Here is a 66,423-nt window from a genome sequence, read left to right as displayed (position 1 = left end):
AAACATACTTCTAACATGGTTAAAGTGGTTTGGCACTGTCAAGCTGGCTTTAGCTGGTTTTAGCTGGTTTTCTTTACTGAATCAACTGGTTTTTAGCTAGATTATCATAGAAACATGTTAACACATGTTAGTAACTTGATAATCAGACTAGAAACATATCTTCTAACATGGTTTATAAGTGGTTTGGCCACCTGTCAAGCTGGCTTAGCTGGTCTTAGCTGGTTTAGGTGGTTTTTTTTACTGAATCAACTGGTTTTAACTAGTATCATATAGAAACATGTTAATAACATGCAAGTAACTTGCTAATCAGACTAGAAACATACTTCTAACATGGTTTAAAGTGGTTTTTGGCCCACTGTCAAGCTGGTCTTAGCTGGGTTTCTAACTGAATCAACTGGTTTTACCTGGATTAGCATAGAAACATGTTAGTCACTTGCTAGCCATGCTAGCCACATTGCTAGTCACATGTTAATCATGCTAGCAACATGCTAGTGTGTATACTAATCATTCTAAAAACATGCTAGAGGACATACTAGCAACATGCTAATCATGCTACAAACATGCTAACGACATGCTAGTCACTTGCTAATCATGTTAATAAAATGCTAGCAACATGAAATCATGCTAGAGACGATGCTAGCCACATGCTAATCATGCTACTAAAATGTTAACAACATGCTAATCATGCTACCAAACATGCTAGCAACATGCTAATCATGCTAGCAAAATGTTAGCGACATGCTAGCAACATGCTAATCATGCTAGAAACATGCTAACAACAATGCTAGAGACATGCTAGCCACATGCTAATCATTGCTAGAAACATGTTAGCAGCATGCTTATCATGCTAAAACATGCTAGCAACATGCTAATCATGCTAGCAAAATGTTAGCGACATGCTAGCAACATGCTAATCATGCTAGAAACATGCTAACACATGCTAGAGAATGCTAGCCACATGCTAATCATGCTAAAAACATGCTAGCAACATTGCTTATCATGCTAGAAACCATGCTAGCAACATGCTAATCATGCTAGCAAATGTTAGTTACATGCTAACAACATGCTAATCATGCTACAAAAATGCTAGCAACATGCTAGCAACATGCTAATCATACTAGTAACATGTTAGAAAAAATGCTAATAATGCTACAAACATGCTAGCGACATGCTAGCAACATGGCTAATCATGCTACAAACATATTAGTAACATGCTAATCATGCTAACAAAATGCTAGCGAAATGTTAACAACATGCAATCATTCTACCAACATGCTAGTGGAATGCTAGCAACATGCTAATCATGCTAGCAAAATGCTAATCATGCTACAAACATTGCTAACGAAATGCTAAGTCGCTTGCTAATCATGTTAATAAAATGCTAACAACATGAAAATCATGCTAGAGACATGCTAGCCACATGCTAATCATGCTACTAAAATGTTAACAACATGCTAATCATGCTACAAACATGCTAGCAACATGCTAATCATGCTAGCAAAATGTTAGCGACATGCTAGCAACATGCTAATCTGCTACAAAACATATTAGTAACATGCTAATCATGCTAACAAAATGCTAGCGAAATGTTAAACAACATGCTAATCATTCTACAAACATGCTAGTGGAATGATAGCAAATGCTAATCATGCTAGCAAAATGCTAATCATGGCTACAAACATGCTAACGACATGCTAGTCGCTTGCTAATCATGTTAATAAAATGCTAGCAACATGAAAATCATGCTAGAGACATGCTAGCCACATGCTAATCATGCTACTAAAATGTTAACAACATGCTAATCATGCTACAAACATGCTAGCAACATTGCTAATCATGCTTAGAAAAATGTTAGCGACAAACTAGCAACATGCTAATCATGCTCGAAACATGCCTAACACATGCTAGCCACATGCTAACATGCTAGAAACATGTTAGCAACATGCTAATCATGCTACAAACATGCTAGCAACATGCTAATCATGCTAGCAAAATGTTAGCGACATGCTAGCAACATGCTAATCATGCTAGAAACATGCTAGTCACATGCTAGAAACATGCTAGCCAAAATGCTAATCATGCCTAAAATCATGCTCTCACATGCTAGAAACATGTTAACAACTTGCTAATCATGCTAACGACATGGTAGTCACTTGCTTATAATGCTAGTAATATGTTAATCAACTTTCTTTTTTAAACTTCTTAACTTTTCAAACTTTTACATTTTAAAACTTTTTAAGCTTTTCAAACTTTCTACATTTTTCTAACTTTCTGGCCAGGCTTTTTCAAGCCAACTTAAAGTTTGAAAACAAACTTTACTATCTAGTTAAGTTGGCTTGAGAGAGCCAACTTACTGATATTGTATTTAAACTTCTTATTATTAAGTTGGCTTGAGAAAGCCAACTTACTGATATTCTATTTAAACTTCTTATTATTAAGTTGGCTTGAGAAAGCCAACTTACTGAAATCCGTCTTAAACTTATTATTATTCTTCTTTTTCTGAGACTAAAAATTTCTGACTGCTACTCCTCCTAGAGCTTTAACTCTACAGACTCCAAACTCAGCCCAGCTCTTCGGACTGATCTCGCCGGGTGTGCTATATCTTTTTCTAACTGATCAGACTTACGGTTTTCATAAAAATTAAGATTAAAAATCATAAAAACTCCCATAGACTTGCATTGAAAAGCCTCTGCTCAACTGAACATTCCGTGAACTCCCAACTGTCAAAAATTGAAATCTAAACACACTGAAGCCCATTAGACTCAATCAGACTTCCTATGTACTACTACTAACCCATTTCAAACTCATTCAAACTCATCTATCTATCTATTTATCTATAATCTCACGATATCTATCTATCTATCTATCTATCTATCTATCTATCTATCTATCTATCTATCTATCTATCTATCTATCTATCTATCTATCATCAAACTCATCTATCTATCTATCTATCACCAAACTCATCTATCTATCTATAATCAAACTCATCTATCTATCTTTAAACTCATCTATCTATCTATCTATCTATCTATCTATCTATCTATCTATCTATCTATCTATCTATCTATCTATATTCAAACTATATCTATCTATCTATCTTCGAACTATATCTATCTATCTATCTATCTTCAAACTTTATCTATCTATCTATCTATCTATCTATCTATCTATCTTCAAACTTTATCTATCTATCTATCTATCTATCTATCTATCTATCTATCTATCTATCTATCTATCTATCTATCTATCTATCTATCTATCTATCTATCTATCATCTGACTTTTTTCTATCTATCTATCTTCATAGCAACACTCTAGCAACTATCCAAACCAACATAGAAACCACCCAGGGTATCCTAGCAACCTCATACCAAAAACTTAGCAACCACCCGGGGTACACTAGCAACCGCATAGCAACACCTTAGCAACCACTCAGGGTGCCCTAGCAACCACATAGCAACACCCTAGCAACCATCCCAGATACCCTAGCAACCACATAACAACACCTTAGCAACCACTCAGGGTACCCTAGCAACTGCATAGCAACACCCTAGCAACCACCCGGGGTACCCTAGCAACCACATAGCAACACCCTAGCAACCACCCCAGATACCCTAGCAACCGCATGGCAACACCCTAGCAACCACGCCGGGGTACCCTAGTAACCGCATAGCAACACCCTAGCAACCACCCCGGGTACCCTAGCAACCACATAGCAACACCTTAGCAACCCACTCTGTGTACCCTAGCAACCGCATAGCAACACCTTAGCAACCACTCTGTGTACCCTAGCAACCGCATAGCAACACCCTAGCAACCACTCCGGGGTACCCTAGCAACCGCATAGCAACACCCTAGCAACCACCCCAGATACCCTAGCAACCGCATGGCAACACCCTAGCAACCACTCCGTGGTACCCTAGCAACCGCATAGCAACACCCTAGCAACCACCCCGGGTACCCTAGCAACCACATAGCAACACCCTAGCAACCATCCCAGGTACCCTAGCAACCACATAGCAACACCTTAGCAACCACTCTGGGTACCCTAGCAACCGCATAGCAACACCTTAGCAACCACTCTGGGTACCCTAGCAACCACATAGCAACAACTTAGCAACCGTCCCAGAAACCCTAGCAACCGCATAGCAACACCTTAGCAACCACTACGGGTACCCTAGCAACTCCTTAGCAACACCCTAGCAACCGCATGGCAACACCCTAGCAACCACATTGCAACACCCTTTCAACCACTATGGGTTTCCTAGCAACCGCACGGCAACACCTTAACAACCACTACGGGTACCCTTGCGACTGCATAGCAATTAACAAACTTTTTAACTTAACTTCAAATGTAATTTTAAACTTTTTAAACTTTCTGGCCAGACTTTCTCAAGCCAACTTAAAGTTTGTCTTGACGAACTTTTTTATCTAGTTATTATTATTCTTCTGAGACTAAAATTTTCAACTGCTACTCCTCCTAGAGCTTTAACTCTACAGACTCCAAACTCAGCCCAGATCTTCAGACTGATCTGAAGTTAGTTGCTATATCTTTTTAGACTGATCGGACTTATACTTTTCATAAAACTGAAGATTAAAAATCATAAAAAACTCCCATAGACTTACATTGAAAAGCCTCTGCTCAACTGAACATTCCGTCAAACTCCAACTGTCAAAAATTCAAATCTAAACACACTGAAGCCCATTAGACTCATAGTCTATGTACTATGTACATATTCTATGTACTATTACTAACCCATTCAAACTCATTCAAACTCATCTATCTATCTATCTATCTATCTATCTATCTATCTATCTATCTATCTATCTATCTGTCTATCTATCTTCTGACTGTTTCTAAATATCTATCTATCTATAATCTCACTGTTTCTAATCTATCTATCTATCTATCTATCTATCTATCTATCTATCTATCTATCTATCTATCTATCTATCTATCTATCTATCTATCTATCTATCTATCTATAATCTGTCTGTTTCTTATCTATCTATCTATCTATCTATCTATCTATAATCTGTCTGTTTCTTATCTATCTATCTATCTATCTATCTATCTATCTATCTATCTATCTATCTATCTATCTATCTATCTATAATCTGTCTGTTTCTTATCTATCTATCTATCTATCTATCTATCTATCTATCTATCTATCTATCTATCTATCTATCTATCTATCTATCTATCTATCTGTTTCTAATCTATCTATCTATCTATCTATAATCTATCTATCTATCTATCTATCTATCTATCTATCTATCTATCTATCTATCTATCTATCTATCTATCTATCTATCTATCTATCTATCTATAATCTGACTGTTTCTAATCTATCTGTCTATCTATCTATCTATCTATCTATCTATCTATCTATCTATCTATCTATCTATCTATCTATCTATCTATCTATCTATAATCTGACTGTTATTAATCTATCTATCTATCTATCTATCTATCTATCTATCTATCTATCTATCTATCTATCTATCTATCTATCTATCTATCTATCTATAATCTGTCTGTTTCTAATCTATCTTTCTATCTATCTATCTATCTATCTATCTATCTATCTATCTATCTATCTATCTATCTATCTATCTATCTATCTATCTATCTATAATCTGACTGTTTCTAATCTATCTATCTATCTGTCTATCTGTCTATCTGTCTATCTATCTATAATCTGACTGTTATTAATCTATCTATCTATCTATCTATCTATCTATCTATCTATCTATCTATCTATCTATCTATCTATCTATCTGTTTCTAATCTATCTATCTATCTATCTATAATCTGTCTGTTTCTAATCTATCTATCTATCTATCTATCTATCTATCAATCTATCTATCTATCTATCTATCTATCTATAATCTGACTGTTTCTAATCTATCTATCTATCTATCTGTCTATCTGTCTATCTATCTATCTATCTATAATCTGACTGTTATTAATCTATCTATCTATCTATCTATCTATCTTCATAGCAACACCCTAGCAACCGCATAGCATCACCTTAGCAACCACTTGGGGTACCCTAGCAACCACATAGCAACACCCTAGCAACCATCCCAGATACCCTAGCAACGGCATGGCAACACCCTAGCAACCACTCCGGGGTACCCTAGCAACCGCATAGCAACACCCTAGCAACCACCCCGGGTACCCTAGCAACCACATAGCAACACCCTAGCAACCATCCCAGGTACCCTAGCAACCGCATGGCAACACCCTAGCAACCACTCTGGGTACCCTAGCAACCACATAGCAACACCTTAGCAACCACTCTGTGTACCCTAGCAACCACATAGCAACACCTTAGCAACCACTCTGGGTACCCTAGCAACTGCATAGCAACACCCTAGCAACCGTCCCAGAAACCCTAGCAACCGCATAGCAACACCTTAGCAACCACTACGGGTACCCTAGCAACTCATTAGCAACACCCTAGCAACCGCATGGCAACACCCTAGCAACCACTACGGGTACCCTTGCGACTGCATAGCAATTAACAAACTTTTTAACTTAACTTAAAATGTAATTTTAAACTTTTTAAACTTTCTGGCCAGACTTTCTCAAGCCAACTTAAAGTTTGTCTTGACAAACTTTTTTATCTAGTTATTATTATTCTTCTGAGACTAAAACTTTTGACTGCTACTCCTCCTAGAGCTTTAACTCTACAAACTCCAAACTCAGCCCAGCTCTTCAGACTGATCTGAAGTTAGTTGCTATATCTTTTTAGACTGATCGGACTTATACTTTTCATAAAACTGAAGATTAAAAATCATAAAAACTCCCATAGACTTGCATTGAAAAGCCTCTGCTCAACTGAACATTCCGTCAAACTCCAACTGTCAAAAATTCAAATCTAAACACACTGAAGCCCATTAGACTCATAGTCTATGTACTATGTACATATTGTATGTACTATTACTAACCCATTCAAACTCATCTATCATATCATATATATTCATCTATCTATCTATCTATCTATCTATCTATCTATCTATCTATCTATAATCAAACTCTATCTATCTATCTATCTATCTATCTATCTAACTGTTTCTATCTATCTATAATCAAACTCATCTATCTATCTATAATCAAACTCATCTATCTATCTATCTATCTATCTATCTATCTATCTATCTATCTATCTATCTATCTATCTATCTATCTATCTATCTATAATCAAACTCATCTATCTATCTATCTAACTGTTTCTATCTATCTATCTATCTATCTATCTTCAAACTATATCTATCTATCTATCTATCTATCTATCTATCTTCAAACTATATCTATCTATCTATCTATCTATCTATCTATCTATCTATCTATCTATCTATCTATCTATCTATCTATCTATTTATCTACCTATCTATCTATATATCTATCTATCTATCTATCTAACTGTTTCTATCTATCTATAATCAAACTCATCTATCTATCTATAATCAAACTCATCTATCTATCTATAATCAAACTCATCTATCTATCTATCTTCAAACTCATCTATCTATCTATCTATCTATCTATCTATCTATCTATCTATCTATCTATCTATCTATCTATCTATCTATCTATCTATCTATCTATCTATATATCTATCTATCATCATCTAACTCTATCTATCATCATCTAACTCTATCTTTCTTCTGGCTCTATCTATCTATCTATCTATCTATCTATCTATCTATCTATCTATCTATCTATCTATCTATCTATCTATCTATCTATCTATCTATCTATCTGTCTGTCTATCTATCTATCTATCTTCAAACTCATCTATATATCTATATTAAAACTCATCTATCTATCTATCTATTTTCAAACTCATCTATCAATCTATCTATCTATCTTCAAACTATATCTATCTATCTATCTATCTATCTATCTATCTATCTATCTATCTATCTATCTATCTATCTATCTATCTATCTATCTTCATAGCAACACTCTAGCAACTATCCAAACCAACCTAGAAACCGCCCAGGGTATCCTAGCAACCTCATACCAAAATCTTAGCAACCACCCCGGGTACCCTAGCAACCACATAGCAACACCTTAGCAACCATCCCAGATACCCTAGCAACCGCATAGCAACACCTTAGCAACCACTCAGGGTACCCTAGCAACTGCATAGCAACACCCTAACAACCATCCCAGATACCCTAGCAACCGCATAGCAACACCTTAGCAACCACTCAGGGTACCCTAGCAACCGCATAGCAACACCCTAGCAACCATCCCAGATACCATAGCAACCGCATAGCAACACCTTAGCAACCACTCAGGGTACCCTAGCAACCGCATAGCAACACCCTAGCAACCATCCCAGTAACACTAGCAACCGCATAGCAACACCTTAGCAACCACTCAGGGTACCCTAGCAACCGCATAGCAACACCCTAGCAACCATCCCAGATACCATAGCAACCGCATAGTAACACCTTAGCAACCACTCAGGGTACCCTAGCAACCGCATAGCAACACCTTAGCAACCACTCCTGGGGACCCTAGATCTATCTATCTATCTTCTGACTGTGTCTATCTATCTATCTATCTATCTATCTATCTATCTATCTATCTATCTATCTCAGACTGAAAACCATCAAACTTAAAACTTTTTAAACTTCTTAAACTTTTCAAACTTTTCTAACTTTTCTAACTTTTTCAGACTTTCTGGTCAGGCTTTCTCAAGCCAACTTAAAGTTTGTCTTGACGAACTTTTTTATCTAGTTATTATTATTATTCTTCTGAGCCAAATTTTAAACACTATCTCCTCCTAGAGCTTTCAAGCTAGAACCACCAAACTCGGGTCAGACCTTCAGACTGGTCTGACTCGGGTTGCTATATCTTTTCTAACTGATCCGGCTTATGGTTTTCGTAAACCAGACTACCAAAACCACCTTAAATCCCATAGACTTTCATTGCGGGGGTACAAACTTTTGAAAAATAAGGCTTATAATATATTTAAGCTGTCTACTACCAGGGCAAACCTTAAAAACTCTCTACTGAGAATACAGCTAAAACCAGCCTAAGCTGATCAGTTGTTTTGGCTAGTCTCCCAAACTGGTTTTTAAGTGGTTTTGACCACTCTCACGCTGGTCTTAGCTGGGTTTTAGCTGGTTTTTACTGAATCCACTGTTTTTAGCTGGTTTTTGCCAGATTCGCATAGAAACATGCTAACAACATGCTAGTTACTCACTAATCAGACTAGAAACATGCCTATAACATGGTTTTAAAGTGGTTTCGGCCACTGTCACGCTGGCCTTAGCTGGTCTTAGCTGGTTTTAGGTGGTTTAGTATAGAAAAATGAAAACAACATCCTAGTTACTTGCTAATCAGACTAGAAACATACTTCTAACAAGTTTTAAAGTGGTTTTGGCCACTGTCACGCTGGCCTTAGCTGGTCTTAGCTGGTTTTAGGTGGTTTTCTTTACTGAATCAACTGGTTTTAGCTAGATTATCATAGAAACATGTTAATACCATGTTAGTAACTTGCTAATCAGACTAGAAACATACTTCTAACATGGTTTAAAGTGGTTTTGGCCACTGTCAAGCTGGCTTTAGCTGGTCTTAGCTGGTTTTAGCTGGTTTTCTTTACTGAATCAACTGGTTTTAGCTAGATTATCATAGAAACATGTTAACAACATGTTAGTAACTTGATAATCAGACTAGAAACATACTTCTAACATGGTTTAAAGTGGTTTTGGCCACTGTCAAGCTGGCTTTAGCTGGTTTTAGCTGGTTTTCTTTACTGAATCAACTGGTTTTAGCTAGATTATCATAGAAACATGTTAACAACATGTTAGTAACTTGATAATCAGACTAGAAACATACTTCTAACATGGTTTAAAGTGGTTTTGGCCACTGTCAAGCTGGCTTTAGCTGGTCTTAGCTGGTTTTAGGTGGTTTTCTTTACTGAATCAACTGGTTTTAACTAGATTATCATAGAAACATGTTAATAACATGCAAGTAACTTGCTAATCAGACTAGAAACATACTTCTAACATGGTTTAAAGTGGTTTTGGCCACTGTCAAGCTGGTCTTAGCTGGTTTCTAACTGAATCAACTGGTTTTAGCTCGATTATCATAGAAACATGTTAACAACATGTTAGTAACTTGATAATCATGTCAAAAACATGCTTTTAACATGGTTTTAAAGTAGTTTTGGCCACTGTCACGCTGGTCTTAGCTGGTTTCTAACTGAATCAACTGGTTTTACCTGGATTAGCATAGAAACATGTTAGTCACTTGCTAGCCATGCTAGCCACATGCTAGTCACATGTTAATCATGCTAGCAACATGCTAGTTGTATACTAATCATTCTAAAAACATGCTAGAGACATACTAGCAACATGCTAATCATGCTACAAACATGCTAACGACATGCTAGTCACTTGCTAATCATGTTAATAAAATGCTAGCAACATGAAAATCATGCTAGAGACATGCTAGCCACATGCTAATCATGCTACTAAAATGTTAACAACATGCTAATCATGCTACAAACATGCTAGCAACATGCTAATCATGCTAGCAAAATGTTAGCGACATGCTAGCAACATGCTAATCATGCTAGAAACATGCTAACAACATGCTAGAGACATGCTAGCCAAATGCTAATCATGCTAGAAACATGTTAGCAGCATGCTTATCATGCTACAAACATGCTAGCAACATGCTAATCATGCTAGCAAAATGTTAGCGACATGCTAGCAACATGCTAATCATGCTAGAAACATGCTAACAACATGCTAGAGACATGCTAGCCACATGCTAATCATGCTAGAAACATGCTAGCAACATGCTTATCATGCTAGAAACATGCTAGCAACATGCTAATCATGCTAGCAAAATGTTAGTTACATGCTAACAACATGCTAATCATGCTACAAAAATGCTAGCAACATGCTAGCAACATGCTAATCATACTAGTAACATGTTAGCAAAATGCTAATAATGCTACAAACATGCTAGCGACATGCTAGCAACATGCTAATCATGCTACAAACATATTAGTAACATGCTAATCATGCTAACAAAATGCTAGCGAAATGTTAACAACATGCTAATCATTCTACAAACATGCTAGTGGAATGCTAGCAACATGCTAATCATGCTAGCAAAATGCTAATCATGCTACAAACATGCTAACGACATGCTAGTCGCTTGCTAATCATGTTAATAAAATGCTAGCAACATGAAAATCATGCTAGAGACATGCTAGCCACATGCTAATCATGCTACTAAAATGTTAACAACATGCTAATCATGCTACAAACATGCTAGCAACATGCTAATCATGCTAGCAAAATGTTAGCGACATGCTAGCAACATGCTAATCATGCTACAAACATATTAGTAACATGCTAATCATGCTAACAAAATGCTAGCGAAATGTTAACAACATGCTAATCATTCTACAAACATGCTAGTGGAATGATAGCAACATGCTAATCATGCTAGCAAAATGCTAATCATGCTACAAACATGCTAACGACATGCTAGTCGCTTGCTAATCATGTTAATAAAATGCTAGCAACATGAAAATCATGCTAGAGACATGCTAGCCACATGCTAATCATGCTACTAAAATGTTAACAACATGCTAATCATGCTACAAACATGCTAGCAACATGCTAATCATGCTAGCAAAATGTTAGCGACATACTAGCAACATGCTAATCATGCTCGAAACATGCTAACAACATGCTAGCCACATGCTAATCATGCTAGAAACATGTTAGCAACATGCTAATCATGCTACAAACATGCTAGCAACATGCTAATCATGTTAGCAAAATGTTAGCGACATGCTAGCAACATGCTAATCATGCTAGAAACATGCTAGTCACATGCTAGAAACATGCTAGCAAAATGCTAATCATGCTAAAATCATGCTCTCAACATGCTAGAAACATGTTAACAACTTTGCTAATCATGCTAACGACATGGTAGTCACTTGCTTATAATGCTAGTAATATGTTAATCACTTTCTTTTTTAAACTTCTTAACTTTTCAAACTTTTACATTTTTAAAACTTTTTAAGCTTTTCAAACTTTCTACATTTTTCTAACTTTCTGGCCAGGCTTTTTCAAGCCAACTTAAAGTTTGAAAACAAACTTTACTATCTAGTTACTTATATTAGCGCTTCCTCATTAACATATCATATATATATATATATATATATATAAATAAAATAGGCTATATTACATATTGTAGCCTCGCTGTAGTGAACTAACCCTGGAACATAACCTGCTCCGGAGCAGGTTAAGTTTAGAGAGTGAGTTGCTATGACTACTAACATACCCTGAAAGTTACCTCTGTTTTTGGAACCCAAAGTTGAGGTTATCCACTTACTTACTCTTAAACATACCCGGGTATGTCACATAACCTGCTTTCTGGAATACCCCCCAGGTGTGTTTGGTGAGTCAGTGTCAGTGACTGAAGGAGATTCTGTCACTTTAAACACTGATGTTACTGAAATACTTGAAGACGACGACATACTGTGGAAATTTGGAGCTGAAAAGTCTCTCATAGCTCAGATCAAGAGAGAGAACCATATCTTCCCTGATGAAAGATTCAGAGACAGACTGAAGCTGGACAATCAGACTGGATCTCTGACCATCACAAACATCACAACTCAACACACTGGACTCTATGAAGTAAAGATCAGTGGAGTGAAACGAATAACAAAATCATTTAATGTTTCTGTCTATGGTGAGTAAAAAGCTTATTTGTTCTTGTTTTATAAACGCAATATAACATGTTAAATAAGTTAAGCTCAATCAACAGAATAATATTGCTACAACATAAATAAATAATTTATTTCCATTGTACACAGCAAAATCCCCAGTGTTAATTTAACACTCTGAGTTAGGGCTGGGCGATATATCTAACGATATGATCATGCGCATCTAATCAGTAAAGCTGCTTCCGTGATCACCGCTAAAATCTCCATCACCTGCTTATAATTGGAGTGGCATTAAATAGACAGCAGAGGTGGGACTTTCAAGTCACAAGCAAGTCTTCAAGTCATATCCAAATCCTCAAAGGGTTAACGTTAATGAGATAATTAAGTGACTAATTAAATGATGATTGTGCATTAATGATGAACTTCTGCTGTTAACAATCAACATCACTGAAGTAAAGAGAAACACAAGAACTACAACTGCATTTAGCCACAGCCTTCAACTGAAAAAAAAAAAAACACTATGTCACCATAATTGTGGTCAGGGTTTGCTTTAGGTAGTCTCTTGACCCTTTTACTAATTCAAAGCAATTTGATTCAAAACAACTTCAACATTGTTTTTGCAACAAACATGTATGCATTGCTGAATCAAACCTTGTAGTGACAGATGATCTTATGCTTTTTCTGCTTTTATCTCATGTTGATTTGGACGAGATGGTCTTCTTTGGATTGTTGACTGACATTCAGCTTTTACCAGAGCTGGGACTTCAATTCACAAGCAAGTCTTCAAGTCATATCCCAAGTCCTCAAAGGGTTAAAGTTAATGACATAATTAAGTGACTAATTAAATGATGATTGTGCATTAATGATGAACACCTGCTGTTCTTGAGAATTACAGAGGATCAGATGTTGATGTTTTATTGGTTAAAGTGATGCAACCATAATGGAGATCAGCGTGTGCTTTAGTGGGGCTCTTGACCCTTGACTTTCATGTTAGATCTCTTTATGTAGCATTGCATGAGGTGCTGTAAAGCAGAGAGAAGAAATTAATCTGTATGTGATAGGTGGTCAGATTACAATCAAATTGACATTAGCTCTATTTAAGTTTAGCATAATCAACCCAGTAAAACTACACTATGGAAAAAAATTAAAGTAAGTGAATTTTAAATCTACTAAGTGCATACAAAATTTGAAAAACTATACTCTGTAGACACACACAGACATCAAGAACCAGCATATGACTCTCAACAGTGGTGACAATCAACAAAATGTTGCATGCTTGGTAAAACCTTAGTAAAAACTCCCGTCATGCACTGCAGTGTGAAAAATTGTCACCACTGTTGAGGATCGTGTGATAAGTGTGTTTGTCTAAAAACCTGAACTGATTGTCTCCTTTTGTGTTTTTCAACATTGAAGCATTGTGATTATTTTTACTTCAGTTCAGTAATAGCTGAGTGTCAATCTACTATCCAAAGATAAACAATTTCATTATGTTCAGTCATCATGAGTTATAAGCAGAAAAAGCATAAGATCATCTGTTACTGCAAGGTTCGACTCAGCAATGCATACATGTTTGTTGCGAAAACAATATTGCAATTGTTTTGAATCAAATTGGTTTGAATTAGTAAAATTTCAAGACACTACTTAAAGCAAACCTTGACCACAATTATGGTGGCATAGTGTTTTCTTTTCTTTTACTTTTTTTCAGTTGAAGGCTGTGGCTAAATTCAGTTGTAGTTCTTGTGCTTCTCTTTACTTCAGTGATGTTGATTGTTAACAGCAGATGTTCATCACTAATGCACAATCATCATTTAATGAGTCACTTAATTATCTCTTTAGCTTTAACCCTTTGAGGACTTGAATATTACTTGAAGATAGGGCTGCACGATTAATCGCATGCGATTGTCATGCGTGTCTTTGTCAGTAAAGCCGGTTCTGTGATTAGCAGTAAATGTCCACCACCTGGTTTCAAATGGAGCGGCACTTCCCAGCTAGAATTTTCTTTGTTCTAAAATGTTCTAAGAACATTTCCATGGATTGTTCTAACAATGTTTTTAGTGGGTAGTTTTATTTTTGTTCCCAGAACGTTCTCTCAAAAGATAGGATAACGTTCTCTAAAAACATTCTACAAATGTTTATCAATAACATTATTAGAACATTATTCCATAACATTCTAATTAAGATTTAAGTGGATGTTTAGATGTGGATGTTGATGTCTGTTTAAAAGTAATAGCTTGGTTTGATGTCACCATAATGCTGGTAAGTGTTGGCTTTAGTTGTGCAATTTGACACTTGGTGTTGTTTTTTAGCTACTGTCATCTTTATTGTGGCTAAAACAGCAAACAAATGTGTGGTTCAATGGTGCTGTTTGCTTGCTGATGATTGATATGTCTGATTACTTGTTTTCACCCAAGCTACTGTGTGGTGTTAGTTAAGTATTATTTATTAAAGTGACTCAATGGTCAACAACCTGACACCCAGTTGAATTTAAAGCAGATAATTTCAAAAATGTAAAAAAAAAATTGTCACACAAACATCAAGATTCAGTGTATGAATCTCAGCAATGGTGACATGCTTTATGCTGCAATGTATTCTGGGTACATCATGCAAAACTCATCCATAGCACCCAGAATGCATTGCGGCATGAAGCATGTCACCATTGTTGAGATTCTTACACTAATTCTTAAGGTCTCTGTATGTCTAAGCATCCTATGGTTTGAAGTGATTCTAAAACAATGTAGTTTAAAAAGATCAGATAAAAATAAAATAACATAAATTGTCAGGACCCTGTGTATTGCAACACATCTGCTATAGTCACTAATATTAAATTAATAGCGTAGAACAGACTCCTGGTAAAATCAGTTGATCAGATTGTTACATTAAGACATCTTTAATATCAGCCAGTAACCCACATTATCGAATGACATCTTTTTCTCAATGTTTTTGCTGTAACAGATATAATTACAGCAGTTAAATGAACTCTAACACTGAAAAGAGTCATACTTCCTAAGTACTGATCAGCATAATGGTGACATCAAACTAAACTATAATTTTCAATAAACCATCAACATCTCTGTTAATCTCAATAAGAACTTGTTTACATTTATGACAGAAATAAATCTTGTTTATAATAAGTGAAGATTGTCATGTTTTTGGAGTATTTACGCTAGAGTTTGACACCAAACAGAGGTTGGGTTTTCACTTTCAACCAACATCTGACTTCTGAGCAATGTCAGTCCACATCTAGTGTGATGGGAAGCCATAATTCACTGACAAGCTGTGCAATATCACGTTCATAATCGCAGATTAATCGCATGCGGTTATGAACGCGATATTGCGTAGCTTGTCAACGATCTGCGGCTCTGTATATTAGGTGCGGCTCCATTTGAAAGCAGCTGATGGACATTTACCGCTAATCACAGAACCATCTTTACTGATGAGACACGCATGACAATCGCATGCGATTAATCGTGCAGCCCTACTTGAAGACTTGCTTGTGACTTGAAAGTCCCACCTCTGATAGACAGAGCCGTAGATCGCTGACAAGCCACGCCATATCGCTCTCATTATCGAAGGCGATTCATCTGCGATAATGAACGCGATATGGCGTGGCTTATCAGCGATCTACGGCTCTGTCTATTTAATGCCACTCCAATTATAAGCAGGTGATGGAGATTTTAGCGGTGATCACGGAAGCAGCTTTACTGATTAGATGCGCATGATCATATCGTTAGATATATCGCCCAGCCCTACTTTTTATTCTAACTATATTTTATTTTGCTGTTTTTATGTGAATTTTTAGTATCTAGTTTTGTGATGTTCAGAGTAGATCTGTTTATCTGAATATGCTGTTTGTCACCGTTGTTGAGATTCATACGCTGATTCTTGTATCTGTGTGTGCCTAAAATAAAGACTCTTTAATTTAAAAAAAAAAACAAAAAAAAAAACAAAACACTTGCAAGAGATGGCTACAAAATGAATAGAAAACGCAGACGCTTTCATTGTGAAATCAAAGCTGTTACAATCAAGAATGAAAGTTTTATTTACAGAAAACACTATAAATTAGTTCAGGAACTCAGGTCAAACAACGATTACATTAAAACATAATCATCACCACCCGATGACTTTTGCTCTTGACTTGCAAAACACATTTTTAAAGTAAAAAGCCACAAGCCAAGATCCCAACTAAAGCAAACACTGACCACTACAATGGTGAGACACAAATTGTGATTTTCTAGTTTGGTGAGTCTGCTTGTTAACATCAGGTGTCTTCAATAATGCTCAATCATAACTCAATTAACTTCTTAATTATCTCATTAACTTCAACTCTGCTTCAGTGTTTTACTTTTAACACTGCTTCAGTGTTTATATGAGTCCACAGACTCTACACTCAGAGTGTTAAATTAACACTGGAGATTTTGCTGTGTAAGTGTCATATTTTTTCAAATAGATTTTTTTTCTTCTGGTAATCATTATGCAGTAAATTATGCTTAAATACTAAACTGAGCATAACTTGTACCGAACATCTAACATTTCTTTAACTACTTACATTTAAAAATGTTTAATCATTTTCTAGTTTGAGATGATAGAAACACTTACTGTCGTCATACTACACTGGAGTGTACTACACAGGATGACTTTGATCAACACCAGATCTGTGATTAACAAGATTTTCATTTTAAATGACTTGTTCTCTACCCAAAACTTGGATTTTTTCTTTCTTACTGAAACCTGGCTCTGTCCAGGTGATCTGAGTCCTTTTTCTGAACTCTTGCCATCTAAATGTTTGTTTTTTAATTCTCCGCGCACAACTGGTCGGGGTGGCGGACTTGTATCTATTTATAAAGATCATTTTACCTGTCGCTCAGTGGTGAGTAACGTTAACTGCAGCAGCTTTGAACTTCAACTGTTTGTTTTAGAACTTGGTAATCCGCTTTTCATAGCGGTCATCTATCGACCACCAAAATCTAATACGAACTTTCTAACGGAGTTTGCTGAGTTCCTGAGTGATGTGACTCCGAAATACGACAAGCTTCTTATACTCGGTGATTTTAACGTTCATATTTGCTGCATGAATGATCATTTAGCTAAGAGGTTTACCCATTTGCTGAACGCCTTTGACTTTTCTATTGGGGTTAATGGTCCCACTCATAAGGATGGCCATACACTTGACTTAGTGCTTTTGCATGGACTTAGTATTTCTGATTTAGAAGTCTGTGAAAATGGGTTTTCCGATCATAAGTCTGTTTTGTTTACTGTACCATGTTCTACTGCTGCACCTATAGTCCCATCTCGTGACCGCCTTTCTCGACGTATTACTCATACTGCCAAAGACTCTTTTTCATCAATTTTTCATGAAGTGATGCCTTCTATTGCTGACTTTTCCTGTGATGTTAGCATTGAGGAACTTCTCTCCAGATTTAACTCCACCTGTTCTAATGTTTTAAATGTTGTGGCTCCTTTAAGGACTTTTCAGTCTAAAGCCCGTTCTGAACCCTGGATTGATGATTCTATTCGTTCTCTCAGACGTTGTTGTAGAAGAGCAGAACGAAAGTGGAAAAAGGACAGGCTTCATGTTTCCTTTGAGATTTTAAAGGACTCTCTTTTTAAATATCAGAAAGCAGTGAAAAAAGCAAAAGCTTTCTAAAGCTAAGCCATTTCTTTCTTTTAAAGATTTTGAAAAAGTAATTCACGTTTTTATTTCATCAAGGCTGGACTACTGTAACTCACTTTACTTTGGGATTAGGCAGACAGCTTTATCCCGCTTGCAGCTTGTTCAGAATGCTGCGGCTAGACTCTTGTGTGGCGTCAAAAGGAGGGAGCATATCACTCCTATTTTATGCTCACTACATTGGCTGCCTGTTTGTTTTAGAATTTATTTTAAGATGTTGCTCCTCATCTTTAAATCCCTGAATGGTTTGGCTCCACTTTATCTCAGGGAGTTGCTGGCCGAGTATAAACCCACTAGATCCCTTCGGTCTTCCAACCAGGATCTATTGTTTACTCCAAAGTCGAGGCTTAAGTGCAGGGGAGACCGTGCTTTCTGTTTTGCTGCCCCCAGGCTTTGGAACGCCTTGCCACTTTCCATTAGACAAGCCTCTTCTCTTAATATTTTTAAGTCCAGGCTAAAGACATTTTTATTTTCAAAAGCGTTTGGCTGATGAGATATCTGTACAATTTTATATATATATATATATATTTTTTTTGCTGTTGTTGTTGTTTGTTTGTTTGTTCGTTGTGTGTTTTTCTCTGTTTTTAATGACCTAATGGAAAGCACATTGGTCGACGGAAGTTGTAGTTAATTGTGCTATATAAATAAATTGTCATTGTCATTGGAAAGAAGATTGTTGACCAGATTTACCCATATTTCTAGTTTATTCTCATGTTTTCCAGCTCGTCTGCCCACACCAAACATTACCAGAGACTCATCATCATCATCATATTGTTCATTGTTGTGTTCAGTGGTGAATGTGGGTCATGTGACTCTCTCCTGGTACAAAGGAAACAGTTTATTGTCCAGCATCAGTGTGTCTGATCTCAGCATCAGTCTCTCTCTACCTCTGGAGGTGGAATATCAGGAGAAAAACAGCTACAGCTGTGTGATCAACAATCCCATCACAAACCAGACCACACATCTGGACATCAGCAAAGTCTGTCATATTCACTCAGGTAAAATATTGGTGATAGTAATGATTATTTATTAAGCTGATCTCTGCTGTTAACATTAAAACATAAAAACAATCATTAAAGGGATAGTTCACCCAAAAATGAAAATTAGCCCATGATTTACTCTTCCTCAATCCATCGACCTTCTTCTTTCAGACAAAGTCCTTGCTCTTCCAAGCTTTATAATGAAAGTGAATGAATCTCAGTCTTGAGGTCAGATTAACAGACTCATTTTTTCCATTACAGATCAGATCCTACTCTTGTTTTGCATTTTCATGATTTGTGTTGCTGGATCTCTGTTGATTGTCGCTGCAGTTGTGATGCGCTGCAGGAAAAGTAGAAAAACAGGTCAGGGATTCAATTATTACAATTACTAAATGCAAACATTAATGCATTTGAAACATTAACATACGTGTGTGTGTGTGTGTGTGTGTGTGTGTATATATATATATATATATATATATATATATATATATATATATATATATATATATATATATATATATATATATATATATATATAGCTAAGTTGTTTTTACATATCTGTGTATTATTGTTAATGCAGTCTACATCCAAGAGGAAGACTGAATGAATGCAGCATTTCGTAAACCATCAAGAGAAAAGGTAAGATAATTATTAACCGAGATGCAGTTAGTGTGATTGAAGTTTGCAGCATCAGATGGTCAGTGAACTGATGTGGGTGACCTCTGAACCTAAACATCATCATTATGACCTTCAGTGGGGAGCAAGATCAAAAGATGCAGCAATCTGAAATCTGCCAGCTTCACAATTTATTGGCTAGTTAGAACTGTCAATCTAGAAATAGTGGCCTAATATAGACATGAAACCCCTAATTCAGTGTAACATTTAGATTTCGAAGCGAGCATTTGAAACAATAATTTGAGAGAGCAAAACAGGAAAAAATTTAAGTGCAGTCCAAAAGAAATTAAATAAAAGGGATAATTTCTGCCTTCATTCACATAAATCGTGTATTAGGTTTTATGACTTTTTAAAGTATTAAAGGGTTACTCACCCTCAGGCATCCCAGGTGTATATGACTTTCTTCTTTTGGACAAATTCAGTCGGAGTTTTATTAAAAATGGTCTTTGATCTTTCAAGCTGTTTAATGGCACTCAGTGGGTGTTGCATGCATCAAACCAAAAGAAGTTAAATAAAATGCACCAATCCATAAAACATTTTTGTAATACAAATAACCATATTTAAAATGTAATAATCACTTGAATCTAGCTTGCGCTCACTGTTGTGAATGGAAGCAGCTCCAGGTGAATGATGAACGCGGAAATGCAGTGGAGAGATCAAAACAAATCAACGGTCACTAATTAAAAGTACATAATGAGGATTTGTAAAGAAAAATGTCAGAGGATTTCGATTTAAGCCAAGAGGAGACTTTGCTCCTGTTAACAAACATTGTTTTTCACAAGACTCACCACGCATGCACAATGCCGACCTCATATGTCATGCTCCCGGAGATGCTTCAGTGTACAACTGTTAGCCATGCTACATTAAAGTGATTATTATATATCTATGCCGTGTCCGGCACTTTGTTATGGATGGGTGCTTCTTGTTTCACTTCTTTTGGACTGATGCATGCAACACCCGCTGAGTGCTGCTAGTACCTTTGCTATTGCTTTTATGTAAAAGACTATTCTCTGTGCAGGGATCGTCATGACAAAACTTCAGAACTATAATGATCTGTTTGATAATTTACCTTAAAAAGTCATATGAAAACTGAATGAGTGATGTCTGTGCTAGCATCTGTTCCGTAGTAGCAGTTCCTGGAGGCTGACTGTCCTGCAGAGTTTAGCTCCAATCCTAATTTAATGCACTTGAACCAGAAAATTTTTGTCACAGGCAAGTGTGTTGAGGCTGGTTGGAGCTAAACTGCAGGATACTTGCCCTTTTGAGTAGGACTGGACACCCCTGCAGTAGCAGTTAAAGAAAAAGAAGAGATTCAGCTTTGAATTTAAAAAAAAGATAGTAACACATACATTTAGTTGTAAATGTGAAGACCTAGACATTTAGAAACCTTGGTTGAGCTTCAATTAATTTTCTGTCACATTCACCAGGTTCTTGATTGTATTTGTGTTTCTTTGCAGAAATCAAAGATGAATGCGGAATATGGAAATGTCCCCAAAACACGATGATCAGTAGCTGTAAAAAAAAAAACAAAAAAAAAAAGAAAGAAAAGAAAATGAAAACATTGGTCTTGTGACTTTCATAAAAAAAAAAAAAAAATTATGTGATACATTTTTTTTTTTACATTTCATTAAAGAAATTGTAATTCAGTGTTGTATAGAAGATATTGAGGACTTTTTACTAATAAAACCAAGCAATGGTTTATGTTTATATATATATATATATATATAAGGAAACTTACGCAGTTTTGGGGCTTGAATTGAGGAACTGATTAAAACATATGCATGTGGCTGGATATGGAGAGTAAATCTTGAAATAAAATGCTATTTAATGTTTTTGAGTTAAAGGAAATGTTTAAGGTTCAGTTTTGTTTGACATTTGAGTTTGTTACGTTGACGTCCCCGTTCCATTTCAGTGGTTACCACTCTGCAGAAGAGTAGAGCTTACAGTTACAGTGGTTCTGCTAGTGCAGCACTTTCCATATTTCTAATTATTTTCCACTTGAAGCTTCATAAACTTAAAGGTGTATGTAAGCTCTGACTTTTGGGAATCAACTTAAAATAGCATATTTCACATGATTTATTCAGGTAGATTCCACTTCTCAAAAATATGATCTGTAATATTGTAAATTTCTCGTTCCATTTTTGGCAGTTTAGTATCTATTGGGACTGATACCTCTCTCTCTCTCTCTCTCTCTCACACACACACACACACACACACACACATATATAAAGTTATTAATATAGAAATTTACATAACTGTCATTATTAAACGTTGATTCTTTTGTCTGTCATTTACTGCTTCTGTTTTATTCTTTGTAGGAAATGTAACTGAATAAAGAGTGCATTTCACAGTGATTATAAAATCGCTCACTTGGACATTTTCTAATTCATCATGAGCACATAATTGCATCACCATGTCTAATAACAGGCGCTACTTTTACCCGATAGAGAGCGCCATAAACACATGCTGCTGTTTTCATAGAGGAACCACTAAAGTCTCAACGATGACCTCGTAACTGATCATTGCACTGCACTTACAAAATCTTATTAAATCTGCTGAATCTACTGAATATTGTCTATAAATAACCAAAAGTCAAGTCAAAGTTAGGCTATTTATATTGCACTTTTTACAACACGCTACACAATGTTTCAAAGCAGCTTTACAGAAAACCATTATTTTAAAGTCTACCTTTATGCTCTGTAATCACATTTAGCAGATAAAATAGCCCAGTCAAACATGAAAGCATCTACAAGGGGTATATAAGTGTCAGAATTGGACCTGGAGCAGTGGAAGAAGTTTGGCTGGTTTAACAAATGGTGTTTCCTGGTGGCAGTGGCCTCTTTCAGCAGGATAATGCAAAAAAAAAAGAAAGAAAAAAAAAAAAAAGAAACAACGTTCAGGAATAGTTTGAGGGACATGGCTAGGGGTTGTGTTGCCGTGGCCTCTAAATTCCACAGATCTCAAGCTGTAATTTATTGATCATGTATATACAACAAATATATACACAACAGGAAACGATGTAAGCCATAATATAGGCAAAATACACTATGCCCCTTAAACATTTTTGATCTTTTCAGTTACTTATCAAGCTACTAATAATGTAAAAACAGCAGGAGAACATCTCTGATTTTAAACATTCACTCATCAGACAAACCTACATAAGTCTCAATGATGATCCTGTACATCTTAAATGGGTCATATGATGTTTCTAAAAACAACATGATTTTGTGTATTTGGTGTAATGAAATGTCTTGAAAAAAAATAAAAAATAAAAAACATTATTTTCCACATACTGTACATTATTGTTGCTCCTGTGCCGCCTTTCTGGAACGCATAATTTTTTACAAAACTCTTCGTTCTAATAAGCAAGGTGTTCTGTGATTGGCCAGCTATCCAGTGTGTTATGATTGGCCAAATGCCTCAAGCGTGTGATGGAAACGTTATGTCCCCCACCATACGGTGATGCAGAATCCCAGACAAAAACATTAAAACCCATTACAAACTAGCCATTTGTTGCATCCACTGGAGACATAATTACTGATTATGACTTATACTGTCTTTTTACGCGTTGCATTACATAACGAGCCACGTAAACATAAAACCATGTCCTTATTTGTGATTGGAGAAACAACAAACAAAAAAGCCTACTATACACTGCTTAAAACTTGCCTTTGAATTATCAGTGGCATTATTTAAATATGTAAACGTACTTACAGTTTGTGAACAGCTGGCTTTGTAGAGTACTCCCAGAATCAGGGAACAGTCCTCCATAAACTGCGTTGCACACATCTGAATATCTGGATTGAACGATTCTGGAATAGTGTTGAAAATCAACTTAATCACTGATTTCTAGTTTTGTCCTCTTTTGGAAGGCCAAACAAAGTATTCTCACTTTCACAATGAAACACAGTGTCACACATGGCTGGCTCGAGTGAGCGTAGGCCAGCTGAGTGAGTATAGGCCGGCTCGAGTGATTGTAGGCCGGCTGAGTGAGTGCTGAGTGAGTGTAGGCCGGCTGAGTGAGTGTAGGCCGTCTCGAGTGAGGGTAGGCCAGCTTGAGTGAGTGTAGGCCAGCTTGAGTGAGTGTAGGCCAGCTTGAGTGAGGGTAGGCCAGCTTGAGTGAGTGTAGGCCAGCTTGAGTGAGTGTAGGCCAGCTTGAGTGAGGGTAGGCCAGCTTGAGTGAGCGTAGGCCGGCTGAGGGAGTGTAGGCCAGCTTGAGTGAGTGTAGGCCAGCTTGAGTGAGTGTAGGCCGGCTCGAGTGAGCGTAGGCCGGCTGAGTGAGTGTAGGCCGGCTCGAGTGAGGGTAGGCCGGCTGAGTGAGTGTAGGCTGGCTCGAGTGAGTGTAGGCCGGCTCGAGTGAGGGTAGGCCAGCATGAGTGAGGGTAGGCCGGCTGAGTGAGTGTAGGCCGGCTCGAGTGAGTGTAGGCCGGCTGAGTGAGTGTAGGCCGGCTTGAGTGAGGGTAGGCCGGCTCGAGTGAGCGTAGGCCGGCTGAGTGAGTGTAGGCCGGCTGAGGGAGTGTAGGCCAGCTTGAGTGAGTGTAGGCCGGCTCGAGTGAGCGTAGGCCGGCTGAGTGAGTGTAGGCCGGCTCGAGTGAGGGTAGGCCGGCTGAGTGAGTGTAGGCTGGCTTGAGTGAGTGTAGGCCGGCTCGAGTGAGGGTAGGCCAGCATGAGTGAGGGTAGGCCGGCTGAGTGAGTGTAGGCCGGCTCGAGTGAGTGTAGGCCGGCTGAGTGAGTGTAGGCCGGCTTGAGTGAGGGTAGGCCGGCTGAGGGAGTGTAGGCCGGCTTGAGTGAGGGTAGGCCGGCTGAGGGAGTGTAGGCCAGCTTGAGTGAGTGTAGGCCGGCTTGAGTGAGGGTAGGCCGGCTGAGGGAGTGTAGGCCAGCTTGAGTGAGTGTAGGCCGGCTCGAGTGAGCGTAGGCCGGCTGAGTGAGTGTAGGCCGGCTCGAGTGAGGGTAGGCCGGCTGAGTGAGTGTAGGCTGGCTCGAGTGAGTGTAGGCCGGCTCGAGTGAGGGTAGGCCAGCATGAGTGAGGGTAGGCCGGCTGAGTGAGTGTAGGCCGGCTTGAGTGAGGGTAGGCCGACTGAGTGAGGGTAGGCCAGCTTGAGTGAGGGTAGGCCGGCTGAGTGAGTGTAGGCCAGCTTGAGTAAGCATAGGCCGGATCGAGTGAGGGTAGGCCTGCTAGAGGGAGTCGAGTGAACATGGTGGCAGCAACAGCAAGAATAAAAGTTATGTCTTATTTCTTTGTGTGAACATTTGCCGGCATTATGCAAATCTTCCCACATAGTGACGTAGATATGTAGGGGTGTGTTTAAACAAGCTGTTTTAGGGGTGTGTGGTTGACTCTTAACTTTTAGAAAGAATATATTTTTGGATTTGAGACTTTAGTCTTTGCAACTTAACATCATCTTTATGCACCAAGAGCTTGTATCACTCCAAAGAGAAAGGAAAAATTGAAATCGCATCATATGACCCCCTTCATAGAACAAACAAGCCACATCCTGTTTCATATACACCATCCTTCTCATACACGCAACCAAATAGTGTTCACTTAACAGAACAAAGGGGAGATAATTAATTGAATGCTATAACATGTTTTTGTTCAAAATATAGCATTATGTGAATATATCAGTGTCATTAGCATCTGTTTAGCAGATACACTTACATGGTTTGCTCCATTTCTGGAATTTTGCCAAATCTGAACAAGTACGTCGGCCATCCCACTGGAAACTTTCTTAAACCTTAAGAAAATAGCAATAACAATAAGAACAAAGTATAAAACACAGTAACAAGTCAGTGGAATTATGAAAATTTTGACATCAAATATGTATTTTGGGCTTCTATGGACTTAAAAAGTTCACAGAAGCAGGACAGGAAGACACTCTTCAACTAAAAACTTATCAAACTTGCTCTGAATGTCTACACACACCTACACAAGGTTTGACCACCAACAGATCAAACCACATTGCTATAGAAATCAGACCACAGCAGGTTTCAGTTTGACTCAGGTACTCTGAGTTCTTACATGGTTTTAACTTTACATTGTTTTTTTTCCATACACAAAAATTTTAAACTGAATAAATATATACATTTTTATAATCATGATGGATATGTTCTATTTCGCCATGGAATGTAGTTCATCCACAATTTAGACAATATTTATATACTTTTAGCCAGCTATTTACATTCTTTTAACCACATATTTACACATAATTATCTTACAAAACATAGGCTCAGTGATAAAAAATAAAGACTATTTTAACCCATTAAGAAGAGTTAAAGTCTTATTTAGTGTCAGAAGCACTATAACATTATATCATATGCAAATGCAGCGTGTGAACTAGGAGGGTCAAACTCTCTCAGGGGAGGATTCACATCAGGTTCAGTGTTTTCAGCAGATCGTCTTATTACATCAGACTCTGAACAACTGAAGAAAATGTTTCATATTTGCGTTTTGTTCAGTTTGTGCTGCTGTCACCTGATTGGTAAGTTATTACAACATTTTATGAATTTGTTCAGATTAATTATTTTTGCAACATCTACTTAATGTAAATTCAGGTGTCCAGGCCTGAAAAACAAGTGAATGTTAAAACTCATTGGAATTGAGGGAAATTGCTATACTACTACAGGTTATGTCTCAGAAAGACAAAATCTTCACTGAACTGATTTCAACCCTCATGTCTTTTTTCTCTCTCTCTCTCTCTCTCTCGATGGTACTAGTCATGAATGACCATTAAAAGAAAGGAAATTATTTATTTAGACATTTTGTTCAAACAAAGAGTGAGACTTAGCAAATGTGTAAATGCTGTAATTATCACTGAATACTTATAATTAAAATAAATTATGTTCTTTACATTTTGATTTTTCTGTACAGCAGATAACATTGAAACGTATTAAAGATTAAATGTTTGGTTGACACAAATCTGTCTGTTTGTATAACTCGCCTTACATTTGATTTTGTGTTTCTGCAGTTCTGGATGTTCTTCAGTTCACATTTAAGTTACAAACAGCAAATTAATTCATCTTTGTAAACCATTCATTTAATCTATATAAAACTCTTTACATTTTACAGGCATGTGTTGTGTTGAGATGATGTCAGTGACGGAGGGAGATTCTGTGCTTCTACACACTGATGTTACTGCAATACATGAAGACGACGACATACTGTGGAAATTTGGAGCAGAAAACTCTCTGATCGCTCAAATCAATAGAGGGAAACAAATCTTCCCTGATGAGAGATTTAGAGACAGACTGAAGCTGAACAAACAGACTGGATCTCTGATCATCACAAACATCACAACTCAACACGCTGGACTCTATGAAGTAAAGATAAGTGGAACAAAACGGTCAACAAAAACATTCAGTGTTTCTGTCTATGGTGAGTAGAGATTATTTGTCCTGTCATTGGTGTTTCTGTTGTGACACATCAGAAAGTGTAGATCCATTTGTAGCTTTATTGAGAATAGTCAGACAATACAGAGTCAGATACTGGCAAGGCAGAAAAATGGAGACAAGGCTTAGACAGAACCTTAAGCAGGCGACCCAGACCAGATAGTGTTGGCCCAGATCCGGCCCACATCTGGCCCGCATGAAATATATTCGATCCGGATCTGGGCCGACACTGCTTGCTGTCTGGGTTGGGTCTGGTCTATATAAGGCTCAGGTATGGCTCAGATTTGGGGATTCTGGTTTACTTAAGGCTGAAAATTGGGACCAATAATAAAACCTGTTTTGGTCCAGATCAGGGCCAGCTAAGGCTGATTAACTGGCTGAGATTTGGGCCGGTTATGGCCCATTTGTGGCCCGAGTCTTTAATCCAAAAACAAACATTCAAACAACAAAAAAATAAAAGAAATAAATAACGGTTAGCTTATAACGTAATTGAAAAGTGAAAGTCATGACATTTGCCAAGTATGGTAACCCATATTTAGAATTGGTGCTCTGCATTTAACCCATCCAAGTGCACTCACACAGCAGTGAGAAGTGAACACACACCCAGAGCAGTCGACAGGTATAGATCCAGCACACAGGGTTCAGTGCCATGCTCAAGGGATCTTCAGCCATGAGTATTGAGGGTGAAAGAGAGACCTGTTTATTCACTCCCTCCCACCTAAAACTCCTGCCACCACAGAGACTTGAACCAGCAACCATCTGGTAACTAGTCAGGCTCTCTAACCAGAGAATCAGAGTTAGTTCATATTCAGGGGTCGGTTCCCTCTGGTGATGAGGAGGAGGCAGTACGGTAACCACCTCTGTAACACTTTCATTATTATTCTTGGGGTGGTGTTGGTGCAGTGGATAAGACACATGCCTTTGGTATAATAGACCTGGATTTGAATCCACTGTGAGACACCAATGTGTTCCTGAGTAAGACACTTAACCCCTAGTTGCTCCAGAGGCGGGTGCCTTCTTATATATATATATATATATATAGCAATTGTGAGTCACTTTGGATAAAAACGTCAGCTAAATGTATAAATGTAAACTTAACAATATATTAAGTGATTTTTCAAATTGTCATATTGTTAACTTCTTGAAGATGGGGCGATTGTCAATCAACAGCATTGTACAGTACGTGCTGTAACCTTAGAAAGAAAGAAAGAACGAAAGAAAGAAAGAAAAGGAACAAATTGTAAGAAAGAAAGAAAGGATTCTTTCTTTCTTTCTTTCTTTCTTTCTTTCTTTCTTTCTTTCTAAGGTTACAGCACATACAATGCTGTTGATTGAGTTGAACTGTAATGAACACGTATTATTACCTACTTAAAGGGATAGTTCAATCAAAAATCAAAATTATGTCATTAATGACTCACCCTCATGTTGTTACAAACCCGTGAGACCTCCTTTTATCTTCGGAAGACAGTTTAAGATGTTTTAGATTTAGTCTGAGAGCTCTCAGTCCCTCCATTGAAGCTGTGTGTACGGTATGCTGTCCATGTCCAGAAAGGTAAGAAAAACATCATCACAGTAGTCCATGTGACATCAGAGGGTCAGTTAGAATTTTTTTAAGCATCGAAAATACATTTTGGTCCAAAAACTGCAAAATCTATGACTTTATTCAGCATTGTCTTCTCTTTCGTGTCTGTTGTGAGAGAGACTTCAAAACAAAGCAGTTTGTCATATCCGGTTTGTGAACAAATCATTCGATGTAACCAGATGTGATTGCTCGGTGTTCATCTTCAGTTCTCTCTTCACAGCAGTTCAGTCAGTGTACTGTTTGAGTACATGAATTACTCCGGATATTGGTTTGTTTGAACTCAGAGGGAGTGTCAGCCACATTAAACAAGTTAACAGCTTAAGTCATTTGTGGATTAATGTGTATTAGAGACGTGAACCGTTTAAAACGATTCAGTTCAATTTGGTGAACTGTTTCAAGAAGATCTGGTTACATTTGAATGAAGTTTGCGAACCGGATATCACAAACTGCTTCGTTTTAAACTCTCTCTCACAACAGACACGGAAGAGAAGACAATGATGAATAAAGTCGTAGTTTTTGCATTTTTGGACCAAAATGTATTTTCGATGCTTAAAAAAAATTCTAACTGACCCTCTGATGTCACAAGGACTACTTTGAAGATGTTTTTCTTACCTTTCTGGACATGGACAGTATACCTAGAGCTTCAATGGAGGGACTGAGAGCTCTCGGACTAAATCTAAAATATCTTAAACTGTGCTTCGAAGATAAACGGAGGTCTTACGGGTTTGGAACAACATGAGGGTAAGTTATTAATGACATAATTTTAATATTTGGCTGAACTAACCCTTTAAAGTGTGAGATGACAAAAACACTGACTGTCAACATGCTTCACTGGAAATAAGATTGTTGTGTACCTTTATGTATATAACTTCTTGTTCTCTTATTTTTCAGCCCATCTGCCCAATCCTGTCATTACCAGAGATTCTCCACAATGTTCTTCATCATCATCATCATCATCATCATCTTCATCAGAGCAGAATTGTTCATTGTTGTGTTCAGTGGTGAATGTGAGTGCTGTGACTCTCTCCTGGTACAAAGGAAACAGTTTATTGTCCAGCATCAGTGTGTCTGATCTCAGCATCAGTCTCTCTCTACCTCTGGAGGTGGAATATCAGGAGAAAAACAGCTACAGCTGTGTGATCAACAATCCCATCACAAACCAGACCACACATCTGGACATCATTCAACTCTGTCACACATGTTCAGGTAAGTCTATTGTGCATGAGTTTGTGCCTGTGGTTGAGCAGATATGATCTCAGTTTCATGTTTTTATTCCTCAGACTCTGTCCACTGTTGTGATTCTGCTGAAGCTCTGATCCGATTGGTCGTCACTGCTCTGGTGGGCGTGGCTGCTGCTGTTGTTCTGGTTTATGACATCAGATCCAGAAGAGCTGTGCAAGATTGAATATATATTCCCACATCTTGAATCTATATGTTTTTATAATATCTCATATAATCTATAATTATATATTATAACTTATAAGAATATATTATCAATAATATAATTGAATGGCTTCATATGTTCATCTGCGAGATCAGTATTGGTTTAGTTTGTTATAATGGAGTTCATTTTAACACAGGGACAAAACTTGCCTTTCACAGTGGCATGGAAGCCAATTTCCACCACAAAAAAGTTGAAATTAGCAAAAAGTTTAAATAAGGAAGGAAAAAAATTCAATATTGTGACATACTGAATGATAATTATGAGATCAATTATGGCACAAAAGGCTAGAAATTATGAGACAAATTATTAAAGTAAATATACCTGTGTTAGGCAATCATCTGATATTATCATTCATTAGAATTCTGAGTGAGCTGAGTGAAGGTAAGGAAGTGGATGAAAAGGAAATGTGAGAGAGGAGTTTTCCCACAGCTTCTTTCAGTGAAATGTAGGAACAGATGTTTGTATAATACACTGTGTGTGTAATGTCCATATCTCAGAAGATCAAAGTTGTTGAGTTTCTCCAAGTCTTACACTTTTAAAAACATGATTCTACTGCAGCTGCTACTTTTGCATCACCCTTTTTCCATGCTAGACTATTCCCTTCATTTAATTTCGATGTCAGTATGTTCTTTTTTGTTGCTTCTTTTGCCAGTCTATCTGCTATCTTAATTCCTTGGATGCCCACGTGCACTGGGACCAACATATGTGATGCTTATTCCTCACTTGCTTATTCTTGTAATTCCTGATCCTGATGGTTTCTACAGGTGCTGGTCATATAATTAGAATTTCATCAAAAAGTTGATTTATTTCACCAATTCCATTCAAAAAGTCAACATTGTATATTATCTTTTTTCATTACACACAGACTGATATATTTCAATTTATATTTATAATATTTCTTTTAATTTTGATGATTTTAACTGACAACTAAGGAAATCAATAGGTTACTGTCGTAACCCCGGTTCTCTGAAACATCGAGTGGAGAGATCCACCTATGGGAAGGGCATCCGTACCTGACCTCTGCAGAAGCATCCAATTGCACCAAGTCTGGCTAGACAGACAGAAGCGCGCAGCCAATGCCAGGTAAGGGCCCGCCCCCTTACCTAGGGGTATAATAATGGCTGCAGCGCTGCTATTCCCCAGTTAAGTATATTCGCTTCTCGTGTGGCAAGCGGGGCAACGCTGGTGGATCTCTCCACTCGATGTTTCAGAGAACCGGGGTTACGACAGTAACCTATTGTTCTCTTTCATCATCTCGTGTTCGAGATCCACCTATGGGAGAGAAATGGACAGCTCCCCGATTGCCCAATACACTCACAGTGAGGTTCTGAAAGCCAGAGAAGGACGGTCGCCCCAGAGAGGCGGTGCCTGACACGTCCCATACTCATGAACCTGCAATACTGATGCACAGTCGTGACTGCTGTGCATATGCAGCACATGAAAAAATGTTAGCATCACACACATGATAACCAATGTGCATATAAATACACCCAGAAAAGGAATGTAAAAACATGCTAGTGACAGGGATGTGCATGGCCAGCCGGCCCATTCACTCCTTCTTCACCTCTTCCAGCGGGGTTGCAGGGAAAGGCTAAGAGGACCCCACCCCTAAAACCGAATGTGCTACCGAGATGCTGGTGACAACCAGCCAGTAATAACGCACAAAGGTATAAGGAGAAGACCAAATGGCAGCGGAGCAGATGTCCTTTAGTGACGCTCCCTGGTGGCTGCATTCCCTTTGATTCATAAGCCAAAGTTATAGCATTCACAAGCCAATGTGAGAGGCGTTGCTTAGAAATAGGATTCCCTCCATGAGTGGATGCCCATGAAATAAAGAGCTGGTCGCTCTTCCGGAAAGCACTAGTCCTGTTCATATATGTCCGTAAAGCACGGACGGGACACAGAGCATTTAGCCTCTCATCCTCCGGGGAGGAAAAAGGTGAAGGGTCAAAAGCGGACAGCTCCAACACCTCTGAAGTGAACGCAGGGAAGCACTTCGGCATGAAGGCCGGATTAGGCTTAAGGGAAACCATATCTCCACTAAGAGAAAATTTAGTGCACAAGGGATGAACCGAAAGTGCATGTAGCTCACTGACACGTTTGGCTGATGCCAAGGCCAAGAGCAAAGCTGTCTTGAAGGACAGCAGCTTAAGGGAAATACTTCCAAGAGGTTTAAAAGGATACTGAGACAGAGCCTCCAACACCATGGAGAAGTCCCACTCAGGCACCCTTCATAAATCTGCGGATTAGATGATGTTGCCCGACTGTTGAGCCCTCAAAGCCCACATGAAAGGCCGAAATCGCAGCCAAGTAGACCTTAATTGTGGAAAAAGACCTGCCTTTTTCCAAGAGGTCTTGGAGGAAACACAAAAAATCAGGAACTGAGCACTGATAAGATGTGAGACCACGCCCATCAAACCACCCTTCGAACACTTGCCACTAACTGCCATACAAGAATCGCATAGACACGGCCCTGGCATTCTGTATAGTAGCAATCACACGCGGCGAAAGCCCCAGTGCGCTTAGGTTCGTCCTCTCACGGGCCACGCCCAAAGAGCCACCCTGTCCGGGTGTGGGTGATAAATCTCCCCGTTCGCTTGGGACAAAAGATCTGTGCGGGGGGGGGAGGCGCCACGGCTCGGCATATAACAGAGGGATTATCTCCGCCAGCCATGGTGCTTTGGGCCACCTGGGTGCTATCAGAATGAGAGACAGGCCCTGCTCTCTCACCCTGGCCAGTGTAGGAATTATCAGGCACAGGGGAGGAAAGGCATACAGCAGCACTCTGGGCCACGGGTGGGCCAGTGCATCTACCCCGAGGGGTGCGTCCACGTCCTTTAGCGAGAAGAACATAGGACAATGGTAGTTTTCGCGCGAGGCGAATAGATCTACGGTTGCCTGTCCAAATCTCATCCATAACATGTCCACTATCTGCGGGTGAAGGCGCCAATCTCCGTAGATTGGGTTTCCCCTTGATAGAAGATCCGCGCCTCTGTTTAGAAGGCCGGGAACATGAGTCGCGCGTAACGACAGGAAAACCCATCCGCTCCACACTAGAAGCTTGTAAGCTAGAGCGTGAAGTTTCGACGAGCGCACGCCGCCCTGACGGTTGATATAAGCCACTGTCGTGGTATTGTCGCAGCGTACGAGCACATGATGTCCCTGCAGGCGAGGCAGAAAATGATTCAGAGCTTTCCATACGGCCATAAGCTCTAAATAATTTATGTGCGCTGAACGTAGTCTGCTCGGCCACAGACCGTTCACCGTTCTGCCCTCCTGGGTGGCGCCCCAGCCTGTTAAGGACGCATCTGTCGTCACAACTTTCCGCATCATAACTGTCCCCAGAGGGGTTCCATGTGCGTAAAAGTCTGCGCTCTTCCAGTGGCGCAAGGCTGCCGAGCAGGCGCGCGTCACTATTACAGAGCGGCAAAGATCGCGCGTCGGGCTGAAATGTAGTAACAAAACCCATTTCATGAACGCTCTCATTCTCAGGAGTCCCAGCGGTACAACCTGGATTGATGAAGCCATAAGACCCTGCAGCCTGAGGCATGTGCGATATTGTACTTTCGCCCCCTCTCTGAACTGCGACAGACAGTTCATTAGAGAGAGAACGCGCTCTTGAGAGAGACGCGCTCGCATGGAGACTGAGTTCAACTCCAAACCCAGGAAAATGACATTCTGACTGGGTGTAAAATTGCTCTTGCTCACATTCACTCTGAACCCGAGAGATGTGATGTGCGTGAGCACACGGCAGGTGTCCTGCAACACTTTCTCTTTCGATTCGGCTATGATTAGCCAATCGTCTATGTATGTCAGAATCCTCAGACCTGACATTCTCATGGGTGCTAAACCCGCCTCCGCACACAGACAGAAACACCGGGGGCTTAGACTGAGCCCAAACGGCAGAACTGTGAATTCGTAACATGTGCCTTGGTAGGCGAAACGAAGAAACTTCCTGTGTGGCGGATAAATGCTTATATGGAAGAAAGCATCTTTCAGGTCGACCGATGTGAACCAGTCGTTCGGTTTTATGGCACGGGCGAGCGAGCCATGAGTCAGCATTCTGAAATTGTATTTCCTCAAATGTTTGTTTAACACACGAAGGTCCAGAATAGGGCGGAGAGCGCCGTCCTTTTTTGGGACCAGGAAATAACGAGAATAAAATCCCTGATTCATCAGAGTGGGGGGCACCATCTGAATCGCTCCCTTGTTTAGGAGGGAGGATATTTCCTCTTTCAGAATGTGTGAGGCGTTCTCTTCTGTGTGTGAAGAGAGAACGCCGTTGAAATGCGGGGGTTTCATTGAAAACTGCAGTCTGTATCCCTGCAATATAGTACGCATCACCCACTCGGGAGCCGAAACAGTTCGCCAAGCCCATTCGTGATTTGCAAGTGTTCCCACCCGAGCTGCAGCGGGGCTGTGTAAGCCCAGCTGGTTTATTTGTGATGCAATGGCGCCATCTAGTGGACACACCAGGGGCAACATGCAGGGGTTCAGACAGATTTCCTCTCTCCGCGGGGAGATGGACTCTCTCTGCGGAGAGAGATCCTCTCTCCATAACGAATTCATTTGATTCGTTTGTTTTAATGTGTTTTTTGTTTTTCTGTGTGTTTTGTGTTGGGGAAACACTGGGGCCAAAGCCTTTATTGGTTGGGTGAGGGGAACAGAGTGTATGCGGTGTGGTGACACTGCTTTTGCACTTTTCCTCACAACAGACCCCCTGAACGTGAGGGGGGAACACACACCGTTCATTAAACACATGGGCTGGGCAGCCTCGAACGAAGAGGTATCGATCCATCCGCGGGAGACCCTGCGTCTTTTGAACGGGGGTCCTGGGACAGGGAGAGAGTCCGAAGGGCTCGTGGCCCATGAACGCGGACTCGATGCCTCCATCAATCGAACATCAGGCAGGCCGCTTACGTTTCGAGTCGATGGGGTTAGGGTTAGATGGTCCTCCAGCCGCGGCCGCGGCGGGAGTCGATTTTTCCCCTTAGGAAGACATAACTTGAAGGCCTCGTCCTCCTTCTTTTTGTCGTCACACCGTTGTTGCATCAATGCGACGGCGGGGCCGAACAGAGCCCGATCGGGCTCCATCGACGCGCCCGCGATGCGCCGCTTCTCACTGTCAGGAAGGCCTGACAGGTTAAGCCAGAGCGCGCGCTCTCCCACCACAGAAAGCGCCATAGAGCGCCCGCAGGCTTGGACGGCCTGGCGAGCATTACGAAGGACGAGGTCGTTCACCGTGAGGATCTCCTTCCACAAGTGTAGAGAAGGAGTTCGCTTTTTTAGCTGTTGCCCTAATTCGTCCAAAATCTCCGCCTGGTAAGCGGAGAGGAGAGACGAGACGTTCAGGGCCCTGACTGCCAAGGCCGAGGACTTGTATGCGGCCTGGTGAACTGAGGCAGAAAAACGGTCCAGCTTGTTGGGCAAGACCGGCTTAGGGGGAGCGAGCAGCCCGCCCTGAGCGGGGTTAAGGTGCCTGGCGATGGAAGGCTCGATAGCGGGGGGGTCGCCCATACCATGAGCTGCCATATCCTTTACTTCAAGGCCCGAAAGGCCGTGTTTGAAGTCGAGCGGTTCGCTCCAGTTGTGCCTCATATGCTTAGCGCACGCTGGAAGGACGGGGAAGAGTTGTTTCCCCGGACCGGGAGGAGATCCCAACACTTTTCCGTCGTAAATATCCCTCTCCTGGTCGGTGGCGCTCTGTGGAACCGGCCACTCAATGTTGAGGCGAGCGGCCGCTCGCTCACACACTTCCAGGAGGATGGACTGAGGCAGGGCTGCGTGGCCGCTAGCCTGGGGAACGCCAGAGGGCGGGATGGCATCCTCGTCCTCTGAGACCCCGAGAAGGGTTGCATCATCCTCATCGGCGGAACCGGCCGGTTCGTCGGCGAGCATGAGGTTGCCCGCGAAGATGTCCTCTTCGGGGAATGCGGGATTGGGCTGGTCAGCCCAAACAAGAGAGGAGGCGCCCCGGGAGTCCCCCGGTAGCGCGTCGTCGTCACCGGGTCCCAGATCTGAGTCAGTAAAACCGAGCTCGGAGCACTGGGTCGCTGCAACCTTAAGACGGCGTCGTAAAACATTTTTGGGCAGCATAAGGCAATGACTGCAATTTTCCGCGTTCTCCAAAGCTTCTTGAGCGTGTTTAAGGCCCAAGCAAACCACGCAGAACGGGTGAAGGTCCTTAGCAGCGATGAGTGCTCCACACGCGGCCGGGCAGGCCCGTGATAGGCTATTCCCCGGAGAAGCGTTATGTATAGAAAGCGACATACCGGAGAAGAAATCGGAAAAATCCGTGGCGGGCAGCCGTGGGAGCAGGTGAAAACGACGAGAGCGCGGCGGCCCTGAATGCAGAACACAGCAGAAAAGCTGAGAAGACGACAGTCACGTCTGGCGGAGGCTGATCAATTGATATGTCCTCCTGAAGACACGAAGGTGAGCATCGTATTCCAACCGAACTGTGTCAATGCAGAGATCGCGAGAAGCGAATGTCAACTGGGGAATAGCAGCGCTGCAGCCATTATTATACCCCTAGGTAAGGGGGCGGGCCCTTACCTGGCATTGGCTGCGCGCTTCTGTCTGTCTAGCCAGACTTGGTGCAATTGGATGCTTCTGCAGAGGTCAGGTACGGATGCCCTTCCCATAGGTGGATCTCGAACACGAGATGATGAAAGAGAACCCAAATTCAGTAACTCAGAAAATGAGAATATTGTGAAAAAGGTTCAATATTAAAAAGACACTGGTGCGACTCTCAAATCAGTTAATTAACTCAAAACACCTGCAAAGGGCTTTAAATGGTCTCTCAGTCTAGTTCTGTAGGCTACCCACCTAGAAATTTTTAATGTTCTAGGAATGTTTTCAGCGGCTAGTTTTATTTTAGTTCCCAGAATGTTCTGCTAAAAGTTAGTATAACATTCTCGAAAAACATTCTAAAAATGTCTATTGATAGCATTGTTACAACATTATTCTCTAACATTCTAATAAAGCTTCCCATCACACTAGATGTGAACTTACATTGCTCAGAAGTCAAAATGTTGGTTGAAAGGGAAAACCCAACCTCTGTTTGGTGTCAAACTCTAGTGTAAATAACTCCAGAAACAGTATTACCAACTGCACTTATTATAAACAAGATTTATTTCTGTCATAAGTGTAAAAAAGTTCTTATTGAGATTAACAGAGTTGTTGATGGTTTATTGAAAATAATAGTTTAGTTTGACGTCACCATTATGGTGATCAGTACTTAGGCAGTATGAGTCTTTTTCAGTGTATCTGTTCATTAAACCGCTATAGCTATATTTGTTATAGCAAAAACAGCGCTAGAAAACTGTCGTCAGGTGATGTTGGTTACTTGCTGATATTAAAACTTTTTTCACGTAGTGATCTGATCAACTGGTTTTATGTGGAGTTGAATCTATGCTATTAATTTAATATTAGAGATTATATGTAGCGGATTTACATTTTCTATTATGTGGAGACTTTTATTTTGATGTTTGTCACGGGCGCCGCCATTTTAGGTTTTGACGAGTTGCGCGGAGAGAGCGAGAGCGTGGAGAAGAGCAGCGGTGAGCTGAAATTTAATGTTGATCTCGGGTAGTCAATCGCGGAAAAAAGTCCCGTTTAGACCCGCGACATACATAGGAGCTGCATGACGTTGCCTCCGAGTCTTTGTGTATGTAAACAAGTTTAACGAAGTAAGCGTTAAAACGAGTTTTCTGCCGTGTTCATGCATGAAGCTGGGCAAAAGGCCTGTTAGTTTCATTAAGTCTCAGTCACGTAGGAGTTAAACAGTCTCGTGTTTTCTTTGCTTCAAACAGTTTTTGTTTCATTTGTTCAAACGAACTTGAAACAGTGAGTGCTGTTACTGATCGTGTGAATTAAAAGGTTCGCTGAGTCATCGGATAGGGTCGTGCGTTGTTTGTCTTCTCATTGTGCCTCCATCAGCTGGGATTGCGGCCTCGTTGAATCAAGCTGCCGTCGTCAGGATCGCGAGGACAATCGCTGAGGATTAGTGAGTGAAGAAACAGAACCCTGCCATCCATTGGACATCTTTCAGCACCTCATTCACGAACCAAGAGTGGTGATAAAAATTATTTTCCTCTTTTCCTTCTGAAAATTGGTAAGCAAACTGCCATTTTCTGTGAGTGAGTCATCTGAACTGTTAAATCATACAGTTATTTTTGATGGAACTGTGATCAGTGAATTTTCCTGCGAAGGGATTCATAGTCTTTCTTTTGTGTACATAACTGAACTTTTTGCGACTGTGAACTCCATATATGGACAGAGTATAACTTTTCACTTTTCTTTTCCTGGATTTTTTAATTGGATCTTGGATTTTTGAGCCGGATTGAAGTGAACTTCAAAGTGTACTTTGTTTGAAAGGTTGAGTTAATTGTGAAACGTTTTGTTTAAGGTTACTTACAATAAGTGACACTGATTCTTACTTTCCTCAGATTGAACTGTAACTGACACAAATCTGTTGATTTTTCATCTCTATTATTTTCAAAATTTCTTTTATTCCACTTTGATTTGTCTACATTTGAAATTGTTTTGTAAACTTTGTGAAAACAAGGAAAACGTAATCATTTAAATTCTTGCAATAGAAATAAATGTAAAATTTGTTTGTTAACAGAAACCTGTTTATGCTAATTTTGAGTCACTTATACTAAGGAGTGGGGGCGTCTTACCTATCCTGTTAGATTCAGGGGAGGGCGGGTTTTGCAGTTAACTAGGTTTACCTCCTGAGTTTTCTACATACACACACTTCAGGTGGCTGCCGTGTATTGAGTAAATCCTGAAGCCCACCTCGCTGATTCTCGAGCATTACACATTGCAACACGATAGACACAACATACAACTAGTCTAACAGTTGTACAAAGACTAAAAGCATTGGGTGGGGGGACTAGGATCCTGTTGCTCACTCAGTCATCCTTAGTATAGTGCTGAATATTTCCCCCACAAGGCGGTGGCATATTCCCCTCCGCCACATATAGCAGATGCAGATTTTGTCTGTTTTTTTTTAAATTACATTGTTAATGAACTAGAGACTGCTTAGACACACAGAGACCTCAATAATTAGTGTATGAATCTCAACAATGGTGACAAGCTTAATGCCGCAATGCATTCTGGGTGCCACGGATGAGTTTTGCATGATGTACCCAGAATACATTGCAGCATGATGCATGTCACCATTGTTGAGATTCATACACTAAATCTTGATCTTTGTGTGACAATTTTTTTTTTTTAAATGCTTAAAATAATCTGCTTTAAATTCAGCTGGGTCTCAGGCGCTTGAGCTATTATGCTGTTTTAATAAATAATATGCACTATACATTATATTGGGCAACCAATAAAAACAGGCAACCAGACCGCATATGTGTTGTATTAATCAATAGCAAGCAACCAGAGTCGTCTAACCACATGTTCTCTTGCTGTTTTAGCTAAAGAACATCACTGACAAGTAAGTGTCAAGTTGTACAACTAAAGCCAACACTTACCACCATTATGGTGACATCAGACCAAACTATTACTTTTAAACAGACATCAACATCCAACATCTAAACATATGCTTAAATCTTAATTAGAATGTTAGGGGATAATGTTCTAATAATGTTATTAATAAACATTTTTAGAATGTTTTTAGAGAATGTTATCCTATATTTTGAGAGAACATTCTGGGAACAAAAATAAAACTACCCGCTAAAAACATTGTTAGAACAATCCATGGAAATGTTCTTAGAAAATTTTTAGAACAAAAAAATTCTAGCTGGGTACACAACCATGGGGAAGACTGCTGACTTGACAGTTGTCCAAAAGATGACATAAAATATGCATAAAACCTCTCAGATATGCTCTTAAGAATAGTCTTATAGTAAGTTTTGACTTTCGAGTCAAAAAAAAAAAAAAAAAAACGTTTTTCTTAGACAAACTTAGATTTGTCTAAGAGTTAAAGCTTTTTTATAAAGAAACTAAAAGCAACTTTCACCAAAGTATAAGACTCTGTGCTGAAGGAGATCACTTCCAAGTTCTGTGGCGTAGTAATACAATTATTTGATCATAAGTGAGTACTAATCCTGTTAGGAAATCTCACCAGAACTCCTAAATCATTTAGGAGCTGAGAACTAGTCCTTATTCTTACATACTTTTAGTAATCACATGCATTATCAGAAAGAAGAGCAAAAAGACACAATTCTTCAAATTTTTACACACTTAAGACTAAAATTTTACTCTGAAATTTGAGGAACTACTTGTTCTTACACTCAAATGTAAGTTGGTACTTGTCTTTGCATGCATGCAAGTATTGTAACATTGTTTATTATCTATTTATCTGCAGAGGTTTCATGTATGATTGTGGAAAACAATGCAACTACAAACAGTACCTAGACCAAAAAGATGTATTGCCTCCGTTCATCAAACAACCTATTTTTCAGCTATTATTCATCTCCTTAGCTATGACCATTGACTGCATGATGAATTATTTTGCAGATTGATATATTTCATTATCTTTCCATTCTTACCCTGCGTTTGAATGGCTTTATATGTTTGTATAAGCTTGCTTGCTTTTTTGTTGATTCGTAGCTTGTGATATGCACTTTATACATTCTTTGGCTCACTGGAATGTAGAAGTCTCAGTGTATTTTTATACAGCACCAAAAAAATAATAATAATAAATAAAAAATTTAAGCTGGGTGTTACAATAATATATGGCTCAAACACAGGAAAACTGTACGATAAAATAACTTAGCAAAAAAAAAATGATTTAAAGCTATAGAAAAATAATAATATAATATATGGATCAAACACACAAAGAATCTACAGAAAATATCTTATAAAGTTAAATAACTTAAAAGTCAATTAAATTGTGCATTAACATTATTTCAAGCTTAATACCAGGCAAACCTTGTGTCAAGTTTGACAGCTTCCCATTAGCAATATAGTCTCTGAAATGATTAATGAATGGGTATGTCACACCATTACTAATAAGGTAAAATAAATTTTGATGTTTGAGTTGCACAATAAAAAAAAAGACTCTTCTTATAAAGTTGTACTTTTTACTTTAATTTATTTAAGATTCATTACAGTTTTTATGTTGGTGACAATCTGTTTCCGTTGTGGTAATAATAAAGAATATGAAAAGGAAAACCTCTTACATGTCCCTTCAGGCAACACTCAGACCAGTGTAATACAGTTAACTAAAACTAAATTAATAAAAAAGTTACATGAAATAAAATACAAAAAGTTTCAAAGGCAACTTTTCTCATTTTCATTTAGTTTAACTTGATGTTCTAATATAACAAAACTACAAATAAAAAAATTACAAAAACACTAGAAATTTACTACTATTTATTACTTTTATTTATTTTTAGCAGAAATTAACAAAAACAGAAAATATAAAAATACAATCTAATTCAAAATATTAATACAAATTAAGTGTTGGGAAGGTTACTTTGGAAATGTAATAGGTTAAATATTACAAGTTACCCTATTTAAAATGTAATAACTAGTCTATTTCAGTTACGTTCCAAAAATAAATAAATAATCTGAGCTGAATCAGACTTTAAAATCTTTTTACTTTGAGATCTGTCTGAGGTTAACTACTGCTTTAAAATCATAATATATAGTTTAATTTTATGATATTGTTTTTGCAATCAAACCATTTTAGAGCATTCAATGCAATTTGGGAAAGAAATCAATTAAATTGGTGTGTGTGCGTGATGTAAACCTTTTTGTTATCACTTTTGTTTTCATAAGTAATTGTAATTTAATAACACATTTTAACAATTTTTTTTCAGTAACTGTAACAGATTACTTTTACATTTATTTTGAAATTAAATTATGTAATTCCATTACATGTAACTAGTTACTCCCCAACACTGATAGTATATTAACATAATAAAAGATCACTGACTCTTAACACCAGGGTTATTCTAAAAACTATATTGCCAAGGAAGTATTTCTCATTTTCCTTTAGGTTAATTTGTACTACTAAATTAAATGTACAGTCAATTATTCAAAAATATAAAAAGATAAGTATATAGAAATGTTGGTTCTAATAAAACAAAAAAACAGAACTAAAATCAAAATGGAAAATGTAGCCAAATTTAGACGATTAATAAAAAAGTAAAAAAGCTCAGTTATGCTAAAATAACACTGCATAGCCCCTCAGTGATATAAAATGAATGAATGAATTACCACTGGACCACACCAGAGCATTGACAATGTGTTGTAATTCAGTGCACAGTATCTCACCAGATCACTGCACTGTGTCCTGGGTCCTGTTTAAAAAATAAACTCAATTAAACACATTACTTTCGTTAATTTCAATATTCTTTCCACATCTTTTAAATATAATTTGCACACAACCAATCACATATTTCCATGTTGTTACACAATACTCACTATTTTGTCCTGCTTGTCGGTGCTTGTGACAGTAAATCACACCAGCAGCTGCAGCCACAAAAAACAGAATGAAACATCATACTTTGTTATAATGATGCATTAAGGTACAGTTACAATACAATAAGCATTTTAAAACATGATTCTTGTGTTATATAATTGTATAGTTTAGATTGGATTAGATTCAACTTTATTGTCATTATGCAGAGTATAAGTACAGAGCTAATGAAATGCAGTTAGCATCTAACCAGAAGTTCAAGAATATAGTGTTTACATACATGAAAGTGCAGAGTAAGTGAAGCTATGATTTACAGAATGTACAGTGGAGTTGCTATATACATTATTGAGCAGAGTATATACAGAATATAAATAGGAATGCAAATTTAGGGATTGTATGTAAATTATGGGGGAAGTCGTGGCCTAATGGTTAGAGAGTCGGGCTCCCAATCGAAAGGTTGTGAGTTCGAGTCTTGGGCCGGCAGGAATTGTGGGTGGGGGGAGTGCATGTACAGTTCTCTCTCCACCTGCAATACCACCATGACTTAGGTGCCCTTGAGCAAGGCATCGAACCCCCAACTGCTCCCCGGGTGCCGCAGCATAAATGGCTGCCCACTGCTCCGGGTGTGTGTTCACTGCTCTGTGTGTGTGTGTGTGCACTTCGGATGGGTTAAATGCAGAGCACAAATTCTGAGTATGGGTCACCATACTTGGCTGAATTTCACGTCACTTTCACTTTTTTTTATGAACAGAGCAATGTGAGATCAGTGGTAATAAATACAGTTGGATGAGTGTGCAAAAGTATTGTTAAACAATGTATTATATGCAAAATAGTGCAATTATATTTTTATAGAAATAGTTTACTGTGCTTTGTACAGTAACAACTTTAGACAATTTACAGTAATAGCTAGAATAGAGTGCAGTCTGTGCAAAATATATGTGTGTAAGTACTGTGACCAGTGCAGTAAAAGATCAGGTGCAGGTTAGATTGGTGGTGTGGAGTTCAGAAGTGTCACAGCCTCCGGGAAGAAGCTCTTCCCAATAGTATGTTCCTGCACAACCGGAGGCTGCAGATTCAGGACCACAGATCTAGGACCGCAGTTCTAGGGCCCTAGTTTTTCGTGACAGCGCCACCTACCGTACTGGACGATATAGCGATGGCTGCAGTTTCAGGACCGCAGTTCTAGTACCCTGTTGGTTTAGTTTGCAGTCACGTTACTTTGTATATGGCATCAATATATTAATCTCAGTAGTATTTGTTTTTAAATGTGATTTTTGATTCAAAATGCAGCAGAGGTTAATTACTAAGTGTGCTTTGAGTCACAATTTTAAATTTAAACATGAATTTACAAAAAATATAAATGAAATATAAATTTTGTAAAATTGAAAAATGAAGAACCTTAAAAGTCTTAATCTCTTGAATTATATAGAATATTGATTAACCTCCTTAAGGTGAATTAGCTCATTATCAGGTAAGTTAAAGTTGGAATCTGCGTATGGAGTCACTAAATTACAGCCGATATTTTAAAAGTTGTTGATAGGCAAGACAAGACACAAGAATGTTTCAAGAATGTTTATTTAATATATATATATATATATATATATATATATATATATATATATATATATATATATATATATATATATATATAGTACAGACCAAAAGTTTGGACGCCTTCTCATTCAAAGAGATTTCTTTATTTTCATGACTATGAAAATTGTAGATTCACACTGAAGGCATCAAAACTATGAATTAACACGTGGAATTATATACACAACAAAAAAGTGTGAAACAACTGAAAATATGTCATATTGTAGGTTCTTCAAAGTAGCCACCTTTTGCTTTGATTACTGCTTTGCACACTCTTGGCATTCTCTTGATGAGCTTCAAGAGGGATTCACCTGAAATGGTCTTCCAACAGTCTTGAAGGAGTTCCCCCGAGAGATGCTTAGCACTTGTTGGCCCTTTTGCCTTCTGTCTGCGGTCCATATATATATATGAAAAGTGAAAGTCCTTGCAGCATGTGGTGCATCTCTTCAATTCGGGCAGGGATCTCCCTTTTTGGATTGCAATATTCATCTTGAAAAAGAGAGCGTGTAATTGTTAGAATATTTTGAGATCATGAAAATATCCCTAGTGCTTTTTTTAATCATCTGTCCTACAATGGGCCTAACCAAATCCATAAAATCACTTCATATTGGCCATGCAGAACATGACAGAAACTAACACATGATATCAATGGACTGGATGTGGAGTAGACCTGCAGATTAGGCCAAATTGTAACAAGCTATTAAAATTGCCAAAAGCCTCATTCATCATTGTTAAACAATGCCAAAACAACAGGCTTACACATACTGCAACGAGGCTGTCAGTGCAGTTTAATTATGAAATATATTTTATACATAAATATGGTAAAACAACAACTATTAAGCCAGTATTCACACGAATACATTAAGCTGCAGGTAAATCTTACAAACCTCACATTAACCATGCTCTTGTCATCTGATAAGTTTAATTAATGTGCAGGCTAGATTCACTTATAATACTTCGTCATTAAAACTCTACAAGGATTTATGAAATCATGGCCACGAATTAACATCATAGTAATTAATAAAACTAGCTCACAAATTCTTAATTTGGTGGGAATTAATTATTAATTCATAGTTAGCAGTTCTCACTATGTAAACTTTGCACCGTTTAAACGTTATAAAATAAAACTTAATTAAAAATCGGTACTCACCGTGTGATTGATGTCCACGTCTTCCATCTTTAATTAGTGTTGATCCAGTACGGTAGGTGGCGCTGTCACAAAAAAACTAGGGTCCTAAAGCTGCGGTCCCAGAATTGAGGTCCTGAAACTGCAGCCTCCGGGTGTGCAGGAATACCCTTCTTGCTCTTCCTGAGCCTACTAGTATGAGAGCGTAGGCTCCTGTAACGCCTGCCGGATGGAAGGAGGGTGAAAAATCCATGGTTAGGGTGTGAGGCATCCTTGATGATGTTTCTTGCCCTGCCCAGACAGCGCTCATGATAAATGTTCTCAATAGAAGTTAACTGGGTTCCCTATCTGTCGGTCACTACGAGTTATGTCGACCGACAAATGGGGTCTCACTTGGGAGGCCAATCATCTCTGATTTTAAGAGAAAACGCCAATGAAAATTGGCTAGTGGATTAACACACCTGAGCCACTCCCGTGCCGACGGGTATAAATAGGGCGACAGGTGCATCCACTCATTAGATTTTTGCTTCGGAGCCGAGTGGTTGTATGAAAGCTGTTATACTCCACAAAGCCATTCATCTGCTGTGTCGGGAAGCTGTTCTGGTTGGCGGTACGGCGCAAACAGCGGTGTCCCTTTCAGCGATTCCCCTGGGCGCTTCAACTAAGAGAGCAGATTTCCTAAAAGAGCAAATCGCGGACGATTCGCGTCTTTTTCAAGACGCCGTTTCGTCCGCGTCCTTCTGGATGCGGTCGTTTCCTGTTCTCTGACACTGGCCACGTTCGCTCTCTTCCGTGTCTGGGCATTCAGCACGCTGAAGGCGCGTTCGTGGATGGTTCATGCACGCACTGCGTGTGTGACCATGGCAACGCTGTGATCGCGTCTCCCTTTTCTTAAAGGGAAAGGAGCAGACCCCTCTGTCACTACCCGTTCTGGTTTCTCTGTCTCGAGCAGAGGACCGCCGGCTAGTGCTCTGGGAGATTTGAAGGTGACAGTGAGAGCTTCTCCGCCGGGCCACGCCCCACGGACCTCTTACCCCTTCCGCAGTGTTTGTCCTGTGCGGCTGCTGGGTGATTTTGCTGGGCTGTCTTATGGCAGTCCCAACGGGTCATTCAGTTTGCCGCCGGAGATCAGATGTCGATTGCAGCATCGGGGATGGGCTGTTGACCTCTGTGGATGAAGATTCGGCGGGGCTGCCCCCCTCGGGTGTTGTCGCCACTGCCGAATTGGACCCAGAGTTGACAGCCGTGCTTGCCCGGGCAGCTGTGAGCATCAGGATGGAGGTGAATGCACCGCCCAGCCCTGAGTGCTCATGGCTGTTTGATTGGTTCTCGGTGTGGAGCGCGACTCACAACCGCGTTTTACTCTGGTTCCTTTCTTCCCGGATGTGCATGGGGAAGTGATGTAGTCGTGGATGGCCCCTTTTACGGCCGGAAGCAGCTCATTTCGTTCCTCCGTCCTCACTACCCTCGATGGCGGGGCAGCTAGGGGTGCGTTGACATTCCCCAGCAGGAGAGTGCGATTGCGGTGCACTTGTGTCCGCAAAACGCCGCCACTGGGAGGGATAGTCCGCGCCTCTCACCCAAGGCCTGTAAGCTGTCGGCCGCGCTCGCTACCAAGGCTTACAGTGGTACGGGCCAAGCTGTCTCTGCTTTGCATGCCATGGCTATCCTGCAAACCCAACAAACCAAGGCTTTAACAAATGCACGAGGGTAGGACCAACCCGAGGTTGATGCAGGAGCTGCGCATGGGACTGACCTCCCCCTTCCGGGTGACGGAAGTCACAACGCAGTCCCTCGGGTAGGCGATGTCCACTCTGGTGGTCCAGTAGTGCAGTTTCAGGTTCAGCCTGGTCTGTATGAGAGACATTGACAAAATGCATTTTCTCGATGCTCCCATGTCCCAGGTTGTCCTGTGTGGCGACGCTGTCAGGGGCTGTGCCCAGTAGTTCCTGACAGAACAACAGCAGACTGAGGTCATACAGCACATCTCGCCACGACGTGATCCTCCGGTTGCCACCATTCCGTCGCAGGCAGTGCCTCAGCCTGCTCGTCGCCGCGGGCGCCCCCCTGCGTCCTCCACACCAGCTCCGCCCCGTGCTGAGAGTTCTTCGAGGCCGGCGCGTTGAGCCCCACGCAGGAGAGCGGCGCCCCCCGTGTCACTCCCGGCTGCGAAGTCCTCGAGGAAGTCGACTAAGCGGCCCTGACACGGGCAACTCGGAGATGCGGAGAACTGCTCTTCAGGAGATGGCGAAGACAGCGCCACTCCTTCCCCCGGAAGAGGGCCGGGTGGAGAATCTTCAGGTTCTGTTCCACCGCTGGTCGAACGGCCAGTGGCACCCACATTTTTCATTAAAAGAGCAATTTCTCCTTCCTCCGAGTTGCAAGGCTCGTGGGCTGACAATGAGCGACGCACAGCTTCCTCACTCTCACCCACGACGCCCCCTTTCGCCAGCGGCCAAGAGGTCGCGGTTCGGAGACGCAACGCCTCTCCACGCGTCCCTGGCCAGTTCCTCCGGGAACACGGGGAGTGTGGTTGTGATGACCCAGGACGCAGTGCCTTCTGGGCCTTCCGGCACGACTCCCCATCGCTGCACCACTGCGGGTATGTCGATTGTCCCTTTGGTGCCTCTTGTACGGAGTCTGGGAGCGTGGCTTGCGCTGCCCAACCCGTCACGCTGGCTCATCCGGACGGTCCGACTCGGCTATGCGATTCAGTTCGCCCGGCGACCCCCCAAGTTCAATGGCGTGCTCGAGACTTCGGTGGCAGTCCAGGATGCCCCTGTCTTGCGCGAGGAGATTGCTGTCCTGCTGGCGAAGGATGCAATCGAGCCGGTCCCTCCAGCCGAGATGAGGACGGGGTTTTTCAGCCCTTACTTCATCGTGCCCAAGAAAAGCGGTGGCCTTCGACCTATCCTGGATCTGCGAGTCTTGAATCGGGCCCTACACAAGCTCCCGTTCAGGATGTTGTAGCAGAAACGCATTATCAAATGCGTCCAGCCCCAGGACTGGTTTGCAGCGATCGACCTGAAAGACGCGTACTTTCATGTCTCTATCCTCCCTCGTCACAGACCGTTTCTGCACTTTGCTTTCGAGGGTCAGGCATGGCAGTACAAGGTCCTCCCCTTCGGGCTCTCCCTGTCCCCCCGTGTCTTAACGAAGGTCGCGGAGGGCGCCCTTGCCCCACTCTGGGAAGTGGGCATCAGGATCCTCAACTATCTCGACGACTGGCTCATTATGGCCCGGTCCCGAGAAGAGTTGTGCGATCACAGGGACTTCGTGCTCCGGCACCTCAGTCAGTTGGGGCTTCAGGTCAACCGGGAGAAGAGCAAGCTCTCCCCTGTGCAGAGAATCTCTTATCTCGGTATGGAGTTAGACTCGGTGAGTATGACGGCACGTCTCACCAGCCAGCGTGCCCAGTCAGTGCTGAACTGCCTGAGTTCCTTCAGAGGCAGGACAGTGGTACCACTGAAACACTTTCAGAGGCTCCTGGGGCATATGGCATCCGCAGCCGCAGTCACGCCGCTCGGGTTGCTTCATATGAGACCACTTCAGCACTGGTTACACTCCCTAGTCCCGAGATGGGCATGGCGCCGCGGTACACATCGTGTCACCGTCACACTGATGTGTCGCCGCCTATTCAGCCCCTGGTCGGACCTTGCTTTTCTACGGGCCGGCGTGCCCTTAGAACAAGTGTCCCGGCACGTTGTTGTCACAACAGATGCCTCCAACTCGGGCTGGGGCGCGACATGCAACGGGCAGGCAGCTTCAGGGTCCTGGACAGGACCTCAACTGCTTTGGCACATCAACTGCCTGGAGTTGCTGGCAGTGCATCTAGCCTTGCGACGGTTTCGTCCGCTAGTGCTGCACAAGCACGTGTTGGTTCGCACGGACAACACTGCGGCTGTTTCGTACATCAACCGACAGGGCGGTCTACGATCACGTCGCATGTCTCAACTCGCCCGCCATCTCCTCCTCTGGAGTCAGACGTGGCTCAAGTCGCTGCGCGCTGTCCACATCCCGGGGGAGCTCAATCGTGCAGCCGACGCACTCTCACGACAGCTCACTTTCCCCGGGGAATGGCGACTCCATCCCCAGACGGTCCAGCTGATCTGGAGTCGATTCGGGGAAGCCCAGGTAGACCTGTTTGCTTCCCACGAGTCCTCCCACTGCCAGCTGTACTATTCCCTGTCCCAGGCCCCCCTGGGCACAGATGCACTGGCACACAGCTGGCCTCTGGCTTTACGCAAGTATGCGTTTCCCCCAGTGAGCCTGCTCGCACAGACACTGTGCAAGGTCAGGGAGGACGAGGAACAGGTCCTGTTGGTTGCGCCTTACTGGCCCACCCGGACCTGGTTTTCGGAACTCATGCTCCTCGTGACAGCCCCTCCCTGGCGCATCCCCCTGAGGAGAGACCTTCTTTCTCAGGGGCTTGGCACCATTTGGCACCCGCGTCCAGATCTCTGGAACCTCCACGTGTGGCTTCTAGACGGGACGCGGCAGACCTAAGTGATCTGCCCCTAGCGGTGGTAGACACTATCACTCAGGCTAGAGCCCCTTCTACGAGGCAGGCCTATGCTCTGAAGTGGAGTCTGTTCACGAATTGGTGTTCTTCTCACCGAGAAGACCCCCGGATATGCCCGGTCAGAGTCGTGCTTTCTTTCCTGCAAGAAAGGTTGGAGCGTGGGCTGTCACCCTCCACCCTGAAGGTGTATGTGGCTGCCATTGCAGCCCATCACGATGCAGTAGACGGCCGGTCCCTGGGGAGGCATGACCTGATCGTTAGGTTCCTGAGGGGTGCCAGAAGGTTACATCCTCCTAGGACACCTCTGATTCCCTCCTGGGACCTCTCTATTGTCCTGGCGGGACTTCAGAGGGGTCCCTTTGAGCCGCTGGATTCAGTCGAGCTTAAGTTCCTGTCTTTCAAGACAGCGCTCCTGATCGCGCTCACTTCCATCAAGAGGGTCGGGGACCTCCAAGCATTTTCGCTAAGTGAAGAGTGCCTTGTGTTCGGGCCGGCCTACTCTCACGTTGTCCTGAGACCCCGGCCTGGATACGTGCCCAAGGTTCCCACCACTCCCTTCCGAGACCAGGTGGTGAACCTGCAAGCGCTGCCCCTGGAGGAGGCAGATCCAGCCTTGTCGTTGCTGTGTCCCGTAAGAGCGCTTCGCATATACGTGGACCGCACCCAGAGCTTTAGAAGCTCTGAGCAGCTCCTGGTCTGCTTTGGAGGTCAGCAGAAGGGGAAGGCTGTCTCTAAGCAGAGGTTGGCCCACTGGATAGTGGACGCCATCGCCTTGACTTACCATTCCCAAGGCGAGCCGTGCCCCCTGGGGGTGAGGGCCCACTCCACACAGAGTGTGGCCTACTCCTATGCGTTAGCGCACGGCGCCTCTCTGGCAGACATCTGTCGAGCTGCGGGCTGGGCGACACCTAACACCTTTGCGAGGTTTTACAACCTCTATGTAGAGCCAGTTTCTTCCCGTGTGTTGGGTAACAGGTAATTGGCGGGAACGGCTGGCTGGGTGTCTCGCTTGCTGCGCCATTCCCCCTAACACAGGGATGTGAGCGCCTTCTTCTCCCAGTAGAGTTCCCCGGTTGGCGTAATCTGGTCGAGCATCCTCCAGCACCCTCGGCGTCAGACTTGGCGGAGCAGTCTGTCGCCAGGCCCAGTACTGGCGTTAGCATGCCCGGAGCCCGGTCAGCCCCTGTACTGGGCTAGGTGTCCATATGGCTGGGTTCCCTACGGGTAATCCCATATGTGTATTCTTCCACGGTAAGGTTTCCCTCTTGGCAAACCCGTGTCTTCCCTTGACAGACCGTTCTGTCAGCCTCTTCTGGCAGCCGTTCCATCCCTACTCCAAGGTAGGACCTGCCTCAGAGACCCCTTCCATATGTAGTACTGCCCCCTGGGTCAGTCCATATCAGTATATCCACATGTCACCTCCCTATGGGTAGGATGTGGTCTCCGTAGCGGCCTTTCCTAAAGGCTCGCTTCCCCATTGTCTTGCCAGCTGAAAGAACAAATAGGGAAGATTTGAAGCTATCTTTCACCGGAGGTTGAAATCCCTTCCATTTACTTTATGTGGGCGGAACAGCAGCATGGCCTTCTCCAGCAGCGATGTACTCACCCTTTGGCCCCTTTGGTACCAAGGTCAGTGAATTTGCGCTGGGGCTTTGGGAAGGTTACGACCTTAAGCGTAGCTTTTGTGGCACGCCAGGGCTTGTCAACAATTGCAGCGCCACAGGGTTGTGACGAGGTTCAGGTTGTGGCGTTTTCCATAGGACCCCATTTGTCGGTCGACATAACTCGTAGTGACCGACAGATAGGGTCCCCATGCCACAACCTTGAACCATTCGCTGTTGCCGGGACACGTTCTCGGCTCCTCAGCGTAAAACCTAATGAGTGGATGCACCTGTCGCCCTATTTATACCCGTCGGCACGGGAGTGGCTCAGGTGTGTTAATCCACTAGCCAATTTTCATTGGCGTTTTCTCTTAAAATCAGAGATGATTGGCCTCCCAAGTGAGACCCCATTTGTCGGTCGACATAACGTCTCCGTTCCCTCCATCAGGGAACGAGGGTTACGTACGTAACCGAGACTGTTCTGGTGATCCGTTGAGCAGTTTTCACTACCAGGTGGAGTGCTTTGCGGTCAGATGTGGACCAATTGCTGTACCATAATGAGATGCAGTTTGTTAGTATGCTCTCAACCGAACAGCGGTAGAATTCCACAAGGATCCTGGGACTCAGGTGAACTTTCTTATGGCTCCCTGCTATGCCTTTTTGACCAGGGTGAAGGTGTTATGGGACCATGTGAGGTCACCTGAGATGTGGATGCCAAGGAACTTGAAACTCGACACATGCTCCACTACAGCTCTGTTGATGTAGATGGGTGTGTGTGCATGACTCCTAGTCCGCCTGAAGTCCACAATGATCTCCTTTGTCTTCTGGGTGTTTAGTTCCAGATTGTTGGTGGCACACCACACAGCCAGGTGCTGCACCTCATCCCTGTAGGCGGTCTCATCGTCATCTTTGATCAGATCTACCATCGTGGTGTCATCTGCAAATTTGATTATGGTGTTGGAGCCATAAACAAGAATGCAGTCGTGGGTGAAGAGGGAGTACAGGAGAGGGCTCAGTACACAGCCCTGTGACATGCCGGTGTTCAGGGTGATGATGGAGGATGAGGTTATCTAACTTAACAGACTGAGGTCTGTTAGTCAGAAAATCTAGAATTCATGTTGCAGATGTATGTGTTGATTCCAAGCTGGCTGAGCTTGGAGATCATCTTGGAGGGGATTACAGTATTAAATGCAGAACTGAAAACTATGAACAGCATTCTCACATGTGTGTTCTGACTGTCCAGGTGGGTGAGGGCTGAGTGAAGTCCCATTGAGATGGCACGCTCTGTTGACCTATTGCGGCGATAGGCAAATTGGAATGGGTCTAGTGAAGCAGGGAGACAGGATTTTAAGTGGGATGCAACCAGTTTCTCAAAGCACTTGGCAATGATGGGGGTGAGGGCAACAGGACGGAATTCGTTAGGGACAGAGGCAGTGGACTGTTTCGATACTGGTACGATGGTGGAGGTTTTGAAGATAGTGGGGACAGTTGTTTGGGCCAGGGACAGATTGAAAATGTCCGTGAAGACCTCAGCCAGCTGCTCCGCACTGGCTTTAAGCACACATCCAGGTATTCTGTCAGGGCCAGCTGCCTTCTGTGCATTCACCTTATGCAGAGTGAACATCTGAGGTGGAGAGTGTGAGAGGTAGTTCACTGGGTTGGTGCTCAGCTTTGAGTGAGAATATGAGCATAAAAGTGATAGAGCTCGTCAGGGAGGGAGGCAGAGCTGGAGGGGGGCACGGAGTTAGGTGGTTTGTAATCTGTGATAGATTGTATGCCTTGCCACATACGCCGGGGGTCTGAAGAATTCTTCAATCTTCTGTGTGAGTTTGGCCTGGCAGATACCCTTCCTCAGGTTGGCTCTGGCTGAGCTGTAAGCCTCCCAGTCTCCAGACCTGAAGGCTGCATCTCTTGCTCTGAGCAGGAGGCGAACCTCTCTGTTCATCCAGGGCTTCTTATTGGGGAAAATTTTATTTTTTGTGTGTGTGGTCACTCTGGTCAAACATTTGTTGATGTGCTCCAGGACAGAGCTGGTGTAAGTGTCAATGTTGATCTGAGAGTTTGTGGTGGCCTGGGTAGCAGACTGCCGTGGCAAAATTTAAATCAACTCTCGTCAGCATAAGAGACAGACTCAAGTTCAGGTATAATTAAAAAGAAAGCTCTTATTCTTTGCAAAGAAGGTCAGACAGTCATACAGCAACACTAGCCGCATTTCCACTGTCGGGCCAGTGCGAGCCAGGGCTTAAAGCGGGCCGGGCGGGGCTCATAGCCCCGGGCCAGTAGCACCGAGGCCAGAATAGCGCAGGGTTTCCACAGTGGAGCTTGAAGCACCGCTGCACGTCACTAAAACACGCCCTTTACACGCCTCTCAGAACAACGTCATGCAACCTCAAAATTTCATCATCAAAGAGAAGTTATCAGAAAACTAACAGATAAGTCACTGGAACATGTGCGATCACAAAACAAACATGATAAAAGAGGCCGTTTGTTTGCATGCTTTGTTATATATTCAAATTCAAAAGCATCAATGTTTTAACTATAGAATTGATTTAATTTATCAGGACTCAAAATTAATCACACATAAATACACTTATTTTCTATTGTATTTATTTATTTTTAACACTCATGAAAATAGCCTGCTTATTCAGTCGAGTCTGTTTCTGTTTATTAGCCACAGTACCCGTCATATTTAGAATGAATGATAATATCTCTATTTTTTTTATAAAAGCTCTCGAACAAAAAACATTATTAGGCTATATTCTTTTATGATAGGCAACGTGAGCTAAACTCTCGAGACGAGGCTTGTGACAGATAATATAAGTTACTTAATAAATACACGATTGTGATAGAGAATAAGAAGCTGACGTCTGATTTCTTCCAGCGGTCATATTTTATCATGTTTACTATGGTAACATGTTTAGCGTGCATATCTTTTTCATCGCTTATAAATATTTCTGCCTTGTATGGTGATTCTATAATCCACATTGGATCAAGTTATTTCAAACACTCGCTGCTGACTGAAAGAGAGTTTTGAGCTCGACTTATTTAAAAAAGTGTTTAATGCTGGTGTTAAAGCTGTTATCTTTCTGAAATGATCCTCAGCGCAGACTCTCTATTTTTATAAAAGCTCCTGAACAAAAATCATTATTATGCAACGTGGAGCTAAACTCACGAAACGAGATGACAGATAAAATGTTACTTAATAAATACACAATTGTAATTGTAATAGAGAATAAGAAGCTGACGTCTGATTTATCCAAGCGTCATATTTAGCATGTTTACTATTGTAACGTAAATGTTTAGCGTGCATAGTCTTTTACATCGCTTATAAATATTTCTGCCTTGTTTGGTGATTATAATCCACATCGGATCAAGTTATTTCAAACACTTGCTGCTAACTAAGAGTGAGTTTTGAGCTCCACTTATTTTAAAAAGTCTTTAATGCTGGTGTTAAAGCTGTTATCTTTTTGAAATGATCCGCGCTGACGCTCTCTAGACACGGAGAAACTCCGCCTTTGTTCATAACCCCTCCTCTAGCCCCAGCTGGCCTGCTTTGGCCCAAGGTTTTCGTCGGGCCAAAAAACCCTGGCCGTTGGCCCCGAGGAAGCCCCGGCGAGGCACGATCAAGCCCCGGAAGTGACAGTGGAAACGCGACTGGCCCTGGCACGCACTAGCACGCCCGGTCTTAGCTCGATAGTGGAAACACGGCTACTGAGTTCCTGCAGAGTGAAACCGACCCAGGAAGAGGGCAGTCCTCCACCTTATATACCTCTGCTGCTTCAAGGTTACAGAGTCTCAGCAGCTGTGAATTTCCACACATAACAAGGAACACTCTCTATGGGCGGTTTCTCACACATTTAGGACTTAGTTGACCCCCTCAGGTCATCCTCAGACATTGTCCCCCCACTATGTGGCCCAATGACCCTCTCAGGTCATTCTCAGACATCTGTTTTCCCCCCAGGTGTCACCCCTCTGAACCCACACAGCAATTCTAAGAAAACACATGCATATAAAGGTATACAGAAGTAATGTTAAATGAATTTTTCCACCACACAGACTCACTCCAGTTTGTGTGCTGGAATTGATGTTGAAGAGTGGAGTCAGCACATTCCAGCCAGATTTGAACAGTCCTTATTGTAGATTTCACACGTTTGGGTATACTTTGGGAGCAGGAACAAAGAGAGGTCAGACTGACCCAGGTGGGGGAGAGGTGTGACTTTGTAGGCATCAGTCACATTAGTATTAACCTGGTCCAATGTTTTATGTCCCCTTGTAGTGCAGGAGACATTTTGATGAAATTTGGGGAGAACAGATCTTAAAGTGCAATGATTGAAGTCCCCAGGAACAATAAAGTCTCCATCCAGGTGCAGGGTTTGTAATTTGCTAATAGCAACTCCACCACCCTTGTTTTTACCAGAGGTTTCTGCTACACTGTCAAGCCTGAAGAAAGAGCGTCCATCCATATGTACCAAGCTGTGTGGGACATCATTGCAGAGCCATGTTTCAGTGAAAAACATAACATTGCAGTCCATAAGCCATTTCTCTGTGAGGGTCCAGATCTTTAGTTCGTCCATTATGTTCATCAGAGACCGTACATTGGCAAGGAAGTTGCTGGGCAGAGCTGGTTAATGTGGGTTTAGCCTTAGCTTAGCACGCAGCCCTCCACGCTTTCCCCGTCTTTGTTTGCAGTCTCGACGCCGAGCACTTCCAGTCGCTACGAGTGATCCGCTTGTCGGCGCTGATCTCAGTAGCTCCGGCGGGAGTTCGCTGAAGTCGAAAGGATGATCTAAAACTATGTTGGAACATCATTTGTTGATGTCCAAAAGTGACTGTTTACTATAGCTGTAGTTCGCATAACGAGCTCAGAGCTAGTGCTGTCACTTTTGTGAAAAAATCATTTTCGATTTTTAAGACATAAGTGTTCATTGAATCGATTGTAAAGCCGATTTTCCATGTCTAAAGAAAAAAGAAAAAAAAAGGTTTCCTTTTTCAACGTCAAATAACGGACGAACGTAAAGAGAGCGCTTGAAACGCACAAGTCAGCAATATTTCTTATTTATTGGCATGAACTTTCGTGAAGAATAACAAATGGCAACAGGAGTGCAACATTCTTGAAAAAATATATATATATACAGAGGGGACGGCTGCCATAACAAAAGAAAAACATCACTGCAGGCTTCATTTATGATAATGATTCAATCCTTTTAAAAAAACTGTTCAAAAAATGAAACTTTAAATGGACTTGAGAACAGGCCATGTGGTTTTTTTATTGAACGTAACCTACACTAGGTAGGCATATTGTAATGCGCAAAAAGGCGAAAATAAGGCCATTACAAATTCGTTGGACAGGAAAACAAGTCGATCAACATTTTTGGAGTCCAGAGCAGAGCGTTTTTTATTCACTATATGTCCAGCTGTTGAGAACACGCTCCGACCGCACTGATGTCCCAGGGACACTCAGGTACAGCTGCGCAAGGTGGGGGTATTACTGCCAATTTCCACCACAAAAGCCGGTTGCTCTCAGCTTGTAATGGTCCTTTTCATAACTCATAACTCGTCTACTGCGCCGCGAGACCTCCAGACGCGCATAAACGCGTCTTTACATTGAAATCATTCGCGCCAGATGAAGAGGTCGCAACTTTTCAGTGTTTTCAACCACATACTGTTTATTTTAGTTTTCAAACAAATAAATTCACATAAGTACTAAAAAACAATACATTTAGAGTTTATAAAATACACAGTGATGTCTATGGAAGAGGTAATAATAATCCTTTCCATTATAATTCGACACGTTTTATTCATATCAGATATACATTGTGTAAGTAACTTCAGTGTTTACATATTCTATTCCCAGTTCACCAGCCACTTACTTTTAAGTATTTCGGGAGAAGTGGATGAATTCACGTGTTGTAAACATAGAGGTTGTAAATCCAACAGATCAGATTCTCTGAACTGCGTCTGCGGCACAAACTAACACAACGGCGCCCATCGCGCATACAGCTCAACTAACGCGATCATTATAAAGGTGTTTAAACAACAATATACTTCCACTTGCATGTATTTGACAATTGGAATATTAGATATTTCATGCCGTAACTAACACATTTGTGAATATTCTGAATACAAAAGGAAAAATGATATAAAAGCAAATCATCATTCATTCAGCGCTGTTGCTGCTGCAGTGTGTTACGTGACAAGCAATGATGCGTCACCATGGAAACGCCGCCCCCCCTCTCACAATATAGTTCCCACGTCCCTGTGCGTGCTGGCTTTAGCGGTGCAGTAAAGGGCACTTGTAAAACTCATGTTTGTTGTGACTGCCAGAGTTGTATGCAGGGCGAGCGCGGAGAGGGGAAATCTATATCGTCTATATCGTTGCTTTTTTCGATATTAATATCTTGAAAGTTCATAACTAGATATAGATACGATAACGATATATCGTTCATCCCTAGTAAATATTCTGATTAAATATCTCCAGAGCCGGATTATCCATAAGGGCACTTGGGCCAGTGCCCAGGGGCACCAACCATTCACACAACTAGGGGGGCACCACATGACACAAGCTTTAAAATAATTTTTCGTAATGATGTAAAGTTATTCGCTGTCAAAGTGAAACTATACAATCCGAACGCACCCCTGGCGCACACAGCGACTCAGCGAGTGAGCAGGTGGGTTAATGACGAGATAAGATTGTGATTGGCTAAGGCAGAGTCATGTGTTTCATGGTAGCCAATCAGAGCCAGTATTTTTACACACATGTCGGCACACGTGGCGGCGCCAAACACACACACACACACACACACGCAACAGCTACACAGAGATTCGCAGCAGCAGCAGAAATGGCGAGTCAGGAGCAATCTGGTGAAAAGTTGGCATTTTCAAGGTGGAGATATAAGCACTACTTCAAATTCATTGTGGTCAAAGGCAAGAACGTGCATGTAATGTGTACATGTAATGTGTGACCAAAAACCCTTTTCTTACAAAGATAATACTTGAAGTGTAGGATAAAACTCTTGCTGTCTGTTGACATGCAATAAATATTGAAAGTTATGTACCTGTCTGTTCTACTCATTTCAACTGACTTGTGAAAACTGCAAAAAACAAAAAAAAAAAGGACAAAATATAGCATATACATATGACATATAGCAACTTTTTTTTTTTTTTTTTACAGTAACGCAAATAGTTACTTTCCCTGGCAACGAGTTACTTTTATTAATTCAGTTACTAACTCAGTTACTTTTTGGAACAAGTAGTGAGTAACTATAACTAATTACTTTTTTAAAGTAACGTTCCCAACACTGATGCTAACAGCAGGTGGGGGTCGGCTAGCCAATGCCGGCACCCAGGGCTGCTTCAATAAAATATGAAACCCTGCCCCACTGGAAATAACCAGGTAAATTAACACTATTTTCCTAAATCTGGTAAGACGCTGAGCCTCGCGATGTGTTCACGCCACCATCTTGGTCTTGTTTAGTTATCCGTTTCATTGTATTATGAGAGTTACTTCCTAACCATGCTGTTGAAAAAAAATAATGCTTGAAACTTATGGGCATTTTATATAAAACATCCTTTGTTTTTCAAGAACATATGTGCAGCATGCACATAAGATATATGCTGCTGGAGATTCATAATGCAAATTCATTCTTTGCCAGCAGGAGTCGCTTCTGAAGCTGCAGAGACAGTGGTTTCCACAGTAACAGCTGTACACAAAGCAGAGCTCCAGTATTTAACCTCCTAGATTGGTAATTGGTTGACTAATTTTTTTAGTTAGCATATATTAGTAGTTCAACATCAAAATGTATGTGAATATCTCCCCTGTAGTGAAACAATGGATTGTATAACAGTAAGCTTTTACATGCAGATATCTTTGCCTCTTAAGAATTTCTACTTTATGTCACAGAGGTCATCAGGACCTGCCATCTTGTGACCAACAAGTGATTAGGACATGTATTATGTTGCTGTGTCTGAATGTTAGAAAATAAGTTGAATATGGATTCAGTCTGCTGTTTACTCTGAGAAGCTGGCTTAAATGTCTGTTTGATATGAACTGTACCTGGTAAGGTTCAGGGCTGAGCCAGGCAACCTTGAACAAAGATAATTGTTTCTCTGCATATTTGTGTTAATATCTGTCTGTGCAGGGAGATGTGGGGACAGCCCCAGGAAGAAACGTTCATCTGCAATTACCGATGTCCAGGCTATTAGAGATGGACAAGTACAGGTGTCACCAAAATGCATCATCTCTCAGAGAAGGTGAAAAAACACGAAAGAGCAAAGATGCATGGATAGTAGGGAGCAGTGTAATATAAGTGAGGAATGTGAAATGAGCAGTGTAATATAAGTGAGTTGTGTAAACCTTGATTTATGTGACTGAAAATTATTTCTTATTAAACTGAAATCGAAGTAAAAACTTTTTTTGGAAAAATCACATCCTGGTGTCAGTCTTCATTTGCTGCTGAATGTTAACACACATATAGAAACTCACTACGGCTGGACAAGGCATCACAATATGCTGTAGGCCTACATTATGTTACAGTACTTATTCTGTCTCTTATTTTCTACAAGAATAAACACTATTTTCTTAAAGAATAAGAATTACAATTGTCCCTTATTTTCCATTTCTGAAGTGAGTTAATTGGCAATGATGAAGTACTTATATTTTGACTCCCGTGATTTTATCTTGGTCATAAAAAAGATAAATAAATAAATAAAAAATTGTTGGAAATATGCGAGTAAAACATTACAAATAATAAAATATATTATAATAGAAAGCACAAAGGCGGCACTAAAATGCCAGTACAAAAAACAAAAAAAACAAAACAAACAAAGACATAAAGGGCTGAAAAGTAGTCCACTCCAGCCCTGGTTTCTTCTCATGTTTTCTCTTTACGGGCCACAAGAGAAATATTATTATTAAGTGAATAATATAGGACAGCTATATAGGCTACTATTATCATTATATGTTGAAGTAGTTTCTTTTCTTGTTGTCTCTCACAGAATATGCAGCGTTAATGCAGTGTTAGAAAATAGTGTCGGTTTTTTGTATTTTTACTTTCACTTTTTTTTATGAATTGACTGAAGTTCACGGCATATCTCTTGCACAGTTTCCGCATTGTTTGCTTGTGTTGCTTGACCCCTCCCCCATAATATCAGTTGTTTATAGGCCACACATGAGCCACTTTTTTGTTTTTTAATGTTTAATCTTTAATGTTAATGAAAGTGACAACCAAAAACAGGAAAATCCTAGTGGGGGCTGTGTCCTGTCCTAGCGCCACTGACACTGACTCTCACTGCAAGGAAATACAACCAGAATTCTGGAAATGTTGGGGTTTTTGTTTGTTTTCTGTTGTTGTAGATTTTATTTGAATAAAATGAAAACCGAAAGACTTTCTAATCACACGAGCCAATATTTTATTAAAAAATAGAACAAAGATTACACAACAAATGTTTAAATGGACAAATGTTACACTTTTATCAACTAAATGAGCTCATTTCAAATGTGATGACTGTTACAGGTCTCAAAAAAGTTTGCAAGGGGGCAGCAAAGGGCTAAAAATAATCTAAAAAGATTCAGCTGGGAGAAGATCTATCATCAAATTAAGTTAATTGACATCAGCTCTGTAACATGATCAGCTATAACAGAGAGGCAGAGTCGGAAAGACGGAACTCAAACACATGATTAATAATATTCAGAATGCTATATCAAAAATTGAAAGATGGACATATGACTGGGGATTTAAGATGTCAGTTGCTAAATCATGTTATATGCTCTTTACCAGGAAAAGAAAGTTAGGAAATATACAGCTCAAACTATATGGACAGAATATGGAAAGGGTAACAAAGTTCAAATATTTAGGATTATGGTTTGATGAGAAATGTCTACGGAGGACACATGTTAAACAGATTGAAACTAAATGTATTAAAGTACTTAATCTTATGAGATCAGTTTCAGGATATGATTGGGGCGCAGATAAACAGTCCTTACTTGATATATACAGGGCCTTAATAAGATCATGCATAGACTATGGGTGTATGGTTTATGGAGCGGCAGCTAAGAGTGTCTTAGGAAAATTAGACAGAATACAGTTCAGAGCTCTTAGGCTTAGTATTGGTGCTATTAAAACAACTCCTACTAATGCGCTACTGGTAGAATCTAAAGAATTACCACTAAACTTAAGACAGACAAAGCTGTCACTGACATACTGGGTTAAGTTAAAAGGATCTGGGAATGAACAACCAGCTACAGAGGTCTTGAGTGATTGCTGGGAGTATTTGCAGGAACGAAAAGGTAAAGGATTTGGCTGGAATATTAATAGAGAAGTGAAAGAATATGGTCTAAAGAGATTTGAGTATGGCCCAAATATGGTATGGGGTAATGTTCCTCCATGGATATTTCCCAGCCCTAATGTAGACTTGAAACTTTTAGAGCTAAAGAAAGAATGGACTGAAAGGAATGCTGATAATATTGGATATTTGGTTCAAGAATACGTTAAGCAGAACTACTATCAGTACATACCTTTATTTACAGATGGATCTAAAGATTTGAGGAATGATCATGTAGGAGGAGGAGTGTACATACCAGAATTTGATGTAACAATTTGCAAAAGAATTAATGACAATTTATCTGTATTTACAGCTGAAGTAGTAGCCATAATTTTAGGATTGCAATGGGTAGAAGAAGTAAGACCTCAAAGAGTTATTATCTGTTCAGACTCTACTGCTGCACTTAATAGTTTGAACTCAACTGAAACGATAAGAGAGGATTTACATAACGAAATATCCACAATAATGTTAAATATAGAGAGAATTGGAATTAATCTTCAGTTTTGTTGGGTTCCATCTCATACTGGTGTGGAGGGCAATGAGATTGCAGATCTGACTGCAAAGAATGCACTGAAACTAAAGGATGAGGAAATAATGAAAGTCCCATTTGGTAAAAGTGAGGCCAAATCGTTAATTAAAACAAAAATAAGAGAATCATGGCAGAAAAAGTGGGACATGGATAGCAAAGGGCGATATTATTATAATATTCAGAAATCAATTAATGTCAAGATTTTTAAAGGAAAATGCAGAAGAGAAGAAGTGATTTTATCAAGATTAAGACTTGGACATACTGGTTTAAAATCAACCCTGTTTTTAATGGGAAAATGCATATCAGATAATTGTGATTATTGTAATATTCCAGAAAATGTGGAACATATCATTATGAGGTGTAAAAAAATATAATGCAGAAAGGAGGATCTTGCAAGATAAGATTTACAAGTTGGAGCAACAATGGAGTTTGAAGGGGATTTTGGGGGCAGATGAGAAAATGTGGGAATGTAGCAAAGCCATCTTTAAGTTTCTTAAATATACAGGGTTAGAGCACAGCATATAGGGTGTTTCCACAAGTATTTTTATTTTTGTATTTTTTTATTTATTTATATTTTTTAATGCTAAGTACGTGAAGCCTTGAAGTTGCAAGTTGGTTGCGACCCGCCAATAAAATGAGAGAGAGAGAGAGAGAGAGAGAAAGACGGAACTCTGTTGTATTTTTTTTGTTTTCATTTATTGTTTTTACTCTGTTTTACTTTTTGTTATTGACTATTCAAGTGTCACTACTGTTGATATTTTGTATTTTGTACTGTTGTGTGTGTTCTTGTTTTCGCCCCCCCTCCCCCCCCAAAAAAAACAAGTGTACAATCAAAATCCCTCTGCTGTTTAAGTTTTCATTTAAACTTATTTGATTATATATCCATTTTATATCCAATTATATATTATATATTTTGAAATACCCAGTCATACAAGTAACATGAACAATACACATTATTAAATGTAAAATACTTTATACATGCAATATGTGCACATAATTCTACTATTAGCCAATATCAAACTGAATTGTACTGGCATTCATCACCACACTTTGACGGGTCACTTCACTTTAATCAAGGGAGAACATCAACACACACATTTTATATACTTTATTTGATTCCACATTACAAGTCAAGTTTCATTAGGAATACATTTTTTGAATGATCCAACAGATTAAAGCAAATCAGCAGATTGTTATGGATCAGTTCTATGGGTACAGGATATTTTTCCAAATAAACATGCTTCCTATAATTTCTGAGATTAAACAGTACTTTGCCAATTGTTTAGCCCTTATTTTAGATAGCCCCCAATGCAAAGTCCATGGATCACCAGCCTGTATACATGTCCTAGACTATCAAACACCAGCACAGTAAACTGGCATCCGTCTCAATGTAAATAAATTATCTTTTGTACTTATATTAAATAATAAAATAATAATAGAAAAACAAAAAGTGCAACTTCATTTAGAGAATGTCTTACTAGTTTTTGCTAATAAAGTTTTTTTAGATGAGGAAGAAAGATGATGAATGTCATTTTAATACTACTGTAAATGACAGTGTGATTCAGTTTATCATACATCAGGATTTTCTCACATTTAAAACACTGTCATATATTCAGGAAGAGGAAACAAACCTCAATTCATCAGAAACACAATTCCAGTCTTTAGGTTTTATTTTGGCAGCACGAGGGGGATCTACACAACATTATGCACAACAAATACCATTTTAATGTTGAAAATAAAGACCTGAATAATAATTCTGTCAAATGTTTATGATAGGTAAGGTAAGTGTCATAGTGTCTGGTTCGTGTATCCCTGGGTGTCCACTAGTGGTCTCACATCCCCATTTCGTCACACCACTTCAGGAACTGTTTTCACATTAGCCTTTGTCTGACTTCATCACTGTTCATTGCACACAGCTGTCCCCACTTACATTGTGTGCACATGCCCTTAAAGGGTTAGTTCCCCCATCCAAATCTAAATTATGTCATTAATGACTCACCCTCATGTTGTTCCAAACCGTGAGACCTCCGTTTATCTTCTGAACACAGTTTAAGATATTTTTGATTTAGTCCGAGAGCTCTCAGTTCCTCCATTGAAGCTGTGTGTACGGTCTACTGTCCATGTACAGAAAGGTAAGAAAAACATCATCAAAGTAGTCCATGTGACATCTGAGGGTCAGTTAGAATTTTTTGAAGCATTGAAATACATTTTAATTAGCAGTCATAATTAGCAACATCTAAAAGCAAATCATTGCACTTATTTGGCAGCAGCATATAGAACAATTATTGCACATTGCAAAAGACAAATAAACAGTTTTTCAATGTCTACATATAACACACACAAAACTCACTACAAATAAATAAATAATAAATTTTTGTACTGAACCTGGCAAGGTCGCCATGGGTCATCATGGTGAATAATAATGGGCTCAGGACACAGCCCTGAGGTGCTCAGAGAGATGGTACTGGAGGAGTGATGACCAACCCTCACAAACTGTGGTCTGTCTGTTAAGAAGTCCAGTAGCCAGTTACTTAAAGGAGTAACAAGGCCCAAAGGTCCCAGTTTGCATACCAAATAATGGGGGATAATCGAATTGAATGGCGAACTAAAATCCAAAAATAGCATTTGAACGTGAGTGTTCTTCTCCTCCAGATGGGCCAGACTCAGATGAAGTAACAGAGGATATAGCGTCCTCTGTGGAGCGGTTGGGTCAGTAAGCAAACTGGAAAGAATCAAACATAGGAGGGAGTCTAGAAATGATGTGGTCCTTCAATTATTGCATGGCGCCATCTGGTGTTAAGAATAATAACATAAAGTAAAAAAGACATTCAAAAGAGTTAAACCGCTTTATTTATTTGTCAGTGTCTGAACTCCTCAAGATACTAATAATATGAACAAACAGCAGAAGAACATCTCTGATTTAAACATTCACTCCTCAGACAAACCTACAAGAGTGTCATGATGATATTTTTAAAAAACATCATACAAACCACATCCTGATTCAGATACACACTCATGATTCAGATACACTCATGATAATAGTTCGGCTCTTTTCAGAGGTTTGGTCAAATCTGAACTATATGAAGTCCGTCACCCCTCTGAGAACTAAAACATTAAGAAAACAGTAAAACATTAAATAATACTTTATTTCTTTTTTGTAGATTATAGTTTCACAAAAAGCTGTTCATAGAGGCAGGACAGGAAGACACTCTTCAGCTACAAACTAAACACAGATGCTCTGAATGTCCACGCTCACCTACATGAGGTTTGTCCACCAACAGATCAAAACACATTTCTACAGAAATCAGACCACAGCAGGTTTCAGTTTGACTCAGAAGAACATCAAACTTGTACCATGAGATCATACATGCTTTTAACTAACCATTTAATTTATTTTTTCATACACAAAACTGAAAACTGAATATATATATATACACACACACACACACACACACACACACACAAAAACATTTTTTAAAAATCATATTTTACAATGAAAAAGTCCATCCACAATTCCCACAATCTGTAAAAACATTTAGCAAACCCAGTCAAATGTTTACACATAGTTACATTTCAAAAAGAAGTTAAATCAAATAAAGATTATTTCCTCCATCAAGAACAATTAAAGTCTTCAGAAGAACTATAACACTATCGTATAGAAATGTGGAGTGTGAACTAGGAAGGTCAAACTCTGTTGGGGGAGGAAAAAAAAAGTGAGTGACGTGACATTCAGCCAAGTATGGTGACCCATACTCAGAATTCATGCTCTGCATTTAACCCATCCGAACTGCACACACACAGAGCAGTGAACAAACACACACACTATGAACACACACCCGGAGCAGTGGGTAGCCATTTTATGCTGCGGCGCCCGGGGAGCAGTTG

General features: G+C 40.6%; 1 protein-coding gene and 1 long non-coding RNA gene across 2 annotated transcripts; one reads left to right on the top strand and one right to left on the bottom strand.

The window, feature by feature from the left end:
• Nucleotides 1-19,254: 19,254 nt before the first annotated feature.
• On the top strand, nucleotides 19,255-21,574 carry LOC113086838 (uncharacterized). The gene is made up of 4 exons (XR_003285072.1): nucleotides 19,255-19,390; nucleotides 19,634-19,735; nucleotides 19,953-20,011; nucleotides 21,505-21,574. It is a non-coding gene; the product is annotated as an uncharacterized LOC113086838 (long non-coding RNA).
• Nucleotides 21,575-32,056: 10,482 nt separating this feature from the next.
• LOC113086839 (uncharacterized) lies at nucleotides 32,057-53,634 on the bottom strand. Its single transcript, XM_026255514.1, is given in 4 exon segments — nucleotides 32,057-33,083; nucleotides 33,085-36,803; nucleotides 53,238-53,358; nucleotides 53,473-53,634. Coding segments are annotated over 4 exon segments (4,104 nt in total). The 3' UTR covers nucleotides 32,057-32,981.
• Between the last annotated feature and the right edge of the window lie 12,789 nt (nucleotides 53,635-66,423).

The sequence above is a fragment of the Carassius auratus genome, unplaced genomic scaffold (genome assembly GCF_003368295.1).
Source record: "Carassius auratus strain Wakin unplaced genomic scaffold, ASM336829v1 scaf_tig00044150, whole genome shotgun sequence".
Classification (NCBI taxonomy): Eukaryota; Metazoa; Chordata; class Actinopteri; order Cypriniformes; family Cyprinidae; genus Carassius; species Carassius auratus.
This window is presented reverse-complemented; position numbering and strand designations above follow the sequence as displayed.